Source organism: Coffea arabica, chromosome 11e, assembly GCF_036785885.1.
Source record: "Coffea arabica cultivar ET-39 chromosome 11e, Coffea Arabica ET-39 HiFi, whole genome shotgun sequence".
Classification (NCBI taxonomy): domain Eukaryota; kingdom Viridiplantae; phylum Streptophyta; class Magnoliopsida; order Gentianales; family Rubiaceae; genus Coffea; species Coffea arabica.
The window spans coordinates 48,144,639-48,216,727 of record NC_092331.1 but is presented as its reverse complement, the minus strand read 5'-3'; the positions used below and the strand labels follow the sequence as shown (position 1 = coordinate 48,216,727).

At 37.1% G+C, this 72,089-nt stretch overlaps 1 long non-coding RNA gene and 1 other non-coding gene across 2 annotated transcripts; both read right to left on the bottom strand.

Annotated features, from left to right (window-relative positions):
- Nucleotides 1-44,102: 44,102 nt before the first annotated feature.
- LOC113692076 (uncharacterized) lies at nucleotides 44,103-71,731 on the bottom strand. The gene is made up of 3 exons (XR_011825460.1): nucleotides 68,823-71,731; nucleotides 45,091-45,160; nucleotides 44,103-44,329 (listed from the first exon to the last, which is right to left on the bottom strand). It is a non-coding gene; the product is annotated as an uncharacterized lncRNA (long non-coding RNA).
- On the bottom strand, nucleotides 48,768-48,874 carry LOC113694417 (small nucleolar RNA R71). Its single transcript, XR_003449368.1, has one exon. It is a non-coding gene; the product is annotated as a small nucleolar RNA R71 (small nucleolar RNA).
- Nucleotides 71,732-72,089: the final 358 nt, after the last annotated feature.

The window sequence follows — 72,089 nt, the reverse complement described above, 5'->3', positions numbered from 1 at the left end:
CATGGCTTCCCCAAAAATTCAACAACATCAGTAGCAACAACAAACGAAGCCAAGGGACAAACAAAATCAAATCATGTATTTAATTTAATAAATTAAAGAAAGGAAAAAGCTGGAAAAAAGATAAAAAGAATAAATACCTCAATGAAGATTGTAGTCTCTTGATTAAAATTTGATGAAATTACAAGCTCCAATCATTTTTATTGGCCTTGCCCTGTCCAAGAGAAAATCTGAGAGTGAGTGTTTTATTTGCTAAAAATGAGAGGGAGAATCTGAGAGAGAGAGCCGAGAGATTTTTTTTCTTCCCTTTCTTCTGCACCCGAGGCCTGAGAGAGGGAGCAAATGAGGGGGTTTCTTGCAATTTTCTTCTTCTGCTTCTTTGTCCGAGAGAATCCAGAGAGAGAAGTTGAGAGAGTGGAGACCGAGAGGAGCCAGGGATCCCTCTTTTCGTCCGTTTGTTGAGAGCCAGGGGCCTCCGCTGCAAAAATTTCTTTCCTTCTCTCTTGTTCTGTTGCTCCACCGAGAGAGAATGAGGCAGGGACCTCCTGAGCAATTTTTCCTTCCGCCCCTTTTTCTGTCCAGGTCCGAGAGAGAATTGAGAGAGTTTTTTTTTTCTTTTCGGTCCAGAGCTCCCAATGAGAAAGAGAGAGAGAAGTGGAGTCCAGGGAGTTTTCTGCAAAAATTTCTTAGCCTTCTTTTTTTTCGTCCGTTGGCAGCCTTGGTCAAAAAGAAAAGAAAGAAAATCATCATGGGAGGCATCATGACGACCAAGGTCATCATGATGTCTCCACTATCTTTTTTTATTATTTTTAAAAAAAAACTGATTTTGTTTTTCTTTTCTGTTTTTTTTTTAAATAAACCTGCAAATATAAGAAAAAATTTGCATTAAAATGTTAGAAAATAAATAATCCATTAAATAGAAAAATTCAAGAAAATATTAAAAATTGAAAAAATTTTGGTGTCTACACCTTGCCCCTCTTTGTCTCGCGTTTCGAAGAAATTCAAGATAAAGACGTAGACACCAAGTTACTTACCTGTGTCTTCTAACTGCACCTGAACTAAAACAACAAGCCAACAATTGGCTGAAATTATTGAACAAAATGATGCAATGAAATTTCAAAACACGTGACCGAACTCATGTAGAGTTGCCTACGTATCCCGCCATGGGAATCAGGTCAAACGTAATTCGAATACCAATGAACTATAATCAAACAAGTGCATTGACCATATGTGATCTTTGCGAAGTCAAAGAAGTCTGAGCTCTCAAAACTTCTTAACATGAAACACAAAAATGAATGAGAAAGCACAAAAGTAAATTGTCATAACTAAAAAAAGATGCGTGAAGGGACGCGGTTACGCTCCAACAGGAAATTAAATGCGAATTTTTTTTTGTTGAAAAATATGTGCGGAGGGACGCAGTTACGCTCCAACAGAAAATTAAATTTATCAAGAAGAGAGGTAGAAGGGTGCGCGGTAGACGCTGAGACTCACCAACAGAAAATTAAATTTGATCTTCTGATTTGCCAAGAAGGGGAGATAGAAGGGTGCGCGGTGGACGCTGATACTCACCAACAGGAATTTAAATTGTCAAGAAGGGCGATAGAGGGGTGCGCGGTGGACGTTGAGCCTCACCAACAGAAAATTAAATTTGATCTTCTGATTTGCCAAGAAGGGGAGATAGAAGGGTGCGCGATGGACGCTGAAACTCACTAACAGGAATTTAAATTTGATTTTCTGATTTGCCAAGAAGGAGAGATAGAAGAGTGCGCGGAGGACGCTGAGACTCACCAACAGGAATTTAAATTGTCAAGAAGGGAGGTAGAAAAGTCCGCGGTGGACGCTGAAACTCACCAACAGAAATTTAAATTGTCAAGAAGGGGGATAGAGGGGTGCGCGGTGGACGCTGAGGCTCACCAACAGAAAATTAAATTTGATCTTCTGATTTGCCAAGAAGGGGAGATAGAAAGGTGCGCGGTGGATGCTGAGACTCACCCACAGAAATTTAAATTTGATCTTCTGATTTGCCAAGAAGGGGAGATAGAAGGGTGCGCGGTGGATGCTGAGACTCACCAATAGGAATTTAAATTGTGAAGAAGGGAGGTAGAAGGGTGCGCGGTGGATGCTGAGACTCACCAACAGGAATTAAATTTTGATCATCGAGAAATAATAGATTGGTGGGATATGATCCGAACCTAATTAATAGATTGGTAGGATACGATTCGAGCCCAATTAAAATAACATATTGGTGGAATATGCCCCGAACCCAATTGATAGATTGGTGGGGTACGTTCCGAACCCAATTGAATGATACATTGGTGGGATAAGTCCCGATCCCAATTGAAATGAAATATTTTCAAATGAAATTTGATTGTCAAGCAGGGGGATAGAAGGGTGTGCGGTGGACGCTGAGACTCACCAACAGGAATTTAAATTTGATTTTCTAGAAAAAGATACGCGGAAGGACGCAATTACGCTCCAACAGGAAATCAAATTGTCAAGAAAGGGAGATAGAAGGGTGCGCGGTGGACGCTGAGACTCACCAACAGGAATTTAAATTGTAGAGAAGAGAGATAGAAGGGTGCGCGGTGGATGCTGAAACTCACCAACAGAAAATTAAATTTGATTTTTGTCAAGGATCTAGGTAGTTCAATGGGACTGAATTCAAAACCAGATGCCTATCAAGAGAATGAAAATATGCTCGAAACTTGGTGGACTTACAATCTCTTTATGATTTTCGAACAAGAAAGGAAATAGTGATTTTTTCTTTTCTTTCTTTGAAAATGCACAGCGAAACTTGAGCTCAATCCTTCTATCGTTTGCCCCAGTGTGAATCATGCTCAACTAAACCAATATTGTGTCACATAATTTTTCCTGTAAAAAGGAAAAAAAAGAAAAGAAACAACTGTGATAGAAAAGTGCCACCACCATGTGATCCATTTGCCTTGAGTGCCGTGTAAACATGAGTTTCAATATCAACAAATTGCTCTCTTAGATTTGGTCCACAACCTCTTTAGAGTCTTTGCAACCTTCTAATATCAGTTATCCAAACTTTATTATCATAGCACCTTCAATTTCCTGACTCCTTTGGGATAAACTATAGGGGATTGTCTTTTGAATAAGATCCAATCAATGAGAAAAAAAAATGTATTATGCATCATGCGATAATGTTGATCTGAAATAAATAATGGTACCTAATAAATACAATAGTAAAAAAAATAAAATAAAATTGTTAGATTTATAAACACGGGTCCAAAGATCAAAAGTTGGACACATATTTAGAGGACAGCCTTTGATGAAGATAAGTGCTCCATCTGACCTCTTCGACGTCATCCATTTTGGAATTCATTGTCGGCAAAAGAACAACAGTATGAAAGAGACCCAAATCAACATAGTCACCAGCTCTCAGACGTCAGTATCTTTTTCTTCATTGATGATTCTCTTGTGTTCCAAAACCTTACTTCAGCGCCCTTTCGGGTTTTCACTAAGGTTACCCCCACCTATTTTCTTTTTCTTCTTTTTTTCTTCTTTTTTTTCCTTTTTTTTTTCTTTTTTTTTCTTTTTTTCAAAGGTGTCTTTTCAAGTTTTAACCTTGAGACATAGACAAGAACATTTTAACCCCAACTGTATCAATCCAGTCATGCTTTGATAATTTGTGGCATCAGTAAGACAAGCATCTCTGACATATTTCAGAAAAGTTGTATTTACATCATTTGCCAATTGATTAAGAAATTTTTTTTCTCAAAATACTGCAAAAGATGAAAGTAGACAACTTTGAGCTCTTGTAACTAGGATTGGATGAAATAGTGAAGGAAATGTTGAGACTTGAATGTGGATCTTATGATGGGTTTGCAATCATTTGAAATAGCATTCTTTCGAAAACTTGCTCCGATCTAGGGTTGAAAGATATAAAATTTGCCTCAGTTTAATTATAATCCAATTTTTCTATTTTTCTTTTCTTTTTCTTTTTGCTTTTTTTTTCTTTCTTTTCCTTTTTTTTTCAAAGAAACAAAATTGCCCCGGTATGGGGGTTAGTGATCTTAAGGGGCTGCCAAGTGAGAACAAAAAATGGTGCTGAAAAGTCAAAAATGGGAGAAATTAGAAATAGGATATCGAAATGAAAAAAAAAAAAAATGAAAGGAAGTATGCCTTGAATCCGTCTCTTGCAGTATTTTTAAAAGAAAATTTTTATAATCAAATGAAAAACTTTTTGCACATGTCTGCATTGATTGGTTGGAGAAAAACTTGACCGTCCATTTCCATAAGGATAAGCACTCCTTCGGATAGCCCTTTCTTAACAATGAATGGTCCTTGTCAATTGGGAGCAAACTTCCCTTTAGCCTCATCTTGCATTGGAAGAATCCGTTTCAAAACCTTATCTCCAACTTCAAACAAACAGGGCCTGACTTTTTTGTTGTAAACCCGAGCCATTCGTTGCTGATAACATTGTCCATGACAGACGGCATTCAATCTCTTTTCATCAATCAGAGACAACTGCTCCTGACATTCTCTGACCCATTCAGCTTCTTCTATCTGAGCTTCTATCAGAATGCGTAAGGAAGGAATTTCAACCTCTGCAGGCAGGACTGCTTCCATTCCATACATAAGAGAGTAAGAAGTTGCACCAGTAGAAGTTTTGATGGTAGTTCTGTACGCCATTAGTGCATAAGGCAGCTTCTCATGCCAATCCCGGTGTGCTTCAGTCATCTTACGAATAATCTTTTTCAAATTCTTATTTGCAGCTTCGACAGCTCCATTCATCTGAGGCCTGTAAATGGCAGAATTTTGATGCTTAATATTGAACTGTTCACATAATCCATCTACCATATCATTGTTGAGGTTCTTGGCATTATCAGTGATTAATGTTTCCGGTACCCCAAAACGACAGATGATATTATTTTTCAAGAAATCCGACACCACTTTCTTAATCACATGCTTATAGGACGCGGCCTCAACCCATTTGGTGAAATATTCAATGGCCACTAGAATGAATCGATGCCTATTCGAAGTAGGAGGATCAATTGCTCCAATCACATCCATTCCCTAGATCGAACATGGCCATGGAGCAGTCATGCTATGCAGTTCTGTAGGAGGAGCACGTATAACATCACCATGCATTTGACACTTGACACATTTTCTGACAAAATCTATACAATCATGCTCCATAGTAAACCAAAAATATCCTGATCTCATGATCTTTTTAGCCAGTAGATGCCCATTCATGTGTGGGTCGCAAACCCCACTATGCACTTCTTTCATTATATAATTAGCTTCCTCTTCATCAATGCATCTCAAAAGGCCCAAATCTGATATTTTCTTGTATAGCACTTCTCCATTTAAGAAGAATCTCGAGGACACTCTGCATAAGAAACCTTTTGTAACAGAATCGGCATCAGGAGGGTAGGATCTCGTTTTTATGAATTCCTTAATGTTATTGTACCAAGAGCGACCATCGGTGACCCTTTCCGTAACCAGACAGTGCGCCGGCCTATTCTGAAGTTGAATCTGTATAGGTTCAATCACCAATTCATCTGGATGTTAGATCATCGAAGACAGAGTAGCTAAAGCATTAGCAAAGGCATTACGAATGCGGGGAATATGTCTGAGCTCCAAATTCCTGAATTTGCTGGCCAAACTAAGTAAGTTACAATGATGCAGCATAATTTTTGAATCTCGAGTTACCCACTGCTTAAGCGTCTGGTGCACAAGTAAATCGGAATCACTGAATGCTATCAGATCCTTGATCTCCATGTCCAATGCCATTTTCAATCCAAAAATACAAGCTTCATACTCGGCCATGTTGTTGGTACAAGGAAATCGTAATTTGGCAGTAGCAGGATAGTGTTTCCCTTCAGGCGACACTAAAACTGCTCCAATTCCAGCTCCGAAAGAATTTGGCACGCCGTTGAAAAATAACCTCCATCTAGGATACTGCTCACTCATGTCCTCAACTATTCCAACGAACAGAATTTTTTCATCAGGAAAGTAGGTATATAATGGCTGGTAATCATCATCTCTTGGATTTTCTGCCAAATGATCTGCTATGGCTTGACCCTTGACTGCCTTTTGTGTTGTGAAGATAATGTCGAACTCGGAAAGGATCATTTGCCACTTAGCCATACGTCCCGTGGGCATCGACTTTTCCAACAGGTATTTTAGAGGATCAGAACGAGAAATCAAGTAAGTGGTATAATCGAGCAAATAATGTCTCAACTTCTGAGCTGCCCATGCTAAAGTACAACAACTCCTTTCAAGAAAAGAATAGTTAGTCTCATATGCGGTAAATTTCTTACTCAGATAGTAGATGGCTTGTTCCTTTCTCCCAGACTCATCATGCTGTCCCAGAACGCATCCAACAGCCTCATCAAGAACAGACAAATACATAATCAGAGGTTTCACTGGATGAGGTGGCACTAAGACCGGAGGATTTAACAAGTAATTCTTGATCTTATCAAAAGCTTGCTGACAATCTTCATTCCACTCCATCGACGCATTATTTTTCAACAGTTTGAACAAAGGCTCACAGGTAGAGATTAATTGTGCAATGAATCGGCCAATGAAATTGATCTTTCCAAGAAAACTCTTCACATCTTTTTGATTTTTTGGAATGGGCATATCTCGAATTGCTTTTATTTTTGCAGGATCTATCTCTATACCCTTTTTGCTGACAATAAAACCCAATAATTTGCTAGTTGGGGCTCCAAAAGCACATTTTGCAGGATTCAACTTCAAATTATATCTTCTCAATCTTTCAAACAGTTTCTTTAAATCAACTAGATGGTCTTCGACCTTGTTGGATTTAATTATGATATCATCCACATAAACCTCCATCTCTTTGTGAATCATGTCATGGAACAGGGTAGTCATGGTTCTCTGATAAGTGGCTCCAGCATTCTTCAACCCGAAAGGCATCACTCGATAACAAAAGGTTCCCCATTGGGTGATAAAAGAAGTTTTCTCCCTATCTTCTTCTGCCATTAAGATTTGATGATACCCAACAAAACAATCACCAAAAGATTCAATTTCGTGTCCAGCAGTATTGTCCAAAAGAACATGAATATTTGGCAACGAAAAATCATCTTTCGGACTGGCCTTATTCAAATCTCTATAATCAACACATACTCGCACCTTCCCAGATTTTTTAAGCACTGGCACAGGATTCGAGAGCCAGATGAGGTAATGAGACACCACGATTATCTTGGCATTGAGCTATTTCACAATTTATTCTTTTATCTTGAAACTCATTTCTGGTTTGAATTTACGTGGCTTCTGCTTCATAGGTAAAACATTTGGATCAGTTGACAATCCGTGAACCACTATATCCGTAGAGATCCCTGGCATATCATCATATGACCATGTAAACACGTCTTGAAATAGCATTAAGAATTCGATCATTTCCTCCTTCTACTTCTTTTTCAAATGAATGCTGACTTTAACTTCTTTAACCTCCGTTTTAGTGCCAATATTGATGATTTCTGTTTCTTCTAAGTTGGGCTTGGGTTTCTCTTCATACTGTTCTAAATCCCTTGAAATGGACTCAAATTCCTCCTCAGTATCGCTCTCATTTTGAATTTCAGATTGCATGATTTCAAATTCATGAGAGATATTGAGATTGCAGCCATCGAATTCCAAAATGGTGACATCCAAAGAGTCAAAGGGTTTTATTTGTGGCTATCTAAAAATAAAATAGAACATACGTAATAAATAAATAGAAAATACAAGAGAAATCTTCCATTTTATTAAATTCAAAATGCATCGAGGCTTCACAAAAAGACAAATACACAGACACGATTGCCATTTAAAGACATATCCAACTCAAACCTTTATTTTCGTTTCAACAATTTTCTTGAACAAAACAAGCTATATTAACTGAAATGAGAATAAAGCTTCAGAAAGTAAAAGCAATTTATTTTAACAAAAGATCCGGATTACCGTCCAATCTAGATATGAAACTAGACAAAAGACAATCCCCTTAAATTTACCGAAATTCCCTTCGAGAGGGAAGATAATCAGCAATCCAATTTTGAATAGCTCCTTCAGTAATTGGCAAAAATTTTGAATTCTCTGATGGTTCCTCCTCACAAGTTGCCCCGACAAATAATTGAGATAGGTCCATTTCAATCTCCTCCACAGGATTTTTCGTTTCTGGCATGATCACCTCTGATGGTCGAGAAAAAGTGTGATGTAGCGGTGGGACATTTAAGGCAATTTGCTTACCCTTCATTTCAGCTTGTTTTCGAGCTTGCATTTCTTTTCTATCCTTAGCAGTTGGATGAAATCCCAGTCCAAATATATTCTTTTGCGTCGGGATCTTTATTGGCTCCAAAATTCCTTGCAATTCCCGCCCAAGACCTTTTCCTATTTCATATCCGCCTCGGATCATCTCCTTAGCCATCATGATACTGGCCTCTGGCAAATCTGATTTAGTCAGCGACTTATCTCTGGATATCCATTTCACAGAGACGATGTCAGCAACATGATGAGATGAAATTGGAGTCCCTTTTCTGTCTTTCCCTTTGAATTTTGCATCAACGATCATGGTACAGTCATCCTCAGCAAACACAGTAATGAGCTGATCATTCATAATAAATCTCAACATTTGATGCAGAGAAGATGGTACTGAATTGGAAGCATGTATCCAGGGTCTTCCAAGCAAAATATTGTAAACACTGGAGAAATCCATCACTTGGCAAGTAACTTGGAATTGAGCAGGGCCTATCTCCAGAACCAGATCTGCTTCACCCATAGATTCCCTCCTCGAACCATCAAATCCTCGAACCACAGTTGCAGATGGACGGAGTTTAATGTCAAGAAATCCAAGCTTGGTGAGAGTGTTCCATGGACAGATATTCAACGCTGACCCATTATCTACTAAAACCCTTGGCAACAGCTTTCCATTGCAGCGGACTGATATATACAAGGCTCTGTTATGCCCGATCCCTTCTGCAGTCAGAGCATCACCGGAGAAGGCAATATGATTAGCAGCAAGTACATTCCCTACAATGTTAGAAAATTTATCCACCGGAATATCTTTAGAGACTTGAGTTTCATTCAGGATTTTGAGTAATGCATCTCTGTGTAGCTCGGAAGTCAAGAGAAGATTCAGAAAAGAAATCTACGCAGGCATCCTATCCAACTGCTCTACTATTTTGTATCCACTTCTCTTCAGCATCTTTAAGAAATCCACAGCTTCATTTTCAGGCACAAGAGACTTGGGCGTCGGAGATTTAACCTTGGCCTTGGATTGAACGTCTACTTCGGAGTTTCCCACGATTCTCTCAGACGTGGTAATAGTAGATACCTCTTCCTTTAAGTATTTTTTTATCTCCGATCAACAAAATAGACTCCTCGTAGTTCCACGGTACCTCTTGCAAATTATTGACAGGTATTTGTTCCGAAAATTCAAGAACGACAGGCTCTGATATATCCCATTCAAAAGATGGTAAATCCAGAATAAAAGGAACTTTGTCAAGCTCGGAAACTCCCCCTTCTGCTATAAATGGCTCCTCTTTTTCAAATACAAAAGATTTCAATTTTTCCTCAACATCATCATTAGTCATGAACTTCTCAGCAGATAGCGATTTTCTCATTCTCGCATGATCAGTTTCCATTACACCAAACATCTCAGTTTCATCTACAATGTATTGGGTGGAATCGATAAAATCTTCATCAGTCATGATAACTCCTACAGTGCTTCCATGCTCAGGTAAAGGATTCTTACTGACATTGGGTCCTTGTTTTCCCTTTCTTCTAAGAACAATGTCTCTAGAATCAATAATGTCCTGGATCTTATGTTTTAAATCCCAACAATTGCCAATGGTATGACCTGGACTTTCAGAATGATAGGCACAGATTGCTTGTGGATCATAACCGTCAAGAGGACCTCTGGGATAGAGTTTGGGAGGAACAGTGCTAATTTTTCCAGCTGCTCAGACAATTGATCAATGGGTCGGCCCAAATTGGTAAAGGTTCGGAATTGCCTTTGATTTTGAACTCCCTTGGTTTGAAAAGGATTTTGAGAATGGTTATTATTTTGCAGGGTTAGTCTGGAATGATAATTGGGATGGGAGTGATTTTGAAAGATGGGTTGTGGAGTTGGAGGTGACGGTGAGATATTCAAATGGCTTGGTCAGGAATGATGGAGTTGGGTAGTAGTGTGGTAGACTGGCTGAGGGTTGGTATATTACGAGTAAGGAACAGAATAGGTGGGATGGTTTCTGGGTCTGAAAGACGGGCCTTGATCTCATATAAAAGTAGTTTCTCCTTCTTTCTTCTTGAATTGGGACTCTTTTCAATGTTGCTTTGATTCTGTAGAGCATCCAATTACAACTTCAATGCCGATACATTAACAATCTTCCCTGCCTTGACAAACTCATCGTATTCCTCCAACTTGTTAATAATAGCAGCAAACGAACTTCCAGTCATGCGAAAGATCTCTTCAAAGTAGGGTGGATCATGAGCCTTGATGAAAGGACGAACAATCTCCTCCTCAGTCATAGGTGGCTCCACTTTGGCAGCTAACTTTCTCCACCACTTTGCATAGGTCTTGTGATCTTCCGATGGCTTTCTTTTTGTACCCTCCAGTCTTGTTCGTGTCGGTGCCAACTCACAATTAAACTCATATTGCTTCACAAAAGCTGTTGACAAATTCAACCAGGTTTTAACCTCTCCAGATTTCAAATTTGAATACCAATCTAGAGCATCTCCCTCTAAACTTTTCGGAAATAGACGCATAGGCAAATGTTTATCATCCATAGGCTTATCCAACTTGTTGGCAAACATCTTGAGATGCGTTTTAGGATTTCCAACTCCATCATACTTACTGAATTTGGGAGTTTTGAATCCCAATGGTAGCTGAATATTTGGGAAAAGACACAATTCATCGTAGTCCAACCCACCATGTCTGCTCAATCCATGATTCTTCTTCATAAAATCATCGAATTGATCCAACCTACTCAACATATCCTTGTCAATAGGTGCAGGTTGTTCTTCTATCGCCGCCTTCCCTTGAGATGCAGTATCCAACACAAAAGGCGCTGCAACGTGGTGGTGGGGTTCCTGAGGGTTAGGGGGAACATTCAGATTGGTTTGTGGATGGGTTTGAGGGATCTGGTTACTGGTTGGGTTAATCAATATATAATTTGGATACATATGGGAAAGGTCTGAGTTTAGTCGGGTAAAGGTATTTTCAAGGGGATTAGCGAAGGGAGGAAGGAAAGTTGTTTGGACATTGGATGTGTGAGGTGGTTGATGGTCTTGTGCAGATGGATGATTATCGACTGGTTCTTGGTCGTTCAGGACACCACCACTATTGCTTGCGATCAACTGATCAATTACACGCCTTTGTGTGGCCATTTCAGTACTTAACTCATTGAACTTGCCAAGTACCTCATTTAACTGAGCTCCCAATGCTGTGAAGTCCGGTGATGCAACCATAACAGATCTTTCAGAAGTTTCTGGTACTGAATTCATGTTTACAGGCTGTCTCAAAGCTCTACTTCGAGATCTGGTGATGATGGGGTTTCTTCGGGTAGCTATTGTGTGAAATACCTAATAGTGGAGAAAAGAAACTAATTTAGGAGTGGATTTTCTGTCAAATTGCTGTAATTTATTCAAGAAAAAGAAGAAAAATGAAGAAAGAAAAAAAAATGAGTTAGCAAATATTTAAATAATTCGGCTGCATGTCCTATGGGGGAACCCTTTTCTGCCAAGGGTAGGCCTAATATAATGCAACACCTTTGAAGTGAGGCCTGTTTACCAAACCTGTGTTTTGAAAATAACCTTGCAGAAGATAAAGATCATTTCATTGATGAATTTCTAAATCTCATACATCATCTACATCATTTTTTGAAGTTGATTTCGTACAAGATCATTAAACTTTTTCAATCTATCTATCACAGCATCTTTTGACTCTCTGGAATAGGGATTCTGCATGTGTTCAGCTTGATCATACAACTTGCCACACTTTCTTTTCAATTCCTGGTGTTTTTCTTGCATTTCTCCACACAATTTTTTATTCTTCTCTACCAAACCTTTATTCACTTCCACAGATTGCCTTAATTGCGTATTTTCTCTGTCCTTCGCCTCAATGATAGCCATTAATTTCTTGACTTCCTCGGATTGTTCCATCAGTGGTTGCTCAGCATTAGATTCTCTGAGCCACTCCTCGTATTGAGGAGTAACTAAGGCCATCTGCTTAAGTTGTGGAGCATAAGCGATCTCCTCATCATTGGACAATGTTCCCCAGGCTTCGACAATGGATATTTTCATCGGAATTTTATCCGGACAGATCCCTTTGTCAAAACTGATGATGAAATCAGTCAAATCAGGTTTAAGTGGTACTCCTTGAACGCGTCCTAACTGTCTGAGAAACCTTTTTGGAGTGTATGCCATGATGCCTTGAGTTCCCAAAAGCGGTATAAAATCTGATGATTTGACGCGCAGAACAGGGTTGAAACAGTTGGTCCAGTCTAGTACCCATCTAATCTTTTGATCTGGCAATACCCTCAGAAAGTCCAACCATTCAGATGCATTTCTTGGCAAATTGCTTTTGTCAACTCTCTTATGATGGGTAGTTATCCAATTATACCCAATCAACGGTAGACTATCAGGAGCAAACAACTGTCTCCGAAAGTGTTCCATGGCCCATATATGCAAGATCCAATTTGACCCATAAAAGAACTTTGACCCTTTTTGACAATTAGTACATGCAACAAGAATATCAGCCAACACAGTCGGGTACTATAGAGGCTTGTCGACCCTTAATCCCAAAAAATAAGTCAGATAGGAGCTTAGTGATTTTTAAACCAATTTTCTTATCTTTTCTAGGAAACAAATAAATCCCTGCCATCACAAGTCCATACACCAGTGGCCTCTTACATTCCCATGTTGCCTTAGATGTAAATGAAAAATCTTTCGAATGCTTATCAAATCCATCTTTTATTGCAAATCTATCAAACAAAAATTTTACATCTATACTTTGATCTGATTCTCGTACTACAGACTCTTTTAATCCAGTAAAATGACAGAATTCGATCTTGCCAGAAGCAATCGGAAATATCACTGTTGTACCTTTTACTGGCAAATTCAGAAGGCCGGCTACCTCTTCAATTGTTAGAGTCAGCTCCTTGTTTCCTATCCTAAATGTTGAACCGTTGGAATCCCACAGTTGAATTAAAGATTCTACCAAATACCCATCTGATTCAATGTCTTTGAAATCTCCAATTGGCCCGAGGTGAGAGGCAACCAGATTGATCTCGCTAAATGAGAGAAGCCCCGGCCATCTTCGAACCTCCATTGGAACGGCTAACAGCTGACTGATTCGTTGAGGTTTGTCCATTTGAAGCACGTAGCCTCGATTAAATACCTTACCTACAGGCCTCACTTCTTCAGTTTTACAAAAAATTTAAACATGAATATCCCATAGAGGGTTAGTTACCCTGGGAAAACAAGGTTGGTACATTCCTAAAATGGGATTTCCTAAATGGCATTTCCTCTAGGGTTAATGCATGATGTCAATTTATTAAAGTGAGTAAACATGCAATACGGTAATTGAAACATGATCTAAGGGTGTCCCATTCAAATGTCGGGGTAAGCTTAAAATGATATGCAATACATACGCATATTATTAATGCAATTAACTAAAATTTAAACGTGCTTAATATAAAAGACGGTCTTGTCCTAAACGAGTACCATGCTATGACTCTTATTTCTAAACCTTATGAATGCAATGGAGACAAAAACCAAGAAAAGTTAGTTCAATCAGATAAATACACATAACACATTGTAGCAAAGCAATACAAAGAAATAAAGCAATAAAAGGAAAAGAGGGGTTGGATCCCTCCCCTTGTGAATAGTGTCCCAAATAGGGTAAGGCAGACTCTACCCTAGGTCAACTATCATGGATGCATGAGGTATTGGCTCACTAATGCATCTAGACTCGATAAGCTCAGGTCCCCAAGCCTTCAGACTCGTGGCCAAGGGTCATCAATTCCAAGGCCCTTTGTCGGTGGCTGGAGCGATTCCCCAAACACCGCTACGCATACATCGTGTCACGGCTACTTGTTTGAGTGCATCTATCAAATAATTCTCAACCTTCGACCATAAGCAGAAGGCTATCAACCCAAAGTTTAAAGCGAAAAATTGAGTGACCCCTCGGATCATGCTACGCACACATCGTGTCACGATCACATGTCCAAGTAAGTCGCCTAATCCTAATAGGGTGGAGTGGTGTGACAACCACTAAAAAGAAAATAAGATGTAGGGTTGTAAATAAATAGCGTATGCACGTATGAAGCGCTCCTTTGAGGGGAGGGATTAACATTAAACGCACGTGCAGGCTCTAAGGTAATATTTCCTACCCCAAATGCAAAGCGCGATACAAATAAGTAAACAAACAAAAGTACATAAATAAACCATTCATCACATACACGAGGAACGATGAACATTCGTGAAGTGCAAAACATCCTAAAAAAGAAAAATGCAACCTAAAACATCTAAATATGATAAATAAAAGGGTTAAAAAGAGAAAAGACAACTAAACCAAGTGCTTGGACTCTCTAGCATCCCCAGTGGAGTCGCCAAGCTGTCGCGCTCCATTTTTCGCGATGGGAAAATAAAAGGAGAGTGTTTAGAAAAGATGTGATTTTATTTTAAAATAAGTGAAAAGAGACCTAAAATGGGACTTTAAAATGCCACAATTTGGGTCCAAAATTTAGTTTAAAAAGGGTTTTTAAGAAAAAATTAGGAGTCGCCACTTGGTATTGAGTTTTGGTATACCAAGTCACCCAAAAATATTTTTAAATAAAATAAAATAAAACCCTTTTCGACAACTCCAGGTCATTGAAAACAAAGAAAATGAGTTCGAGAGTCACGGTTGAAGAAATGGAAGGCAAAGGTTCGATTAATTCAAACCTAAGGCACCCTTTCAACCTAATCTAAGCTAGTTGCATGGTTTAGTCAAAATTTTCTTAATCTAACCTTTAAATTTATCACATTTGGATGTTTCCTATATGGATACAAACCTAAAATATCGAAAGGGACAAAATATTCATTCAAGGGTTTAATTGATACCAATCACATTACTTGCGAAGGCCAAAATAATTCCTTGAAGGGGTCACGAGTATGCGAATGGTAAAATCAAAAGAAAAGAAAAGAAAATTAAATTATATACATAAGGTATAAGTGATCAAAGAAAAAGGAATGCAACATAATGGATACGGGAGGTAAAAACTCGTGACATAATTCTCTTATACAAGGATTAATGGGGTATTTAAACTAAAGAGTTATAATCACCCATATCCATGATCAAAAAATAATTCTCCTAATATGAACAAGCAAATGAACTAACTTATTCCATAATTTCTTAAATGAAATACAATTCTAAATGATATGATTAACACATATAGAAGATAGGGGTAGAGGATAATATAATAAAAAATATCATGCAAATGAGAAAATATCCTAAAATAAAAATATGCATGAAAATGTAATTGATATCATACAAAAGATGAATCTAATGTGTGAACGATCTAAGGGTCTAGCATTGGACTAACCCATTCCTAAAAAAAAAACCTCACTAGCGTTGGACTAGCAAGTAAATGAAGGGCGAAGCCACAACTAGCGTTGGACTAGTGCGGTGACGTCATGCATTTATTATAATCAAATAAATTATATAAAATATAATAAAAACAAATAAACACATAAATCACATATAACATATAGCACATAAGCAAGATATCTAGATGCAATGGCCCTGAGGAAAGCGAGGAAATATGTAAACATACAAGCATGCAAGCACACAAACAAATAAAAACAAATAGAGATTTAACTATTACATTCGGGGGGCCCTAACTACAATCGAAAGGTATAACGAATAAAAAATAACAATAATCTAATTATTACAATTTGGCATTTAAATGCCTCTCAAATAATCAAAAATTAAATTAAAGTAAATATACAAAATTTTAAAAAAAATAAAATGAATAACTAAATAAAATAAAATAAAATAAAAAACATTCAAAAACATGCAATTACACACATAAAATCACATAGGAGCACATAGGAGGATTTAAAAATAAAACAAGAAGATACCTCCCTTGAAGTAGTAATTAATGAGAAATTGGATTTGCCCTATTTACCTCCAAAATTAACAAAATCATCAAGGCACCAATTTAATTAACAAATAAATCATAACGAATGGAAATAAACATGAAATCAATCAATTGAAACACTTAAATGAAGTGTAATCAATAATTATAGAAGAAAAGCAACTTCTATTTAAGCAATCAAATCTGTTAGGGATCTAATACCAAAATAAACAAAGTTTTAGGGATCAAATTATATTACCACAAAAATCTAGGGTCTAAATTAAATAAAAATAAAGTTTAGGGACCTATTTATAATTAATTAAGGACCTAATTGAAACAAATTTAAAATGTTCTGGGCTGCAGTTAAACTACTCTAAATATCAGGGGCTAAAGTGCAAATTTCGGTTTCTGATTTGGGCAAGAAAAAGGCCATCGGGCTATCATTTTATTTCTTTGAGCCGAAGGCCATCCGGCCCAACCGAAAGTCCAGAGAAGCGAGCAGGCCAGCCCGTCTTCTTATCACTCAAACCCAACCAAAAAATCATGGGCTCTGACCTTCTAGTCCAACCGAAAATAAGAAACAAGCCCAAAAAATAAATAAAAATTAGCCCAGCCCACTTTTCTTTTTTTCTTTTCTTTTTCTTCTTCTTCGGCCAGCTGAAGCAGCTGCCGGTGCCGCCGTCGGCCACCGGCGAATTTTCCGGTCGCCCAAAATTGCCAAAATACACCCCCTCACTCCATTTTTCGCGTAGATTCCATTTTCGGAGTTATTTTTTACAGAAAATGATCCGAAAGTGGTCAAATGGCCAAAAAGAGTCACGATTTTTATTTTTTTATTTTCATTTATTTTTTTAAAACATCATATCCTTCACCAAAAATCATAAAAATTATACTATAACACTCCTTACAACTTCTACAATACAACTATGATTTAATCTGACAAGAAGACAACATAAAAAAACTAAAATAAGGCAAAACAGCCCCCTAAAATTCTTTTTTTGTTTTTTTTGGCATTTTTCAAACAATTAACATGCATTCACAGAAATCGTTTTTTTCTTAATGTTTATTCATGGCTTCCCCAAAAATTCAACAACATCAGTAGCAACAACAAACGAAGCCAAGGGACAAACAAAATCAAATCATGTATTTAATTTAATAAATTAAAGAAAGGAAAAAGCTGGAAAAAAGATAAAAAGAAAAATACCTCAATGAAGATTGTAGTCTCTTGATTAAAATTTGATGAAATTACAAGCTCCAATCATTTTTATCGGCCTTGCCCTGTCCAAGAGAAAATCTGAGAGTGAGTGTTTTATTTGCTAAAAATGAGAGGGAGAATCTGAGAGAGAGAGCCGAGAGATTTTTTTTTCTTCCCTGTCTTCTGCACCCGAGGCCTGAGAGAGGGAGCAAATGAGGGGGTTTCTTGCAATTTTTCTTCTTCTGCTTCTTTGTCCGAGAGAATCCAGAGAGAGAAGTTGAGAGAGTAGAGACCGAGAGGAGCCAGGGATCCCTCTTTTCGTCCGTTTGTTGAGAGCCAGAGGCCTCCGCTGCAAAAATTTCTTTCCTTCTCTCTTGTTCTGTTGCTCCACCGAGAGAGAATGAGGCAGGGACCTCCTGAGCAATTTTTCCTTCCACCCCATTTTCTGTCCAGGTCCGAGAGAGAATTGAGAGAGTTTTTTTTTTCTTTTCGGCCCAGAGCTCCCAATGAGAAAGAGAGAGAGAAGTGGAGTCCAGGGAGTTTTCTGCAAAAATTTCTTAGCCTTCTTTTTTTTCGTCCGTTGGCAGCCTTGGTCAAAAAGAAAAGAAAGAAAATCATCATGGAGGCATCATGATGACCAAGGTGTCTCCACTATCTTTTTTTATTATTTTTTTTTAAAAAAACTGATTTTTTTTCTTTTCTTTTTTTTTAAATAAACCTGCAAATATAAGAAAAAATTTGCATTAAAATGTTAGAAAATAAATAATCCATTAAATAGAAAAATTCAAGAAAATATTAAAAATTGACAAAATTTTGATGTCTACATTATGTATATATTGCCATTTGATTGTGACTTATTCAAAAAAAAATCTTTAAGTTCAACGATGTTATTATGTTGCTATAAAGTGTTTTTATGAAATTTTATAGGAATTTTGGATGACATTTGTCATATATTTAATTCAATTCACACCTGTTTTTTCATTTTAAAACCCCTAACTATAACTAGAAACTTAAGAGACCATATTGATTGAAACTTCAAACATTGGGGACTAAAAATGTAAAGTTAAAATCAGAAAATTTAGAGACCAAATTTGTTTTGGCTGATATATTATGGACCAGTTTGATATATGGGTCAAACATTGAGAGTCAAATTTGTGTCTCTCTTTGGAAAATTTTGAGAAGTAGTAATAGAAAGATTTAAAATTCAGTATAAGTTTTAGCAAATTCACATATTCCTAATATCTAATAAAACACATGTCATAATCAAAATTACCAAATTAACCTATCCAACCAAGCAAGCTCCCACTCTAATCATCTGATCCCCAAATTCCCTTTCTTACTCATTTTGGGAGGGAAATGAATTAGCACAAAAATCTGAGGCAATCCTTCTAGGACTATGAATGGGGCGAGGTCAGCTTGAACTTGGCTCCAAGAAAATGTCTAATGAGCCTGACCTTTCATTGAGTTGGATTGAAATTGGGTCTGAATATTAGTTCGAAATTAAATGTGAACAGAGTTTGGACACTATTAAGGTCAAACCCGATATAGGTTCAACCCTTTAATATGCATATATATATAATATTCATATTTTGATATATATAATTATATATCTAAATTTATAATACTAATACTTATGAGTTATTTGTCAAAATATATTAATATATATAAGGAATATTAAATATACAAAATTATGTCAAAAGATTTTTAAGGACAAATCTTAGTACAAGCAAATTGAGGACCTTTGAAGATATATTGACTGTTAATCATATTTTATTACTATTTTCCATGTGCATTGAATTAATTGGATACATTATTGTTGAAAATTTCTTGGTTTATATATTTTTTAATGAACTGTTACTGGTTCTTGTATAGTTTTAATGTTGTGGTCTTGTGGATATTAAATTAGTTTAAAACTTAATAATTATAGTAATTATATTAAGGAAATTAAGGAATTATAAGTGATCTTAAGTTAGGTCTGAATTAAACTCACAATTTGAATATTTTGTGAGTCAAATATGAGTTTCACATTTACTAATCCAAAACTTATAATTCGAAACCCGAAAGTGATACTACTATAAAAGCGGAACCTAAGTTTGTTAAACCTCGCTTCAAATGGCCCAACTGACAGGCCTAAATACTTCCCTTCTTTTGATTTAAATGAAATTAAATTTAAACCTATAGTTTAGTACTCATATTCTTTTGTACCCAAACAGCCTTTTGACCTTTTTTTTTGGTATTAACCACAGGTGTTCGCATCCGTTTTACGGTCTGCGACTAATCCTGTTCGAGCCGCGTCGGGTCCTTTGTAGGGGAAAGCTCTCTCAACGTTGTTTTTTCCATCCCCATGGGTTTCGAACCCAATATCTCATGGTTAAGGGATGCAAGCCCCCACTTGTACCAACAGCCATTGGTGCCTTTTGACCTTTGAAAAACATTACCCGAAATACTACAAATTATCTTTACCTTGATTAGAATTATTTCAAGCAATCATGAAAGTCAATTCACATAATCAATTTTGTTGTCTAGGTTCTATTTTTATTTTTTAGTTTTTTTATTCTAACTGTAAAAAAACGTTCATAATCGCAATACTACTATGATTGATCATGGAAGTATATTGTTTGGTTGCATTTTTTGGAAGGGTATATTGTAAAACTTTTTCAGATGTGATGTATATGAAATAAAAAAAATCATTGAAAATGTGTCAAGGAAATATTTTCGAAAAACATGAGATTTTTGTCCTGAGAATGGCAATCCAAAAAACGCCACTATATTTGCATACTACTGCAAATTGACCTCTTTTCTACAAATATATTATTTTTTATAACTTAAGCTATCCAAAAAAAAAAAAAGATCTCTAATCAAAATATTGAATTGTTATGTACAAACCTGTAACATATATGCTTCTAATAAAACAAAAAAAATAATGAAAAAGATCAATCTTTAAAAATATTACCTATGGAAGATAGAAGCAATTGATAAAATTCAGGAATTCTTCCAGACTTGTGGTTTTCAAATATCATTGATTTCCTCCAGTTTCACGTGATCTAGTAGGCCTTTGCAATTTTAATCTTTTGCCATTGGTAGAAAATGTACAATGGTAGGGAAAGAATGGTTTTAGTAGTGAAGAAAAAGGCAAAGGAACTCTTTTATAGCAATCGTGAAGCCTTAGAGCAATTGCAGTAGTTGACGAATAAACACAACCTATAAATGGGCAATATTGCCTTTTTATGCAATAACAAGAAAAGAAAGAGTGCGTGAGACTTTTTTTTTTGTGGGAATGTTAATATTATTTGCCTTTTGCAAAATCAAATTTTGGGAAAGAATGGTATCAACTTTCCTTCTCTCATTTGTTAATATTGAGAGAACTCCAACAGGCACCGCTTTGTTACACAATATGAAGGGTTGTTTTAGATTCTTCTTATTGTTTGCACTGTAAGTATTGAACCTATAGTTAACTAAAGTTAATTTCTATAGATAGTGGTAAGCAGGGTCGAATCCACAGGAATTGGGTGTAACTATTTCTTTTCAAATTCACAGTAACAAAGGGGGTATTTTTGTGCAGAAGGTGACAATCAAAGAAATTCAAATAAAATCTAAGAAGTTACTAAAAACTAAATAACAAATTACTAAAATCAAATGGGTGATAATTAAGGATCTAGCCAAGAAATAACTTCAGCAATGGTGCACCTAATCGATCATTGAAACAAAGGCAATTCCAATTATTTATCAATAAATAGGTTATAACTACCAAACAAGTGATGGCAGTCAACCCCTCCTTACTATGTCGGGATTAAGGTACGCCCGTTAATCACTACTCTAATTAGAAAATAATCCTAGGTATGCCCGTAAGATTTAATTTCCCAATTGCCTTATGTATTAGAGGAGCCCTATTCTAAACAAATAACACACTACCAGGGTTATTTCAAATTAGCCTGCGTATTCCCCTGAAACAAACCCAATCATGCTAGTTGTTACTATTTCAAGGCAATTAAATAATTACGGATTTAATGCCCTAATTGACGATAAATTATCAAGTTAACTAATTATCCGGATCCAAGACAATCAATTAATTAAACAATCATAAGCACTATAACTAGGGAATATGCGAATACCAATAAATAAAAGAAAAAGGTAAAATTAAATCGATCTCACAATTTTTAGGCGAACCAAAACATCCATTGCTCCTTGACTAGAAAAAGGGGTTTAGCTCATTCTTGATGAAAAAATCCCATGCAAGACTGTATAAATAGTTGCGACATACATTCTCCCAATTAGGGAGCAAGAAACGGTGGAAAACCGAATAATGGAAGAAAAGACTCCTCTGTCAAAAAAAGATGATGACCCCTTATTTCTACCCTAAGTGTAACATACGTGGACTCAAAACCACTAAAGGACGAAATTGTCCAAAGCCCAAGAGAAGTCTTCTGCTACTCCCCGTACCTATTGAATTACTAATCTATTCTAATGCTTGGCTTTCATGTGCGGCGGCCCACCAGGAGAGAAACGACTCCAGCCTTTTGTGCTTCTTTTTGAATGTTGTCTTCTGCAAATTATCAAAAAGGACTTGTGTCTCCTTGTTCCAAAAATACCCCTGAAGACCTTCCATTTGAATTCTTTCCCGATGACTGTCAAATTGGCTTTGATTGTGATATTTTTGTTCTACTCCCTGAAATAAATGTAAATTACGAAAAGTGAGTAGAATCTAATAATTAATCCACATCAGGTCAGGTAATAGGAAAAATTAATAATAAAATAAATAATGAAATTGTAACCGATCAATTCCGTCCACACCTAAACCATGCTTATCCTCAAGCATGAGAACAACAAACAAACACCAATATTTTATAGTGGCTATTGCTCTATCCGCCAAATTGCCAAGATATCAAGAAAAAGAATAATCAAGCATCAATGGTCAAGTCCAAGAAACATCACTCCGGTTAGCTTCTAAACCATAAACTCTGCCAATTTCAAGTTAACTAATCTAAGAAAAAGGAGTGGTCGCTCAACATTTATCGGCGAATGGTCCAACTATTAACCAAAATCTCAACATTGAATCCATAAATCGGCAAGCTGACTTTTATCACACATTAACACAACCATCACATTTTTTTCATTTTTTTCATTTTTTTTTCATTTTTTTTCAATAGTAACACAAGACTTAGTCTTATAGCCATGGAAGCCTTTTGACGCGAACTCTGACATTTGTCAGATGAAAGAGTCCGGTTACTCAGCTTCTATCGTCACGTGACCACGTACTCATAGCATTTACTACTTTTTAACGCGAGAATCGACACTTTAGGTAAAGATCCTCGATTACTCAATAGTAACAACTAGCGGAGCACAGTCAACTCTTATTTATACTCATATAGCACGATAACTAAAAACAACACAAAAGTAATAGCAGCCAGCCTCAAATTTTCAAACATGGAGAACTAAAGTTAATAACCGGACCAATTCACATGAAAAAGCCAAAAATTGTTCCCTATGCCTAGAATAGTTAACCAAAAAGTAAAAGAGTCAAGCAATTACTGATATTCACCAAAGAGAAGTCCCTGAACTAAACCACATTAACTTGATACCCTTTTATTATTAAAACTTGGCAATAGCAGAATTAGAGACAACAATCCAACATCAAACTTTGGTATTTATTAAAAAAAAAAGTAAACAAAGACTAGGCAAATAACAAACTAAAAATAAAAGAAGAACATCTGAAAACTAAAAACTAGAAAAAACTAGCACAGCTGTCCCCCCCCCACACTTAGATCCTACATTGTCCTCAATGGAGGGATTAAAGCAATTAAAGCGAAGAGGACAACGAAACTTCCCTCTCGAGTGGCTACGAGGTAGGCGGGGACGGTGGAGGGAAACCGATGTAGTGGAAGTACGCGCCCAAGTTCTGAGACATCATAACTCAATTCAACCAGCAAAAGCAAGACTCTGCACACCCAAAATCTCAACAAATGGCTCCAGTTGGCCAGTTAATGCCTTAACTCAGAATCAACAATTTCAACAATGACAACTTAGATATTTGACAATAATAACTCATCCAACCAAATAGAGGTACCCAATTGATGTCCAATTACCCCACCAGTACCACTGGTGCAAATCACAATCCAAAACCAAAGAAATTGCTAGAGCAGAGCAAAGCAGTAGTAGAGCAATAGCGCCAAGTATGTAGTCACCCACCAGCAAAGAAAGAATACCTAAAGAAAAATACCAACAAGATATGTACTCAATCCTGGCCACTGAAGTCAACAATCGGCCAAAGAAGGACTTCGAGCAGCTTGACAACCACATGCACAAATAAAACGATCGAAAGCATAGACAATGGTCCCCAAATTAGCAATATGAACCAATCGCCAGAATGTCCCCAATAATGCAATTAGTGATGACCAATCTCACAAAGTAAATCACGAGGCACAGGGCCTCAATTCAATAGGCAATATCAGAAATAATTGAATCAAAACCTCAGTAATCGAAACACTGGCAGAGATGCCTTCCAATGATCAATTGACAAATGCAAAATTTCAACCCACCCAAAATTTCATCAAATGACTCTAGTTGGACAGTTAATCGCACAAGCAATACACCAAACAATATCAAAGACTTGGAATTGGAGTTCGAGCAACTCCGCCATTGAAAGCTGCCAAATAATCGCTATGACAGAGAATGATGTCGGCGGCCAAAGGACAGCTAATGGTGGCAGCGTACGTGCGAGGGTGGGATTGACGGCGACGACTTGACTAGGTGGCCACGTGGGTGGCGCGCGGCGAGGTTGAGCGTGAGAGAGAGAGAGCCGTGAGCGGGAAAGAACGGGTGGCACGCGCGGGCTAGGTGGGCAAAGAGAGAGAGAGAGATGCAGCGATGTGGGTCGAAGAAGCGGCGGTCAAACGGAGAGTGGCGGCGCACGGCAACAGAGGAGATGGTGGCGGATCGATGGGTGAGGCGGACAGAGGTTTTGCGTTGAGCAAGAGGAAGAAACAAGAGAGAAGAGAGAAAGGAGAAAGGAGAAAGAAAAAGAAAGAAGAAGAAAGAAAGAAAGGAAAAGAAAGAAAAAGAAAGAAAAGAAGAAAAAGAAAAAGAAAGAGAAATTGTTTTTTTTTTTTTTTCTTTTTCTTTAGTTATAAAAAAATTTATACTTTGAAAATCTAAGCTACGGTGAAACAAAAATTTAAAATTTTTTTTTATTTTTTAAAATTTTTTTTTCAAAATTTTTTCTCATTGGCAAATTTTATTTTCGAGATTCAAAAGCGGAGATTAACCGACAATCAACAACCGTTCTTGAGTTTTTTAAATACTTATCTCTCCCGCAAACGTGACGTGGGCACGCCATGAAGGCACGGAAGGAAGAGCTTTCCAGGTGACTGGACGCGGGCACGTCATGAGGGTAAGAACCCTTCTGACCGTGAGCTCTCCATGTGACTTGACACGGGCACGTCAAGGGGATCGGAACCCTTTTTACCAAGCACCAGGAGATCGCAATGTGTCACGCGCCCAGTTGGCACGGGCGTGTCATGTCAAAGAGATACCTATGAATCATCAAAAACGAAAATTGAAGCCACAAATCAGTCAAATTCAAGGAAAACATATTTAAATTAACAAACAAAAATGAACAAATGACTAAATGAAATTGGGTTGCCTCCCAATGAGCGCCTTTCTTTAATGTCTTTGGCTAGACATTATCATGTTTTGTTCATGGAGGATAAAATCCTGTGGCTCGTCTTAATGTTTCATTCTCTATATAGTCCTGATAGCTCTCGTAAATAGAGTAATCCTTGGACACACGAGCTACAGGCTTCCATGGACTAGTAAATGGCGCCAAACAAGTCAACGATAATTTGTATTCTCCATTCACTCCCCCCTCACGTGCATTTATTGGTCCAAGATATCTTGTTATTGCTACTCTTAATTTATTCCTGTTATGAAATTTAAAATTTTCTGGTATAATAAAGTCAATTTCATTAACAGAAATTAAAGAATAAGAATCAAGAGAGTATTGATTAAAGACTGGAGGAGATGTCACCGCATTTGGAGATTGTATACTGGATTCATTCACTTGGACGAATTGATATTGGGGGTCTCATTTCTTGCACTTTAGCTTTCTTTTCAACTGCATCTTTAGATCCGTTTCCTTGAAACTCTTGCAGTTCCATGTCATTTGGCTGGATAATTGCACTTTCATCTTCCTCAAGGTTGATGTTGGTCTGTGAGGGCAATTCTTCACACATGTGAGAAGCTAATTGCGTTATCTTGGATGTCAATAGATGCACTTGATCCGCCATCCCGGATGTCAATTGATGCACTTGATCCGCCAGGTTACTAATGCTCGCTTGTGTCTCCTGATGAAATCGATATGTATTAGCAGCTAGTAATTCAATCATTTCTTCAAGAGACATACCTGACATGGATGATGGTTGTTGAGACTCCTGCTGTTGAAAATCCATTGGCCCGGTCACATAATTAAAATTGAAATTATCCCACCATCCTTGATCATACCCGTTTGAATAAGGGTCATACCACGTTTGATATTGAGGTGAGGAATCTCCAAAAGTATCGATTGAAGCACTTAGGCCATCTTGAAATGTGGGGTATGTGTCGATTGAATAACTTGAAGCAAAATAAGTCCCACAATTTGCAACAGCCAATTGATCATTAAGAAAAGCACGAGTCTTATAGTCCCATTCAGGAATAAATTCTAGTCTATCACCAAAATACGGAATGTTAGCAGCCATAAACTATATATTAAAAAAAATAAGAGAAAAAAAGAAAGAAAACAAGATGAACTCAAAAAGAAACAAATTAATCTGGCACCAGTCCCCGACAATGGCGCCAAAAATTGACAGGTGTCGGGTCTGTGTAATAATAAAAACCTGCTCAACTAAAGTTAATTTCTGTAGATAGTGGTAAGTAGGGTCGAATCTACAGGGACTGTGTGTAACTGTTTCTTTTCAAATTCACAGTAACAAAGGGGATATTTTTGTGCAGAAGGTGACAATCAAAGAAATTCAAATAAAATCTAAGAAGCTACTAAAAACTAATTAACAAATTACTAAAATCAAATGGGTGATAATTAAGGATCTAGCCAAGAAATAACTTCAGCAATAGTGCACCTAATCAATCATGGAAACAAAGGAAATTCCAATTATTTATCAATAAATAGGTTATAACTACCAAACAAGCGATGGCAGTCAACCCCTCCTTACTATGTCGGTGATTAAGGTACGCCCGTTAATCACTACTCTAATTAGAAAATAATCCTAGGTACGCCCGTAAGATTTAATTTTCCAATTGCCTTACGTATTAGAGGAGGCCTATTCTAAACAAATAATACACTACCAGGGTTATTTCAGATTAGCCCGCGTATTCCCCTGACACAAACCCAATCATGCTAGTTGTCACTATTTCAAGGCAATTAAATAATTACGAATTTAATGCCCTAATTGACGATAAATTATCAAGTTAACTAATTATCCGGATCCAAGACAATCAATTAATTAAACAATCATAAGGACTGTAACCAGGGAATATGTGAATACCAATAAATAAAAGAAAAAGATAAAATTAAATCGATCTCATAATTTTTAGGCGAACCAAAGCATCCGTTGCTTCTTGACTAAAAAAAGGGGTTTAGCTCATTCTTGATAAAAAAATCCCATGCAAGACTGCATAAATAGTTGCGACATACATTCTCCCAATTAGGGAGGAAGAAACGGTGGAAGACCGAATAATGGAAGAAAAGACTCCTCTGTCAAAAAAAGATGATGACCCCTTATTTCTACCCTAAGTGTAACATACGTGGACTCAAAACCACTAAAGGACGAAATTGTCCAAAGCCCAAGAGAAGTCTTCTGCTACTCCCCGTACCTATTGAATTACTAATCTATTCTAATGCTTGGCTTTCATGTGCGGCGGCCCACCAGGAGAGAAACGACTCCAGCCTTTTGTGCTTCTTTTTGAATGTTGTCTTCTGCAAATTATCAAAAAGGACTTGTGTCTCCTTGTTCCAAAAATACCCCTGAAGACCTTCCATTTGAATTCTTTCCCGATGACTGTCAAATTGACCTTGATTGTGATATTTTTGTTCTACTCCCTGAAATAAATGTAAATTATGAAAAGTGAGTAGAATCTAATAATTAATCCACATCAGGTTAGGTAATAGGGAAAATTAATAATAAAATAAATAATGAAATTGTAACCGATCAGAGACTAGAACCAGCAATACCCAATAAGAATTGAGAATACTTGGGTACTGCGACGGAGTCCCATGAGACCCAATCTTTTGAGTCTTTATGACAAATAATTTTATTTCCACAAAATTTTTCCTGAATAATCACATTTTTAAATTATATGTTTAATGTACGTGAACTTCCGTGGTACAACACTAGCTCTTTTCCTCCATTTTTTTCCTGTACTTTTTGCATCTTTAATCCATGTGTTTTTGCTTAAGCGAATTTTTTTTAAGCAAATGAGGAGCATTCAGTGTGACGATGTAAAATTCACTCGGAACTTTATTTATGCAAGATAAATTCTTAATAACTAATATATAGCATTTTGTACAAAGTTCTTGTTCGTTAGAAAAAATTATTGTTATGTTAATCTTGATTGTAGGTGATTATGATAAAAATTTATTCCACTCAGTATGATGAAATGCCTTGTAATTTTTCTTTTAGCTTGATGAAATGCTTAGTAGACAAAAATTTGAAATTTAGAATATGGATTTCTTTGGTAGGTTTTACAAGTGGTGCGGATATTTTATTGTATTCTACGATTATTAACCATTTTAGTTATATCCAAAACAATTCATTTGAGCAACTAGTGGAAAAATAGAAAAAAAATAGGGGTAGGGTATTTGTCTGAATTGATTCTTCCAGTGGAGAATGCTTCAAGAAAGTCGGGATGTAAAATGGCTAAATTATTTGAAGTATTAGTTCGTTCCTATTGTTTTCTCTTATCCTAGCTCGTATATACTAATATTATACTCGTAGAATATACATTCTTACATATCATTCCAAAAAACATTTGTATTTCCTGCATTTCAAAAATATTTTGAAAAATACTTATACTTTTCAATTAACCCTACAAAACACGTAATAAACTTTTATAATGTATCATTTTCGCAAATTATACTTCAATTTAAAAAATTTTAAAATTTGAGTAATGATAATGACATGTTTATGAGTTATATACAAATAAGAGTCACACATAACATAATAACTGTAGATTATACATATTTAAGCAATATGGTAACAAAATTAATAAATATAACATCTCATACACGAAAATAATTTTAAGATTGGTATAAGGGAGCAGCATATTCTTTGAAAACTATAGTAAATCTAGAGCAAATTATCCGGATGGTCACTAAACTTTTGCAATCGTCGAGTTCTGGTCACTCAACTATTAAAAGTCTGGTTTTGGTCACTAAAATGTATAAAGTTAAGGTTCCAGGCCATTCTGTTAGATTTAGTCGTTAAGTTTGCTGATCCATTTATCCGCACGATTTCCAAGACAAAAAAAAGGGTCAATTTAGGAAGTTCAACATGCATCTTCTTCTTCTTCTTATTGTGAAGCACCCGGCTTATGGATTCGATTAGTCCGACGGGTTCGACTCCATACCCAATCCGATTGTCCTCCACATCTTCAACAAAATCTCCGACATCAAAACACTAATCCATTGCTGCTCCGTTTCCAAAAGGTTTAATTCACTGGTTCCTCAAGCTGACTCACTCCTCCTCCGAGTTGACCGAGTCATCTCTATGATCGATTCTGACGACGACGATGGCGAAGCCTTCTTTCTCGCCTTCCTTCGATCCATCGTTAAATCCCTCCATAATTTCATTTCCATAAACAAGCATACCCATTTTGGCAGCCTGACTAGGACTCAGAACTCTCCCACTCAGATCCTCCGCGGGTTCGAGAACATCCGGAGTCTCTAAATCGAGCTCCACTCCGGCGACCTGAGGTTGGAAAAAGGCACCACGATGATGGGAGTTTAACATGCCTTTTCAACCTACTTGCAGGAAAATTTGCAGCTTGGTATACTTCTCTGGCTAAGTGTATCGTTGACAATTCAGCAAATTAATGGCCTCTCCGCACTTCTTATTTTCTATAAAGAAAGGAAACCTCAATCATCCTCCTTCTCAACAGCACTTTCCTCCATGGCATCCATCAATAAGAAAATAGTATTAGCATCAACCAGAATTCTTCAGAGATTTTAATGACCTTCGAATCCAGTGAAACTCTTTCATCAGCCGAAGAATCATAAAAAAGGGTTGGTTTGGCTATGGTTGGAATGCCGTAGTTTAGAATTACAGCAGCGAAGAAGAGATTCTTAGCAGAGCTTTTGGGTGGTTGACATACGAGGCACGGATGGAGAAGAAGAAGAAGATGCATGTTGAACTTCCTAAATTGACCCTTTCTTTTGTCTTGGAAATCGTGCGGATAAACGGATAAGCAAACTTAATGACTAAATCTAACAGAATGGCCTGGAGCCTTAACTTTATACATTTTAGTGGCCAAAACCAGACTTTTGATAGTTGAGTTACCAAAACTCGACGATTGCAAAAGTTTCGTGGTTATCCGGATAATTTGCTCGTAAATCTATCCATATTTTTAGTTTTGTAACTTTCAAATATGTTCATACTATTTATGCACGAATTTATATGAGTAATTTTCCCGAACACGTATTTTATGTTGAATTTTAATCATACTTTTGAGAAAAAAAAACTCGTCTAATATGTATACAGATAGCATCTCGTATTATATCTGTCCTGTATTTTATCAACTATGCTCTTAGTGCTGTAAGTAAAATGTGTTGGGACTTAAATGAACGATAAAATAAGTCTAGTTGGTATTAGAGATGAAAACGAGCCGAGTCGAGGTTGAGTAGTGCTATACTCAAACTCTACTGAATCTTCAACTCGATAGGTGATACTAGTACTTGAACTCGAGTTCAAACTCGTTTGAGCAACTAATTTATGGCTTGAGCTCGACTTGTGAGGAAATTGTTTAAGCTCGAACTTGATTCGATAAGGCTGGAGTACTTATTAAGCCAAATCGAGCCTTATCAAGCTTGAGTACTCACAGAAAGAACGAGTCTCCATGTGACAGCCCCACCTCCCCCTAAGGCGAACCAGAGGGTTCGGCGGGCCGCCTGCCCAACTCTCGCCGGGACTCAGTCGTTCACTACAATCCTCAAATGAATTACAAGAATAAACCTCACATATTACAATATAAATCTCCCATATACATCAAATTCTCCAAAAATTACATGTCATAAGCGAAGCGGAAACAATTCCCCAAACTATACATAAAATGATTTCCAAATCCAAATTATACAAAACATTGGCCATCCAGTCACGTGCACAAGTACTACAAGTCCTTCCTTCGCCTTGAGCCCTGTGGAGGGGAATAAAATATTTTTGGGGTGAGCTAGAAGCTCAGCGAGTAACCAGTAAAATCATTAAACAAATATATTTCACAATGTTGCATTTCGATCATTTCGATGATGTCATGATTCAGAGATCAAATGTTCGTTTAGTGCTCTCGTGAGCCAGGGAAATCATAGCACTTGAACACCCAACGCTCAAATAGATCATTTAACATTAACATTAACATTAAGAGGGAGCCCCTTCTTGAGCTCCAGATAAACATGAACATGAACCATAAACAGAGTGGAGACGTTGGTGTCCAGCACAAGACTTTCCCAGAACTCATTGAAGCCAAATCATGTCATGAACTCACATGCAAGCACGCATGATATGCAATCGAGTACATAATGCAAGAAACATTTCAAAAGTACTTTGGAAATAGTTTAGGGTCACTCACCTCCATGGCTCAGAAACCATCCATCATATATCATTGCCTTGCTCAAATCCAAGTCTTAGATCACAAACTCAATGCAAACAAGTCCCTTCAAAGTTCGGTCAGCACTTCCCCTGAATTTGCTAACTTTTCCAGCCATCATGGCTTCATTATTTTGCTCATTCAAACCCAAAGGTACACACACAACAACAAGTTCATCCAATAGCCATTCAGCAAGCTCCAAGTAGTACTAGTACAAGTCAAGCTAGGGAAAAGTCCGAAAATGAAAGTTAAGCTCAAAACCAGAAAAATAGGTTTTGACGTCATTTTGCGGTAATGGTACCAAAGGTGGTACGATTGTCGGATGAAGGTGAAAGACCCACCGTTTCGAAGCCAAGAGATAGGGCTACAATATTACAGAAGGTCACTCAACCCAGTTTCGAGTGTAACCAGGTCAAAAATGCAAGATACCATACCAGAATCACAAAAACAGATTCACAGAACGCATTCTAGCGGAAACATCATAACTCAGGCTCTCCAAGTCCAAATCCAGAAATTCCAAAACCAGCTGAAAGCTAAGAAACAGGGATAAATTTCATCAGAAGACCTCAACAACCAATTCGGAAGCAATTCCAGCCAAAACAACCAATTACATGCGCAATTCTTACATTCGGGTAAAACCAGAACAGCAATAGTAATTTTAACTTTTCTCATTCTACACTACTCCGATTGACCCGAAATTTTGTAGGCACCTCTAAAATATCATTCCCTACAACTTTTATGTTTTAAGCCAAGGCCAATTCGGCCTCTAACCATGAGATATAAAACCGGCCAGAATTGGGGATATAAAACCCTAACTTTCTCAAATTCCTTCCAAATCCAAAATTGGTTACAATTATCTATCATATACACCTACTAGAGTCATTAAACATCAATTCCCATCATCAAGGATAGCCACAACATCACATTCATATGAAACCAGAAAATTCATCAATAAATTGAAAACTTCACCAATTCATCTCAAACCAAGAAATAAACCACAAATTGCAGCACTTTAGCTACCACTAAGCACAACTTAAGCTTCATTAGGTGTAGGAGGAAGTTCAATCACCACTTACCTAGAACACAAGAGAGGGAGAGTTGTAGGACACCTTAGCTTCCTTGGACACTTCCACAAAAACACTTACTAGCACCAAATGGAGGGATTTTATGGAGTAGAAACAAATTTAAGCACTTGGTTTGGATGATTTGCACTAGATGGAGAGTTTTTCTTTGAAGAGTTTTTCTTTCTTCCTTGCTAGAGAGGGCCGGCCACAATGGTGAAGAAATGGTGATTTTTGTGGTAATTTTGAGATATTTAATCAATGGGTCAATTAAGTCAAAAAAATGAATAGTTGTCATCCACTCTTCAAGTGACAATTGTCACTTCATTTAAAGCATTTCTATCCTTTTGTTTCCTCTCACATCAATCACATCACATCCTCTACTTATCTCTTAACACCCGGTAAAGTTCAACCAGTATCCGAAACTTAACCTTATTGGCCGAATTTTTCCGAACTTTTCGCACTAGTGGGTCCCACGTCCATTATATATTCTTAATTTTTCAAAAACTATCCAATACTAGAAAAATCATCTAAAAACTATAATTCCTCATAAAATCCACCAAGAAAATTTTTCCTAAGCCAGAAAATGCAGAAAACATGCCATTAAAGGGAAAAACCCTAGGAAAAAATATTAGGGGAAATACGGGTTCTCACACTCTCTTCCCCTTAAAAGAATTTCGTCCTCGAAATTCCTTATCATTGGCTACTCCGGGGTACAAAAATTTTAATACTTCCTTCTCCTGATTAAATTGAGCATCATACTTAGCTAACAGATCTGTACCCCTTCACTGGCCAGGTTCATTAAATTCTTACCTTCCACGTCCCCGACCACTCCGTGTACCTTCCATGAGTTTTACTTGGTCTAGGCAATAATACTAAACCAAAATAAGCAAGATGCATGTGAGTAACACTCAAAACTTTTATAATAACACACATTTATACATTCCAAACAAGATCAAAACATATATATACAAGCCGGTCAAAATTAAGCCACACACATATATACAGCCAGTTAAGTCAAGTACAAACATAGACGATCCACCGAGGAATGGCCTTTCTAGTTCACCAAATCCTTTCTAACCTAGGCCCTCATATCTTTCGTATCCGGGCGCAAGAATCCCATCTAAGATAATTCACAACTCGAGCCGGCCGGTCCCAAGAGTAAACCATCTTTATTAAAGATTCCTACCCGACATATATACCTAACTTCCTCGAGTCCCATGATAATGATTCGCACATTTATCACATGCCCGGTTCATAACTTATGCTCAAACGAGCACTTAGACATATTCATGAAATTAGGACCACAACACCACTTGGCCCAGTCTCACTCCGCGCAGAGACCACGCGAAGTGGCTCTGATACCAACTGTGACAGCCCCACCTCCCCCTAAGGCGAACCAGAGGGTTTGGCGGGCCGCCTGCCCAGCTCTCGCCGGGACTCAGTCGTTCACTACAATCCTCAAATGAATTACAAGAATAAACCTCACATATTACAATATAAATCTCCCATATACATCAAATTCTCCAAAAATTACATGTCATAAGCGAAGCGGAAACAATTCCCCAAACTATACATAAAATGATTTCCAAATCCAAATTATACAAAACATTGGCCATCCAGTCACGTGCACAAGTACTACAAGTCCTTCCTTCGCCTTGAGCCCTGTGGAGGGGAATAAAATATTTTTGGGGTGAGCTAGAAGCTCAGCGAGTAACCAGTAAAATCATTAAACAAATATATTTCACAATGTTGCATTTCGATCATTTCGATGATGTCATGATTCAGAGATCAAATGTTCGTTTAGTGCTCTCGTGAGCCAGGGAAATCATAGCACTTGAACACCCAACGCTCAAATAGATCATTTAACATTAACATTAACATTAAGAGGGAGCCCCTTCTTGAGCTCCAGATAAACATGAACATGAACCATAAACAGAGTGGAGACGTTGGTGTCCAGCACAAGACTTTCCCAGAACTCATTGAAGCCAAATCATGTCATGAACTCACATGCAAGCACGCATGATATGCAATCGAGTACATAATGCAAGAAACATTTCAAAAGTACTTTGGAAATAGTTTAGGGTCACTCACCTCCATGGCTCAGAAACCATCCATCATATATCATTGCCTTGCTCAAATCCAAGTCTTAGATCACAAACTCAATGCAAACAAGTCCCTTCAAAGTTCGGACAGCACTTCCCCTGAATTTGCTAACTTTTTCAGCCATCATGGCTTCATTATTTTGCTCATTCAAACCCAAAGGTACACACACAACAACAAGTTCATCCAATAGCCATTCAGCAAGCTCCAAGTAGTACTAGTACAAGTCAAGCTAGGGAAAAGTCCGGAAATGAAAGTTAAGCTCAAAACCAGAAAAATAGGTTTTGACGTCATTTTGCGGTAATGGTACCAAAGGCGGTACGATTGTCGGATGAAGGTGCAAGATCCACCGTTTCGAAGCCAAGAGATAGGGCTACAATATTACACAAGGTCACTCAACCCAGTTTCGAGTGTAACCAGGTCAAAAATGCAAGATACCATACCAGAATCACAAAAACAGATTCACAGAACGCATTCTAGCGGAAACATCATAACTCAGGCTCTCCAAGTCCAAATCCAGAAATTCCAAAACCAGCTGAAAGCTAAGAAACAGGGATAACGTCACGCCCTAGAACACGCAAACAAGTACAATGAGACTCGATAACGAGTCATAAAGCAATGCCAATCACAACCCCAATAGGGTTTCATAAGCATGTACAAGCATCATAGGTAACCAGAAATTTCGGAAATGTAACTAACTTGGCCCTAAAACAAAAACAGTTTTGTCCACATTTTGCGGTAATGGCACAAATTGCGCTACGCTTATCGGATGAGGGTGAAAGACCCACCATCTCGAAGCTAAAAGACAGGGCTACAACAATGTAGAAGGCCACTCAGTCCAAATCCTAGCACAACTAGGTCAAATATGCAAAATACCAAACCAGAACCTTAATTGCAGGTTTACAAATTACACTATGCTGTAATTAGTCCAACTCAGTCTATACAAGTCCAAATTCATTGATTCCAAAGGCATATGGTAGATAAGACATCAAGCTACATTTCATCAGAAGACCTCAACAACCAATTCGGAAGCAATTCCAGCCAAAACAACCAATTACAGGCGCAATTCTTACATTCGGGTAAAACCAGAACAGCAATAGTAATTTCGACTTTTCTCATTCTACACTACTCCGATTGACCTGAAATTTTTGTAGGCACCTCTAAAATATCATTCCCTACAACTTTTATGTTTTAAGCCAAGGCCAATTCGGCCTCTAACCATGAGATATAAAACCGGCCAGAATTGGGGATATAAAACCCTAACTTTCTCAAATTCCTTCCAAATCCAAAATTGGTTACAATTATCTATCATATACACCTACTAGAGTCATTAAACATCAATTCCCATCATCAAGGATAGCCACAACATCACATTCATATGAAACCAGAAAATTCATCAATAAATTGAAAACTTCACCAATTCATCTCAAACCAAGAAATAAACCACAAATTTCAGCACTTTAGCTACCACTAAGCACAACTTAAGCTTCATTAGGTGTAGGAGGAAGTTCAATCACCACTTACCTAGAACACAAGAGAGGGAGAGTTGTAGGACACCTTAGCTTCCTTGGACACTTCCACAAAAACACTTACTAGCACCAAATGGAGGGATTTTATGGAGTAGAAACAAATTTAAGCACTTGGTTTGGATGATTTGCACTAGATGGAGAGTTTTTCTTTGAAGAGTTTTTCTTTCTTCCTTGCTAGAGAGGGCCGGCCACAATGGTGAAGAAATGGTGATTTTTGTGGTAATTTTGAGATATTTAATCAATGGGTCAATTAAGTCAAAAAAATGAATAGTTGTCATCCACTCTTCAAGTGACACTTGTCACTTCATTTAAAGCATTTCTATCCTTTTGTTTCCTCTCACATCAATCACATCACATCCTCTACTTATCTCTTAACACCCGGTAAAGTTCAACCAGTATCCGAAACTTAACCTTATTGGCCGAATTTTTCCGAACTTTTCGCACTAGTGGGTCCCACGTCCATTATATATTCTTAATTTTTCAAAAACTATCCAATACTAGAAAAATCATCTAAAAACTATAATTCCTCATAAAATCCACCAAGAAAATTTTTCCTAAGCCAGAAAATGCAGAAAACATGCCATTAAATGGAAAAACCCTAGGAAAAAATATTAGGGGAAATACGGGTTCTCACACTCTCTTCCCCTTAAAAGAATTTCGTCCTCGAAATTCCTTATCATTGGCTACTCCGGGATACAAAAATTTTAATACTTCCTTCTCCTGATTAAATTGAGCATCATACTTAGCTAACAGATCTGTACCCCTTCACTGGCCAGGTTCATTAAATTCTTACCTTCCACGTCCCCGACCACTCCGTGTACCTTCCATGAGTTTTACTTGGTCTAGGCAATAATACTAAACCAAAATAAGCACGATGCATGTGAGTAACACTCAAAACTTTTATAATAACACACATTTATACATTCCAAACAAGATCAAAACATATATATACAAGCCGGTCAAAATTAAGCCACACACATATATACAGCCAGTTAAGTCAAGTACAAACATAGACGATCCACCGAGGAATGGCCTTTCTAGTTCACCAAATCCTTTCTAACCTAGGCCCTCATATCTTTCGTATCCGGGCGCAAGAATCCCATCTAAGATAATTCACAACTCGAGCCGGCCGGTCCCAAGAGTAAACCATCTTTATTAAAGATTCCTACCCGACATATATACCTAGCTTCCTCGAGTCCCATGATAATGATTCGCACATTTATCACATGCCCGGTTCATAACTTATGCTCAAACGAGCACTTAGACATATTCATGAAATTAGGACCACAACACCACTTGGCCCAGTCTCACTCCGCGCAGAGACCACGCGAAGTGGCTCTGATACCAACTGTGACAGCCCCACCTCCCCCTAAGGCGAACCAGAGGGTTTGGCGGGCCGCCTGCCCAGCTCTCGCCGGGACTCAGTCGTTCACTACAATCCTCAAATGAATTACAAGAATAAACCTCACATATTACAATATAAATCTCCCATATACATCAAATTCTCCAAAAATTACATGTCATAAGCGAAGCGGAAACAATTCCCCAAACTATACATAAAATGATTTCCAAATCCAAATTATACAAAACATTGGCCATCCAGTCACGTGCACAAGTACTACAAGTCCTTCCTTCGCCTTGAGCCCTGTGGAGGGGAATAAAATATTTTTGGGGTGAGTTAGAAGCTCAGCGAGTAACCAGTAAAATCATTAAACAAATATATTTCACAATGTTGCATTTCGATCATTTCGATGATGTCATGATTCAGAGATCAAATGTTCGTTTAGTGCTCTCGTGAGCCAGGGAAATCATAGCACTTGAACACCCAACGCTCAAATAGATCATTTAACATTAACATTAACATTAAGAGAGAGCCCCTTCTTGAGCTCCAGATAAACATGAACATGAACCATAAACAGAGTGGAGACGTTGGTGTCCAGCACAAGACTTTCCCAGAACTCATTGAAGCCAAATCATGTCATGAACTCACATGCAAGCACGCATGATATGCAATCGAGTACATAATGCAAGAAACATTTCAAAAGTACTTTGGAAATAGTTTAGGGTCACTCACCTCCATGGCTCAGAAACCATCCATCATATATCATTGCCTTGCTCAAATCCAAGTCTTAGATCACAAACTCAATGCAAACAAGTCCCTTCAAAGTTCGGACAGCACTTCCCCTGAATTTGCTAACTTTTTCAGTCATCATGGCTTCATTATTTTGCTCATTCAAACCCAAAGGTACACACACAACAACAAGTTCATCCAATAGCCATTCAGCAAGCTCCAAGTAGTACTAGTACAAGTCAAGCTAGGGAAAAGTCTGGAAATGAAAGTTAAGCTCAAAACCAAAAAAATAGGTTTTGACGTCATTTTGCGGTAATGGTACCAAAGGCGGTACGATTGTCGGATGAAGGTGCAAGATCCACCGTTTCGAAGCCAAGAGATAGGGTTACAATATTACACAAGGTCACTCAACCCAGTTTCGAGTGTAACCAGGTCAAAAATGCAAGATACCATACCAGAATCACAAAAACAGATTCACAGAACGCATTCTAGCGGAAACATCATAACTCAGGCTCTCCAAGTCCAAATCCAGAAATTCCAAAACCAGCTGAAAGCTAAGAAACAGGGATAACGTCACGCCCTAGAACACGCAAACAAGTACAATGAAACTCGATAACGAGTCATAAAGCAATGCCAATCACAACCCCAATAGGGTTTCATAAGCATGTACAAGCATCATAGGTAACCAGAAATTTCGGAAATGTAACTAACTTGGCCCTAAAACAAAAACAGTTTTGTCCACATTTTGCGGTAATGGCACAAATTGCGCTACGCTTATCGGATGAGGGTGAAAGACCCACCATCTCGAAGCTAAAAGACAGGGCTACAACAATGTAGAAGGCCACTCAGTCCAAATCCTAGCACAACTAGGTCAAATATGCAAAATACCAAACCAGAACCTTAATTGCAGGTTTACAAATTACACTATGCTGTAATTAGTCCAACTCAGTCTATACAAGTCCAAATTCATTGATTCCAAAGGCATATGGTACATAAGACATCAAGCTACATTTCATCAGAAGACCTCAACAACCAATTCGGAAGCAATTCCAGCCAAAACAACCAATTACAGGCACAATTCTTACATTCGGGTAAAACCAGAACAGCAATAGTAATATTGACTTTTCTCATTCTACACTACTCCAATTGACCTGAAATTTTTGTAGGCACCTCTAAAATATCATTCCCTACAACTTTTATGTTTTAAGCCAAGGCCAATTCGGCCTCTAACCATGAGATATAAAACCGGCCAGAATTGGGGATATAAAACCCTAACTTTCTCAAATTCCTTCCAAATCCAAAATTGGTTACAATTATCTATCATATACACCTACTAGAGTCATTAAACATCAATTCCCATCATCAAGGATAGCCACAACATCACATTCATATGAAACCAGAAAATTCATCAATAAATTGAAAACTTCACCAATTCATCTCAAACCAAGAAATAAACCACAAATTTCAGCACTTTAGCTACCACTAAGCACAACTTAAGCTTCATTAGGTGTAGGAGGAAGTTCAATCACCACTTACCTAGAACACAAGAGAGGGAGAGTTGTAGGACACCTTAGCTTCCTTGGACACTTCCACAAAAACACTTACTAGCACCAAATGGAGGGATTTTATGGAGTAGAAACAAATTTAAGCACTTGGTTTGGATGATTTGCACTAGATGGAGAGTTTTTCTTTGAAGAGTTTTTCTTTCTTCCTTGCTAGAGAGGGCCGGCCACAATGGTGAAGAAATGGTGATTTTTGTGGTAATTTTGAGATATTTAATCAATGGGTCAATTAAGTCAAAAAAATGAATAGTTGTCATCCACTCTTCAAGTGACAATTGTCACTTCATTTAAAGCATTTCTATCCTTTTGTTTCCTCTCACATCAATCACATCACATCCTCTACTTATCTTTTAACACCCGGTAAAGTTCAACCAGTATCCGAAACTTAACTTTATTGGCCGAATTTTTCCGAACTTTTCGCACTAGTGGGTCCCACGTCCATTATATATTCTTAATTTTTCAAAAACTATCCAATACTAGAAAAATCATCTAAAAACTATAATTCCTCATAAAATCCACCAAGAAAATTTTTCCTAAACCAGAAAATGCAGAAAACATGCCATTAAAGGGAAAAACCCTAGGAAAAAATATTAGGGGAAATACGGGTTCTCACACTCCAAGCTGAAGAATCTTGGAAAAACAATCAGTTAATAACATAGCCTGATTCAATATGAAATTTGTGAACTGATCCTAGAAAATCTCTTATCACCAAAAGAACAAGTTTCTAAACTCAAAAATCCTAGAAAAACAATCTATCTATAACATAGCCTGATGCAATATAAAACTTTTGAATCGATCGTACAAAATCTCTTACATATATCTATAGGATTTAAGTTTGGGTTTGGGTTTAAGTATGGATCATATAAAATCAGACCCTACTCAAATGTATAATTCTTTTATAGGGTATGGCTCTGAGTAGGGTATGAATTTAAAAACTTAAATCCAAGCCCAAAATAAATATGGTGGATCTGGATTGGAACTGAATAATATCCGACTCATTGACATGTCTGATAAAAAATTTCTGTAGAACAATAAATTAGAAAGACACGCCTGGAAGCTGTGAGAAGTTCATTCCCAATGAATCCTCTACGGGGTTCGAATATATATCATTAAAAATTAACTATATATCTTCGGTTGAGGGTCTAGCTTCAAAAATCACATTGTTCATAGGTTAGGATATGCCCAAGCAGTATATATGAATTCTCGGCATGGATCATAGGCAGACTAAATGGGAGAGTAGTGGAAGCTCAATTGCATTAACAGAAAGAATTTCTATAGAAAGAATCAAATAGCTTTTTATGCTATTTAGATGGAATCAAAAGAGGAAACCAAACAATAGTTATACCTTCCATTTGATCAGAGGGTTGGTACACCGGTGCAAGAGAAGAAGAACTCTTATGCTGAGATTCTGCATTATCCTTAGATGTTGAAGCAAATCGAAAACACAGGCTATCTAATGTAGAAGCTACATTATGAGACAGTGTTCTATGTAGATTCTGATTATGGAGTTGAAGTTTGTCAACGCCTACTATATTACCACCGTGACTATGAGTGGCAAGTAGTTCAGAACCAGGCGTCCAAACACCTGTTTCAATGTGACCTAATTGTGTCTTAGTAATATAACGTTGCCGCTTTCTTTTTACTTTCTAATCTGTGCTACAACTGAAGAACCTGAGTTTTCAACCTACTTGGCTTGCTTTTTTAGATCATAGGATTCTCTACACAAAATGAATCACACACAAACAAAATAAACCCGCAGCCACTAAAAGTGCGATACTTTAATCTCCAACAGGACATGATATAATTACCACTATCAATTAAAAAGACTAAATCTTATATATACGGACGTTATATGCATTATCACTATTGGATTTATGATACATGTATAAAAGTTGAATTTCAAATTCAAATTTTGCACAACTATTATTTGTCCAAAACTAACAGTATACACATTATCAGTGTAAAAGAGATTAATCCAAAAAAATATGCAAACAAGCCTCACACTTCTAGCTTTCTTCACTCAACCAAAATGGCAAAACAAAAACTCACGTGCAAACCATAACCAAATGGAGGACGACGAAAATCACTAGAAAAGTTCCTTAGCCACTTTGTATATATGTACATGTCTCTGTGTGTGTGTATATATAATAAATAATTGAAAGTTCTATGTATGGCTAATGATGTGTACACTTGTCAATTATTTGAGTTCTATAATATGTCAAACATTTGTTGTTAACATTTACAATTTGTCGTTTAAGCATTAACATCCTACTTAATTATTGGAGGAATAAGCTTGTACACAGAGAGCCGTTGGTTCGTGCATGACTTTTCCTTAGCCGTTTGTTCGTGCATGACTTTTCCTTAAGTTAATATTTGCCCCTTGCTTTATAAAATTATTTCTGGTAGCTGAAATTTGAAAAAGAAAAAACAAAGGTATGTTTGTTTGGTATTAGAGGATGAATAGAACGAATATGGCGAGACTTGAGTCAATTACGGGTGTCAGATACTTTTGAGAATCTCCTCTTTTTTGTTTTTCTGTTTTCAAAAACTAACATTTATTAAAATTTATTAATAATAGTATATCTTCATAGAATTGGGAGTACCATTCCAATAATAAATTGTGAATATAGGACATTTGAACATTGAGAAGCTTGTCATATATCCGCAGATTTTGTGATTATAGTGACAATGTCTATGGATCAAAACATGGCTAGCGCAAGGGAGTGCCAAGGAAGGATGGAAGGGTTCAGTCATTATTTCCGATGGTATATTCATGTATCGATTGAAAAGGAATTGAAAGACAGAAGATAGTGGTAATGGGGGAAGTGCAACGTGAATTAATCAATTTTTTTAAAAGAATTTGAACTGCTAAGTGAATTGGAGGAAAATTTTATGTCGATCATGCCTAATAATTGTTTCTGAACCAATGAAAAAGTTCCATGAGAACATACAAGGGTTCTACTTGATTTTATATAACATGCCAAGTGGATTCCACTTAACATGTAAATTAGTAAATAAGGTCCTCATATATCCGCTTGGAACTTTTCTATTGTTCCTGGATCATGCCTAGTAGTTGTTTCGAGCAGATATAAAATTCCTCGTGAAGCAAATGATAAGTTTTTGGTTTACTATTCAACTCCAGTTCAAACATTTAATTGTAAAAGAGAAAAGAAAAATAGTAAATCAGTTCCAGAGTTTGGATTTTATTGGTTGTGGCCGGTTTGATAAACTCTATGAATCATCCGATATATTAACCACTAAGGTGCTAAAAATAGGAAAGAGATGCCAAAATAGTAGTTGAAAAAGCAGCCAGCTTGAAGTTATAGCGTCGACTAAGTAGAAGTTAATTGTCAAATGAGCATATGAATCAACTTGGCCATAGCAAACATATACAAAAGCTCTAAGAGCAACTATTAGTAGGAAATATTGATCTTTGACGGGCAAATTAAACTTTACCCTCCCGTGGTATAGCTAATTTTTACATAATTCCCTATAGTTTTAAAAACTATATATAATCCCTTATAATTTGGATTAAAGTGTCAAAGTGACGGAAATGATCATCCGTAACGGAACCTATAAAAATGTCAAAATTATTTTTATTTAAAAACTAAAATAGCTGGAGTCACCAAAATATATAAATATAATATGCATGACACTCTAACCTCGTATGATTTTTATATTTTAGCATATAACCCTTTTATGATTTAGTATTTTACCATATAACCCCCTTATGATTTTCAGTATATATACATAACCCCCTGTGGTTAATAAATAATTTTCAACTTTACACAGGGATATTTTTGATATTTCAGTTGACTCCATTATGATTGTAAATTCCGTCATTTTGACACTTTAATCCAAACTATGATGGGACTATATATAGTTTTTAAAATCATAGGAGAGTTATGTAAAATAATAATAATAATAAATCACAGGGGAATAAAGCGTAATTTGCCCATCTTTGACACTAAAACTAATGATTCACTACACTCGTGGCATGAGTCTCTTCCAATTGTTATGTACCACTTTTGTATATATCTCATTTTTCAGTCATTTAAAGAAATATGGGCACATTTAATTTTAATCACTTTTCCAGTGATATATTGTCCCTTTTCAATGCCAACATTTTTTTAAAAAAAAAAAATTCACAAACAATTATGAAAATTTGTTAAAAAGAGTAAATTGATTTGATTTTCACTTTTTTCTTTTCCATTGGACAACCATGTCATGTCCAGCTAATTTCTGACCTTACAAGATAATTTCTGACCTTAAGATAATTTCTGACCTTACATGACCTTACAAGATATTATCTTGTAAGGTCAGAAATTAGTATTATATCTTGTAAGGTCATGTAAGGTCGGAAATTATCTTGTAAGATAATATCTTGTAAGATCAGAAATTAGCTGGTCATGACCTTACAAGACATTGTAGAACCAAGAATCGAAAGTTGAATGTGACTTTTTTGTTTTTTCCTTTCAAAGCCAACTTCAGTGGGCTAATTTCTTAGAATATAGGTAAAAAAAAAAAAATTGTCCGCCAAATGTAGTTCTTGTGACGGCCCCACCTCCCCCTAGGGCGTACCCCAAGGTTCGGCGGGTCGCCTGCCCAACTCTCGCCAGGACTCACTCACTCACTACAGTCCTCCAATGAAGTATAAGATAAATCTCAAATATTATATCCAATTCTCCAGAATTACATAGACTAGTACATCAAGTCGTACATACCACGAGTACCAGAAAATAAACCCTAGAAAAGTTGATAACTACAACCACCACGACAACTACATACATCTTGCTAGTCAACTTAAAACAAGTACAAGTTCACTCGTCTATAATCAAAACACTAAACACCTTCCCGAGCGATTCCCGCGTCGGCCCCCTGCTAAGGAAAACAAATGGAATGGGGTAAGCTATATGCTTAGTGAGTAATCAGGGGGAAATGTAAACTCACATTCAAACAAACAAGTAATCAGGATATTTCACATCAATACAGAAAATTAACGTCACAAGGGTAGGATACGGGTGGCTCCAAAGCCAGTTCAATTCCCCGAGCTTGAATGCCTGTTGACACTCCGTCAACCAAAATACTCATGGTCCGTAGACACCACTGAAACTTCCCCGTTCACCTTATCAACCCCCGCTGGCCAGTCAACAGCACACAGCAGCTCGAGCGAAATAAAGTAACTTAGCTTTCGTCAAAGCTTTAACAAGGAACTAAATCCCAAGTTTAGTATGGAACTATCTTCGACCAAGCCTCGGCTGGCTCGAATAGTTCGTCTAACCCTTGGAACCGGGCTGGAACCAAGCCCTGAGATATCCGATCTCTCAATAGATGGTATCTCTCAACAAGTGCACAACAAGATACTTACCCCAAACAGCACACAGCAAATGGGGTTTAATTCAAGTCACGAGATCACCCCTATCAGCACACAGCAAAAGGGTGATACTCAAGTCATGTAATTCCCCTCCTCAGCACACAGCAAGAGGGTGATACTCAACATAAAGCATGTATTCTCACATAGGAAATCAAAACAAAGGATGGGCTTAGGTCGAGTGAGATAAAGTACACCCTCGCCTACGTACCCATTTAACATGTACAAAGCACTTTAACAATTTCACATCAATAACCACCCAATTACTCACTTGATACAACTTGGCACGAAAAATGATACAATTCACGGAGCTTGACCGTCACCGTCAAAAGCCTCAAGATCTGTATGGGCAGATTATATACACACATGAGTGAAACGGCCATACAACAGCAATTTAAAACTGAAACGATCGAATACAGTTGAAAACGGTCAAAATAATCAAAACGGTTACACGATCTTGTCCATAACGGGAGCTAGGGTTATCGGATCAAAATGTACTAGATAGTGTCTCGAACCTTAGACAAAAGGTTACAACTTCCATGAAGATAACTCAATCCATTTTTCAGTGTATCCAAGTTAAATTTGCAACATATAAAACTAGGACTCCGAAGACTAGTTTATCTTTCTCGTGAAAATTCGGCGGCATGCCCCTTGTGTTTACCCATTTTCCAGCCATTTATGGCTTCAATATTTTACTCAATCCAACCCAAAGTTATACATATCATAGATTCAAGTAATAGCCGTTCCATAGGCTCATAACAACATTAGAACAAAAATCAAAGTGATAACAAGTGTGGAAATGTAACCTAGCAAAAGACAGATTTGACGTGTGGTTGCGGAAAGAACACATTCGAGGCTACGCTTATCGGATTGAGGCGCAAATTATACCGTTTCGAAGCTAAGACACAGGGTTACAATTTTCATGAAGCTCACTTAGTCCCGTTTCCAATGCAACCTAGTCAAATCCCCAATTTACAGAACCAAAATCCAACTAGTCGGCTAATAAACCACACTACTTTTAAATGACTATATCACAGGTTACCAAGGTCCGATTAAGGTGTTCTTGGAGGAGTTTAAAAGCTAAGACAGAATACTAAAACTTTTATGTTTTGTCAACAGGCTAAATCCCCACGGATTATAGTGAATAAACACAACCAAATAGACTAAACTGTCCACGCGGAACTCTGGAATGTAACCTAGAACAGCGAGGGTATTTTCATCTTTTCACAAGTTACATAGCTCCGATTGGGCTGAAATTTTGTAGGCACCTATAAAATACCATTCCATACAACTTTCATGTTTTAGGCCAAGCCTGATTCGGCCTCTAACTGATAAGAGTTTATTTTACGTATTTTTAAGTGCATTTTATTAGTTAATTTTGAGTTGATTATTTAGTTTTATAATTAAAATAAAGAGGTTTTTGGTAAAATTATATATTTTTGGTAAAAGTGGATAATATTGCATTTCTATTGATTTTAATAGTAAAAACTTCATTTTTATGCAGGAATAATGAATCAATCACCAAAGGAGGTCAATTGAGGTGAAAAATAGAGATTTGGTGATGAATTTAAGTGGCAACAAGAAGAATGAAGTGAAAAACGTTCAAGTGAGGAAATGCAATACAAGTCAGTTTTGACACTTTTCAGTATTTTGACCATATCTGGAGCTACACTTATCGGATTGAGGTGAGTTTTATACCATTTTAAAGCTAAGAAAGAGACCTACAATTCGTATGAAGACATCGAAATCCATTTCTGCCATCTTCATGGGCAAAACGTTGGAATACAGAAGCTGCACCCTGTGGTCGGAAGTTAAAATAGAGGTTTGAACAGGTGACAGTATTTCGATCATATCTCAGGCTACAAAGCTCCGATTTGGATGATTCTTGAAGCATTGGAAAGCTAACTCAAAGGGCTACAACTTTTGTGTTTTGCACAAAAGCTAGTTCGGCCTTTATGATAGGGAAAATCGCAGATGAAGTAAGGCCAAAGTGAATACGCGAGTACACAAAACGTGACTTGTAACCGCGTTTTGTGTAGGCGCGTTTTATAGCCGAAATTCTGCAATTTGACTCAGCCAATTCTCTTGTGTTCATACCACTTTCCAGCTATAAGATGCAAGGGAATTCGGTGCACATGCTTCAGAAGACAAAAGGGCAAGAAAAGTGGCTTATTTTCAAGTCAAAAATATTGGTTTTTGACTATGCTAACAAAGTGGAGATTTGGGAATCAAAGGATAGAATTTGACTTGGAAAAATGGAGCATTTGAGTGTTTTTTATGCAGAGATATGGGGAGAGATCTGGGAACCATTCGTAGCTTAGTTTCTGACAGAAAAACATAGTCTCTAGCTAGGTACTTGCAAGGGACAATTGAGGTTTCATCTTGTAATCATCTAAATTCAAGACAAGGAGATTTTTGGAAGGCTTCACCATATCTTGGCTAAGACTTTCTTTACTCTTTTTTGTATTTGTAAATTTATGATGATTTGCATTAATGAAGTTATGAGTGTTTCATCATTCATGAGTAGCTAATTTCCTTTATCTAGGGAGTAGATGAAGCTTATGGCCAAATGATATGAAGTGATTGTGATTTATGCTTGTTATGTCTTGTATTAACTTATCTACTTGTGTATGTTGGATTACTTGTTGTTGCTTGATCACCAATGGCAGGTTTATAGTTGTTTTTACTCATTGAGAAATGGTAAAAATAATGGAATGACACAAGTAGAACTTGAGTTGTATATTCATGAGAATAGAAATACATTCAAGTGGATGAAATCTGCATTTCATGTGTAAATAAGAACATATTTAGTATTTACCAAGAGATTAGGAAAAACTAATCTGTTTTAACCCATTATCATCATGAGAATGTGATTTTGGTATTTCTGGAAATGAATTCTTGGTTAAACAAGAGCAGTAACAAGTGTTGAATTAATTCATTTTAGATCTTTTGAATCATAAGTGGAATCTACATCCCTAGATCTTAATATTTAGTGAATTCTATTCCTTTTGTGAAATTGCATTTATCTAGTTAAGAATTTTTGTAGTTGAATTACATTCTGAAATTTCTGCTCAAATTAATTGTAAGTCTAAATAATAGAGTAAATTAGTATCTAATAATTGTTTTAATTGCTCCTCGTGGGATCGACCCGATACACATCTTGTACTACAATTACGACCTGTATACTTGCAGTCCAACGGGTGTAAAATCAGAATTAAACTTGCATTGATAAAAAAAAATCCCGTCAAGTTTTTGGCGCCGTAGCCGGGGAGCGGCAATATTAGAGCCTAATCATCTTTATTAATTTAGACAGCTTTATTTTTTAGATTATTTTTAATCTTATATTGTAATCAGTTTTTTTTTTTTTTACCATTGAAGTTGCATAATATCCCTTATTTCTGTTTGTAGTGTATGCACCGGGAGTCTCGAAAAGTCGCACCTTTCGATCCAGAAATTGAGAGGACACTACGTAGACAAAGGAGGCACACACAACAGCAAGAGGAACAAGAGATTTGGCAACCAATAGAGGAAATTTTGATAGAACTACCATTTGAAGAAGAAATGGCCGAAAACGAAGCAAATAGGCGAGTTCTACGAGATTTTGCTCTACCGGGAACACAAGGATCTCAAACAAGTATAGTAAGGCCTACGGTAAATGCTAACAATTTCGAGATTAAACCATCACTTATCCAGATGGTTCAACAATCTCAATTTGGAGGTAATGCAGTAGAAGATCCTAATACACACTTAGCTACATTCTTGGAAATTTGTGATACAATTAAAATGAATGGAGTTAGTGATGATGCTATAAGACTAAGGTTGTTCCCATTTTCATTGAGAGATAAGGCCAAACTTTGGCTACACTCTCATGCTCCTAATACTTTCACTGGATGGGATGAACTATCAAGAGCATTCTTAAATAAGTATTTTCCACCAGGTAAGACTGCTAAGTTTAGAATGGATATCACTAGTTTTAGCCAATTGGAAGGTGAATCATTATATGAGGCATGGGAAAGATTTAGAGATTTGCTTCGGAAATGTCCACATCATGGACTGCCGGAATGGTTAATCATACAAACCTTCTATAATGGTTTAGTTTTTTCTACTAAAACTATGATCGATGCAGCTGCAGGTGGAGCTTTAATGGGTAAATCACCCCAAGAAACTCAGAATTTGATAGAAGAAATGGCCGCAAATAACTACCAATGGGCCAATGAAAGAGGTAATACGATACGTCACACAGGTATGATCGAAATGGACACTCTCAATATGTTGAGTGCCCAAATGAATAACGTGATGAAGTTATTGAGTAGACAAGGTGGAGTTAGCCCAAGTTCATCTAATGCTCACGTAGCTTGTTGCTCTTTCTGTGGAGGTGAACATGATATTAATGAGTGTGTTGATTCTGAGCAGGTACAATTTGTCAATAATTACAACCGAAATGCTCCAAATAATCCCTACTCGAATACTTACAATCCGGGGTGGAGAAATCATCCAAACTTTGGATGGAAAGATCAAGGCAATCAACAAAGGCCAACCAATCCGCCGGGATTTCAACCAAGGCAACCACAGGCTGAAACTAAACCAAGTTGGGAGATCGCGGTGGAAAAACTTGCTAAGGTGACTTCGGACAGATTTGAACGAGTAGAAGGGAGACTGGATCAACTCACTACAATGTACAGGAATGTGGAGGTTCAAATTGGTCAAATTGCCAATGTGATCAACAATAGAAACCCTGGTGAATTACCAAGTAAAACCGAAGTGAATCCGAGAGAGCATGTCAATGCAATCATTCTTAGAAGCGGTAAAACGGTTGAGGGATTCGATTTTGAAAATTCAGGTGGTGAAAAAGACAAGAAGCAAGCAATTGAAGGGGAGCAAGAAAGTCAAAATGATCATGTTATCATTGATATTGATGCACTTCATCCCAAATTAAATTCTAATGTGATACCTTTTCCTCACAGGTTGAAGAAAGATGGACAGGATCGGGAGTTTGAAAAGTTCTTCAAAATGTTTAAACAATTGCACATTAACATTCCTTTCATTGATGCTATAACACAGATTCCCTCTTATGCACGTTTCTTGAAAGACATCATGTCAAAGAAGAGGAAAATTGTGGATAATGAGATGATAGCATTAACGGAAGAGTGTAGTGCATTGATTAAGAATAAACTCCCTCCTAAATTGAAAGATCCGGGAAGTTTTTCTATTCCTTGCACTATTGGTCAATTGCATTTTTCTAATGCTTTATGTGATTTAGGTGCAAGTGTGTCACTTATGCCGTTATCGGTTGCCCGGAGATTGGGACTTCAAGAGCTAAAAGCTACCAATATTATATTGCAATTGGCGGATCGGTCAATCACACATCCCATGGGTATTTTGGAAAATGTACTCATAAAGGTAAGACAATCTATAATACCTGTGGATTTTGTTGTCTTAGATATTGAAGAAGATGTGAGAATGCCAATTATTCTAGGACGACCGTTTTTAGCCACTGCACGAACTATAATTGATGTAGAAAAAGGTAAGCTTATATTACGGGTTAATGGTGAGGAATTGGAATTCAATTTGGATAATAAAGAAGGGAGTATAGAGCCTACTGCTCTTGTGTCTAATATGCCATATGATGAAAAGGTTAACCAAGAAAGGACCGAAGAAGTTAAATTTATAAATGTCCTTGGTACTAACTTTCATGGTGTAGGAACAAAGGAGGAGAAGATAAGGATGGAAGTTGGCTTAATAAATTCTCCATTCCATGAAGAAAATGGTGAAAAGTTGAGCCAATTCAGAAAAGACAAGCAAAATCCACTCCAAGGTGAAGTTGAGCCTCTCTATGACAAGTCTAATATTCCTCCTTGGCATTTGAGGAAATTGGACTATGAAGATCAATGCATGGTTCACCACATGGTGGATTGGTTCGGGAGTTTCGACCCATGGGGAGAAAATCGCTCTCTAATGCTCTAAAGTGATTCAACTTTTTCAGTCGAGCCAACGACTATAAACAAAAGCGCTAATTGGGAGGCAACCCAATATTTAGGTTATATTTGTTAACTTGGTGTGATTTTGTGGTTTGAATCAATGTTTTAGCTAAATTGTTGTTTTTGTAATGTAGGGTTGGCAATTGAAGGCAAGGATGACCAATTGAGTACAAAAAAGGCGAACTTTGATCAAACAACTCAACCCCTCGATTTGCGTTAAAGGTGTTTTTGATTCATTATAAAGGGGTAAAATGCATGTTTTTAATGTTTTACATTTGTTCCAGCCATTAAAATTGGCAAACAAATGATCTATGATGCATTTTGAGTCATTGGGGTACCTTTTGTAATTTTTCAAAAGTTGAAATTCTGCTAAAAATCGAAGCAGAAAACGCGTTTTCAAAGAAAACGCGACTAAAAGTCGCGTTTCTAGGAATCGCGTTTTCAATTCTGCACCTGCAGAACAGAAAACGCGACTTCAGAAACGCGACTCGAAGTCGCGTTTTCCATCACAGTCGCGTTTTCATTCCTGCAAGATTTGTGCAGGAAACGCGACTTTAAAAACGCGAGTTGAAGGCGCGTTTTTAGTCGCGTTTTCCGTATCTGAATATAGCCTTCAGAAACGCGATTTCAGCCTTTCTTCTTCACTTCTCCAATTTTTCCAGCCGCGTTTTTCCCTCTTCCTTCTACCCAACTCACAAATTTTCATTTATACTCCATAATCTTGCTAGAAATCATCACCCCAACACCTTTTGAGCTTCATACAACCTTTTTAACCGATTAAAATCCAAGAAAAACACCTAAAATCAGGTTTTTGAGGGATTGAAGGTTAGGGTTCTTAAACTCTAATTTCTTCAATTGGAGGTCAATTGGAGGTTGTTTCATAGGGCTTTTTGCATTTTTAGCATCACCAAACATCCTTCTATGTGATTGAGGTAAGTTTCTTCATCAAATCTTTTGATTTTAGAAGTTCATATTTTTTATCCTGAGCTATCTGACATCTTTTAATTTCGAAAATTTGATGAGGTTCATGGCTATTTTTTATTTTATTCATGATTATTATGATTGTTTAAGCATGTTTAAATGTTTAAATGTAGCAATTTATTGGTTTTCAAGTACTTTAAAATTCACAATTGCTATATTTAGATGAAATTGGAAAAAGGAACTAGGATGTTTTCGAGCCATTGGTGATGTTAAATTATGGTTAAAAATGGTTAGTTGATGATGTTTAAGCATGTGCATTGTGTATAGTGAGTAATTTGGTTGATTTGGGGAGTTAATTAGTTTAATTTTTGCCTAAACATGATTATAGCTAAAAGCATATTATTATTGTTAATTCTAAATAGTTATAATCATAATTGTTCCTATTTTCACTAATTAAATTATAATTGATACATATCTTGTGTAATTTGGTGATTTTGGGCAACTTTAGGCAGAAAATATGTCTTGTACGATCATTGAATGATTAGAACTTGAGCAATTGTATTTGAGGTTATTTGGATTAATGCTGAACTTTTGTTGCCAAAAAAATGAGTTGTAGTACATGTGAATAATTGAAATATTTTTTAGGTACTATGCCAAGAGGAAGAAGAGCGGTACTTTCATCCTCTAGTAGTGAGGAGAGGGAGGTTAATGAAGAGATGGAGGTGACTGAAGAGGAGAATTCACCTTCTCCTTCACCAATTAACCGTCGACCTGGTGAGGGCACCTCCCGTGGAGCGGGAAGATCGGTATTTGACAGTGCTAGGTTCAACACTCGCAGGAATCAGGAGTGGCATGAGGCGCGTGCTAATTTGGAGTTTTTATTTGAGATGCACGTCAGTCCACCAGTTGAGATGATGTACAACATCTCAGAAGCTTTTGCTCAGCTAGGATGGGCTCCGATTCTCACCCTTCCAAACCATTACTACCCAGACCTGGTGCGCGAGTTTTACGCCAACATTGAAAGTAAGGCGCGCCATAGTGGAGAAATAATTGAGTCCTGGGTGCGTGGAAGACGAATCACCTTGTCACGGCAAGATTTGGCTGCTATTTTGGGGTGTATGGATGACGGACGTCCAGTAGACTTGAAGAAGGAGTTTGTTCCCCCGAATAGGAGGTGGGATCCATCATTGGCCATGGCTAGGTTTGGTCTCGAGTACCAACCTTTTCGCTCTACCAGAAAGGAGACTATATTGGCAAATGTATTCGAACCTCGTCATCGGCTTATCATTTACATGATGGCTCACAATGTCATCCCAAAGAAGACGGGGCACACGGAGGTTCGCAAGAGCGATATTTACTTCCTTGATTACATGTTCCACAACCGAACTTCCCCGTATGCTCGAATTTCATTGCCGAACATCATCATCAGCCACATTAGGTCTACGGCGAGGCGTAAGACAACTTCTTTCAAACTTTCATTTCCTCGTCTACTGACTTTAATCTTCCCCCGTTTTGAAGTTCCCTTGGAAGGCATGCGGCGGGAGTATGTTCCACCACGTGCTGAGATGACTATCACTACTCTTCGCCGCCTTGGTATTGGCACGGGAGACATTCCACGCCCTGTTCAGGAGCGGAGACAAAAGGCTAGACATGGTCGCGATGGAGCTGGACCATCTACTGCAGCACCACCTCCTCCTCCGCCACAGACCAACTGGCAGCGGCTTTTCGGTCGCTTGGACGACATCGACCATCATTTAGCCAGAATGGATACTCGCCTGGACCGAATTGAAGATCATTTAGGCACACGCCCACCTCCCATCGATGATGATGAAGATGACGATGAAGAGGATGATTGAGGCTGCCCTTTGGCTGGCTTTTCTCTTGTTTGCTTGTTATTTTTATCTTTTGTTTGAAAAATGTTAACTTACATTCCTTATTTTGAATATTGGAACTTGTGGCAGTAACTAGTAGATCGTTGACTGTGGATGGTTGAGCGGTCGATGACTCATGATTCAAGGCTTCACTGGACCGCAGTCATCTCACTTGGGGAGTCACTTGTTCCTTTCTTCTGTTTCTTTTCTTTTCTTTCCCTACACATTGAGGACAATGTGTATTCTAAGTGTGGGGGAAGAAATGTGTGGTACTTGTGATTTTAGTTGTGTTTGATATAATTCTTGTGCTTAAATGGTGTTTCTTGTGGTTGCTGGCAGGGAGATTTAGTCCACTTTTAAGGGGAGAATCTGTCAAAATTTTTCCAAAACCTTATACATATATATGTTATTAACTATAATAAATAAATAAAATTTTGTCACTTATCCTTTTGAAATAAATATATGCGGTTTTGATACTTCTTTTCTCATGAAATTTGGAAATGATTTTTATGTGATTATAATTTTTACATCTATAGGAAAGTATATCTAGTAAAGTGGAGAAAATTATGCCTACATTTTGTATATTTGATGAAAATTTTTCTTTTTATCTAATTTTATAAGATAAGAAATTAATATGGTTAATAAGTGTCATACTCTTCTCATGATTACTCTTAGAGGGAATTTTATTATATATTGTTAAAAAAAAAAAAAAAAAAAAAAATAAATGGTTATTCTACTCCAATGATTCTCGTACCGAGTAACCGGGGGTTGGCATCTACAAATGTCGACATTCGCGTAAAAAGGTACTTGAATTAAGAGTATGCAAAGCAATTTGAGTATGTGAAATGTTGAGTAACCGGGGATCTGCATCTAAAAATGTTGATCTTCGCGTCAAAAGGCATTTTTCACAACTTAAGTAATATTTAATCCTTAAAATATATATATATATATATATATATATATATATATATATATATATATATATAAAAGTAAATTAAATCCCTCTTTAAGAAAAATAAGAAGTTGATCATGAGATTAGTTAGCATCTTTATTGACTATAGGAGTTGCTTGCTTGCGAAATTGGATAAAAATAAGAAGTTGAGTTGAATTGGTAAAATTATGGTATACTTGGCTCTTCTTTGCTTGATATTATGAGTACTTGAACTTAATGGAAAGATCACATAAGGGTTATTTACCTTGATTCAAGGAAATGGAGTTGAAATACTACATATGTTTATTTTAAATTTTTGGATCATTGATGGTTGGAATTTTATATTGCTTGAGGACAAGCAATGATTCAAGTGTGGGGGTATTTGATAAGAGTTTATTTTACGTATTTTTAAGTGCATTTTATTAGTTAATTTTGAGTTGATTATTTAGTTTTATAATTAAAATAAAGAGGTTTTTGGTAAAATTATATATTTTTGGTAAAAGTGGATAATATTGCATTTCTATTGATTTTAATAGTAAAAACTTCATTTTTATGCAGGAATAATGAATCAATCACCAAAGGAGGTCAATTGAGGTGAAAAATAGAGATTTGGTGATGAATTTAAGTGGCAACAAGAAGAATGAAGTGAAAAACGTTCAAGTGAGGAAATGCAATACAAGTCAGTTTTGACACTTTTCAGTATTTTGACCATATCTGGAGCTACACTTATCGGATTGAGGTGATTTTTATACCATTTTAAAGCTAAGAAAGATACCTACAATTCGTATGAAGACATCGAAATCCATTTCTGCCATCTTCATGGGCAAAACGTTGGAATACAGAAGCTGCACCCTGTGGTCGGAAGTTAAAACAGAGGTTTGAACAGGTGACAGTATTTCGATCATATCTCAGGCTACAAAGCTCCGATTTGGATGATTCTTGAAGCATTGGAAAGCTAACTCAAAGGGCTACAACTTTTGTGTTTTGCACAAAAGCTAGTTCGGCCTTTATGATAGGGAAAATCGCAGATGAAGTAAGGTCAAAGTGAATACGCGAGTACACAAAACGTGACTTGTAACCGCGTTTTGTGTAGGCGCGTTTTATAGCCGAAATTCTGCAATTTGACTCAGCCAATTCTCTTGTGTTCATACCACTTTCCAGCTATAAGATGCAAGGGAATTCGGTGCACATGCTTCAGAAGACAAAAGGGCAAGAAAAGTGGCTTATTTTCAAGTCAAAAATATTGGTTTTTGACTATACTAACAAAGTGGAGATTTGGGAATCAAAGGATAGAATTTGACTTGGAAAAATGGAGCATTTGAGTGTTTTTTATGCAGAGATATGGGGAGAGATCTGGGAACCATTCGTAGCTTAGTTTCTGACAGAAAAACATAGTCTCTAGCTAGGTACTTGCAAGGGACAATTGAGGTTTCATCTTGTAATCATCTAAATTCAAGACAAGGAGATTTTTGGAAGGCTTCACCATATCTTGGCTAAGACTTTCTTTACTCTTTTTGTATTTGTAAATTTATGATGATTTGCATTAATGAAGTTATGAGTGTTTCATCATTCATGAGTAGCTAATTTCCTTTATCTAGGGAGTAGATGAAGCTTATGGCCAAATGATATGAAGTGATTGTGATTTATGCTTGTTATGTCTTGTATTAACTTATCTACTTGTGTATGTTGGATTACTTGTTGTTGCTTGATCACCAATGGCAGGTTTATAGTTGTTTTTACTCATTGAGAAATGGTAAAAATAATGGAATGACACAAGTAGAACTTGAGTTGTATATTCATGAGAATAGAAATACATTCAAGTGGATGAAATCTGCATTTCATGTGTAAATAAGAACATATTTAGTATTTACCAAGAGATTAGGAAAAACTAATCTGTTTTAACCCATTATCATCATGAGAATGTGATTTTGGTATTTCTGGAAATGAATTCTTGGTTAAACAAGAGCAGTAACAAGTGTTGAATTAATTCATTTTAGATCTTTTGAATCATAAGTGGAATCTACATCCCTAGATCTTAATATTTAGTGAATTCTATTCCTTTTGTGAAATTGCATTTATCTAGTTAAGAATTTTTGTAGTTGAATTACATTCTGAAATTTCTGCTCAAATTAATTGTAAGTCTAAATAATAGAGTAAATTAGTATCTAATAATTGTTTTAATTGCTCCTCGTGGGATCGACCCGATACACATCTTGTACTACAATTACGACCTGTATACTTGCAGTCCAACGGGTGTAAAATCGGAATTAAACTTGCATTGATAAAAAAAAATCCCGTCACTAACTATGAGTACTAAAACCGGGCAGAATGTAAACTTAAAATTCCAGAAATCTGGAATTTTTGGGATTTCATGACAATCTATTTATTTCCTTGCTTCCAACACTACCAAAGCCCCTTATATAATCTTATATACAACATATACCCACTATACAACAAGTCTAGGCAGAAATTTATTAAACCCTAACTTGCATATATCATCCAAAATCATCACAACAACTTGCATATCTTGTAATCAAGCCAAAACATGAACTAGATAACATCTTAAATCAAAATTTAAAAGAACAAGAACCATGATCAGATCTTATACCTCAAAGACAAAGCTTGGAAGAGTGATACTCCACCTCCTTTGGAAATTTTTAGTTCCCCTAGCTTCCCAACTCCACAACTCACTCTTTAATCGGTTTAGTTTTCTTTCTTCTCACTTGGATGGCTAGATTTCAAGAGGAATTGATGAACTCTCCCTTGGGTTTTTCTTCCTCTCTCTCTCAGCCAAGAAGTAGAAAAAATGAAGAAGAAAGGCTGCCCAAGGTGATAAGAAGGTAAGACAAATTGTCTTGGTCAAGAGACCCTTAATGGTGTGACACTTGTCACTACCAATACCAAGCAAAATTTTCTTTTTCTTTCTTGCATTTTCAGCCCCAAAATTCGCTCAAGGCTAGCTGGAAATTAAGGAGATATTTTGCTCAAATATTAATGAGCTCATGTGGTGGTCAAGTGGTGCGTTCAATCGGTAGTATGCGGTACTCGTCGGTTCGCGCCGTTTTTTCTTAAAAACACATGTACTAGGGTTTTTACTTTCTATTTGCTACCCATGTATCATTGCTCCTAATCACATATTATTTCTCACTTAAAAGTCACTTTTAATCACCAAATTTGATCCTTGCTCCGTACCGAAAAATCATCCGGCGAAAAAAATCGCGAAAACCCTAATTTGCTCCAATCTTGAAAACAAAAAGTGAAACCCTACTTTCTAGGTTCATTTGCACTTATTATGGGGTGCTTGAGTAGTAGGGCCATAAAAAATGAATAATTTCCAAATAAAAGGAATTTTAAGAAAAATGTGATGAATTTTATAATTCCATAGAATAAAATTAGGGTTTTGAGTTAAATATGAGGGATTTAAACATTGTCACAAGTAAACTAGGGTTTTTGATTAAAATTTTAGGGTTTCTAGTCTTTTAAAACAAAATAAGGTTTTAAATCAAACCCAAAGAAATAACTTTAGTATCTTCCCTGAAACAAAATAATGTTTTAAAATAAAATGAACTAAAGAAACCGTAAAACAATAGCATCTTAAAAGTTGGGGTGTCACAATCTCCCCTCCTTAAAAGAATTTCGTCCTCGAAATTCCAATCAACGAACTAAAGGGTTGGAATACTCAAATACCTCAATACGATGGAAAATAGGGAAGGTACCTTCGGTGATTGTTAATGGGTCTGTCACCTCTTGGCTTTCTATTGCATAGGTCCTTGCCGGCACTTTCGGTCGATTACCCGTGGCATTAGTCTTCTTAGACGTGTTCCCTTCTGCCCTTGGCAAATTTCCTTCTTTTGGTAGGTGAGGGCACTGAGCAATCAGATGCTCAGCACTACCACATCGATAGCATTTCCGTACTTGTCCTTTCTTCCAACAATTATCTTCTATGTGATTAGCAGCTCCACAAAATCCGCATGTCATTCTAGGTCCTGACGTCGGACCTCCTCGTGAGGTACCCCTTTGGGTCTCTCTTCCTACCTGATTTTTCTCAACATTTCCTTGATTTGGGATCCCAGTGGATCACGGTCCACCTATTCCTCGACTCTTCTTAAGTGGTGGCTCGCTCCCCGAGCTCTGTCCCTCAATATAACTGCTTGTATCTGGGTACCTTCTTTTCTTATCATGAAAGGCCTTTACTTGACTCTTAGTACTTTCAATTCTTTGTGCCTTTTCAATCGCTTGACTATAAGTCTCCAATTGAGCAGCTGCCAATGCCTCTTGAATTTCCACGTTCAAACCCTGAACAAACCGACGAATTCTCCTTTGGTCTGTCAGTACTAATTCTGGAGCAAAACAAGAGAGTTTGGTAAACTGTGTCTCGTACTCCGCCACACTCATAGTCCCTTGACGTAGGCGTATGAACTCATCCTCTCGCCTTTCCTGAACAAGTGGCGGTAAGTACTTCTCATTAAACTCACGAGTAAAATTCACCCATGTCCATGGGGTTTGCTCTCTATCCCATTTGGCTCGAATCACATTCCATCAGGCACGAGCCGCTCCCTCAAATTGAAAAACGGCGAAAGCTATCTGCCGTTCCTCTGAGTATTCTAACGCAGTAAAAATGTCTAACATTCGCTCCAACCAACTCTCCGCTATATCAGGGCTAGGTCCACCCAAGAATTTTGGCGGTAGAAATTTTTGGAACCATTCTAAGGCACGGTCCTCTCCTTCATGATTGCCAGGATGCTGTACTTGGCCTTGACCCTGTTGGTTGACCATTCGTTCTAGTAAATCAGCCATTCGCTGTATGGCTATAGCTACCTGGGTTTCGGCTTGCGTATTCATATTTTCATTAGTTACCCCTTCGGTTCCTTGTCCTCGTCCTCTACCCCCACCACGAGTCTCCATTTGATGGTTTTATAGTTTCTTTAATTGGGACACAATATGGTTCAAGATCAATGTGTGTACGTATATATACAAGTCACGCAAAATATACACAATATAATGCACCATATACACCAAGGGACATTTCAGGTTAGACAAAGTCAAGTGCAGTAAGTACTATATATGTAGGCATTAACATACCATAAGTAAATGACATGTAGAAACAATGCAAGTGCAAAATGAAAGAAACGCGACTTGTCGTCCCACACTCAGTGAAAATCACCCCCGTCTGATTTCTTACTCCACTTCCCAAGGTGCCCGTTAATTTCTTGTACTCACTCTAGCCAGACAAAGCCTGTTCATGTTCTCAAAATGCAAGTTTCAAGTCAAAAATTTCTCAAGTCGAAAATTTTACCCGTGGCGGTGCTTGGAAACACAACAAGCTAGCACAACGGCTATACTTCACCAGTGAGTCTTAATTCAAGAAATTCATCCCTGGCGGTGTTTGGAAACACAACAGGCAATGCCTCACCAGAGAGTTTTAGTTCAACCGCTACAGAGGAATAGTAGCCGGTCTACAACCACACGAGTACAAATAAGTTCAAAACAAGGTCGAAGCAGGGTTCAAACATATAAATTCAAAAATAGAGTCAATTACTTCAAGTTCAAGGAGCACAGGTACGAATAAGAACTCACTCGGCTAGCCTATACCCAGCAATTCACATTCTCAAACAGTCACCGAATTAAAGTCCAAATATAGGTCACATTACTCATGCGTAATATCAAATCAGGTCCATTACATGTACGTAAGAGCACACGATATGGTACCCAAGTACAAGAATTCACAATAAGACAATTCACAACTCGAGCCGGCCGGTCCCAAGAGTAAATCATCCATATTAGAGATTCCTACCTGGCATACCTAACCATTGTCCCCAAAGTACCATGATAAGGGTTCAAACCTAGAACGTTTCATGATTCGTAACTTAAGCTTCAAAAAAAAGTCCTTAATCCTTAATTCTCATTCACGAAATTAGGACCATAACACCACTTGGCCCAAGCTCACTCCGGGCAGAGACCACGCGAAGCAGGCTCTAGCTTTTATCCCTCAATCGCTTAACTTTTGAATCAAATCGAATTCCACAGTCCGGCATCCTAAACTTTAGCCTAGGATACACTACAGAGATCTGAAGCCTAAACTCTGATACCACCTGTGACGGCCCCACCTCCCCCTAGGGCGTACCCCAAGGTTCGGCGGGTCGCCTGCCCAACTCTCGCCGGGACTCACTCACTCACTACAGTCCTCCAATGAAGTATAAGATAAATCTCAAATATTACATCCAATTCTCCAGAATTACATAAACTAGTACATCAAGTCGTACATACCACGAGTACCAGAAAATAAACCCTAGAAAAGCTGATAACTACAACCACCACGACAACTACATACACCTTGTTAGTCAACTTAAAACAAGTACAAGTTCACTCGTCTATAATCAAAACACTAAACACCTTCCCGAGCGATCCCCGCGTCGGCCCCCTGCTAAGGAAAACAAATGGAATGGGGTAAGCTATATGCTTAGTGAGTAATCAGGGGGAAATGTAAACTCACATTCAAACAAACAAGTAATCAGGATATTTCACATCAATACAGAAAATTAACATCACAAGGGTAGGATACGGGTGGCTCCAAAGCCAGTTCAATTCCCCGAGCTTGAATGCCTATTGACACTCCGTCAACTTTTAAAACATTATTTTAAGATGCTACTGTGACACCCCAACTTTTAAGATGCTATTGTTTTACGGTTTCTTTAGTTCATTTTATTTTAAAACATTATTTTGTTTCAGGGAAGATACTAAAGTTATTTCTTTGGGTTTGATTTAAAACCTTATTTTGTTTTAAAAGACTAGAAACCCTAAAATTTTAATCAAAAACCCTAGTTTACTTGTGACTATGTTTAAATCCGTCATATTTAACTCAAAACCCTAATTTTATTCTATGGAATTGTAAAATTCATCACATTTTTCTTAAAATTCCTTTTATTTGGAAATTATTCATTTTTTATGGCCCTACTACTCAAGCACCCCATAATAAGTGCAAATGAACCTAGAAAGTAGGGTTTCACTTTTTGTTTTCAAGATTGGAGCAAATTAGGGTTTCACAATTTTTTTCGCCGGATGATTTTTCGGTACGTAGCAAGGATCAAATTTGGTGATTAAAAGTGACTTTTAAGTGAGAAATAATATGTGATTAGGAGCAATGATACAAGGGTAGCAAATAGGAAGTAAAAACCCTAGTACATGTGTTTTTAAGAAAAAAAGGCGCGAACCGACGAGTACCGCGCACTACCGATTGAACGCACCACTTGACCACCACATGAGCTCATTAATATTTGAGCAAAATATCTCCTTAATTTCCAGCTAGCCTTGAGCGAATTTTGGGGCTGAAAATGCAAGAAAGAAAAAGAAAATTTTGCTTGGTATTGGTAGTGACAAGTGTCACACCATTAAGGGTCTCTTGACCAAGACAATTTGTCTTACCTTCTTATCACCTTGGGCAGCCTTTCTTCTTCATTTTTTCTACTTCTTGGCTGAGAGAGAGAGGAAGAAAAACCCAAGGGAGAGTTCATCAATTCCTCTTGAAATCTAGCCATCCAAGTGAGAAGAAAGAAAACTAAACCGATTAAAGAGTGAGTTGTGGAGTTGGGAAGCCAGGGGAACTAAAAATTTCCAAAGGAGGTGGAGTATCACTCTTCCAAGCTTTGTCTTTGAGGTATAAGATCTGATCATGGTTCTTGTTCTTTTAAATTTTGATTTAATATGTTATCTAGTTCATGTTTTGGCTTGATTACAAGATATGCAAGTTGTTGTGATGATTTTGGATGATATATGCAAGTTAGGGTTTAATAAATTTCTACCTAGACTTGTTGTATAGTGGGTATATGTTGTATATAAGATTATATAAGGGGCTTTGGTAGTGTTGGAAGCAAGGAAATAAATAGATTGTCATGAAATCCCAAAAATTCCAGATTTCTGGAATTTTAAGTTTACATTCTGCCCGGTTTTAGTACTCATAGTTAGAGGCCGAATCAGGCTTGTCCTAAAACATGAAAGTTGTATGGAATGGTATTTTATAGGTGCCTACAAAATTTCAGCCCAATCGGAGCTATGTAACTTGTGAAAAGATGAAAATACCCTCGCTGTTCTAGGTTACATTCCAGAGTTCCGCGTGGACAGTTTAGTCTATTTGGTTGTGTTTATTCACTATAATCCGTGGGGATTTAGCCTGTTGACAAAACATAAAAGTTTTATTATTCTGTCTTAGCTTTTAAACGCCTCCAAGAACACCTTAATCGGACCTTGGTAACCTGAGATATAGTCATTTAAAAGTAGTGCGGTTTATTAGCCGACTAGTTGGATTTTGGTTCTGTAAATTGGAGATTTGACTAGGTTCCATTGGAAACGGGACTAAGTGAGCTTCATGAAAATTGTAGCCCTGTGTCTTAGCTTCGAAACGGTATAAGTTGCGCCTCAATCCGATAAGCGTAGCCTCGAATGTGTTCTTTCCGCAACCACAAGTCAAATCTGTCTTTTGCTAGGTTACATTTCCGCACTTGTTATCACTTTGATTTTTGTTCTTATGTTGTTATGAGCCTATGGAACGGCTATTACTTGAATCTATGATATGTATAACTTTGGGTTGGATTGAGTAAAATATTGAAGCCATAAATGGCTGAAAAATGGGTAAACACAAGGGGCATGCCGCCGAATTTCACGAGAAAGATAAACTAGTCTTCGGAGTCCTAGTTTTATATGTTGCAAATTTAACTTGGATACACTGAAAAATGGATTGAGTTATCTTCATGAAAGTTGTAACCTTTTGCCTAAGGTTCGAGACACTATCTAGTACATTTTGATCCGATAACCCTAGCTTCCGTTATGGACAAGATCGTGTAACCGTTTTGATTATTTTGACCGTTTTCAACTGTATTTGATCTTTTCAGTTATAAATTGCTGTTGTATGGCCGTTTCACTCATGTATGTATATAATCTGCCCCTACAAATCTTGAGGCTTTTGACGGTGACGGTCAAGCTCCGTGAATTGTATCATTTTTCGTGCCAAGTTGTATCAAGTGAGTAATTGGGTGGTTATTGATGTGAAATTGTTAAAGTGCTTTGTACATGTTAAATGGGTACGTAGGCGAGGGTGTACTTTATCTCACTCGACCTAAGTCCATCATTTGTTTTGATTTCCTATGTGAGAATACATGCTTTATGTTGAGTATCACCCTCTTGCTGTGTGCTGAGGAGGGGAATTACATGACTTGAGTATCACCCTTTTGCTGTGTGCTGATAGGGGTGATCTCGTGACTTGAATTAAACCCCATTTGCTGTGTGCTGTTTGGGGTAAGTATCTTGTTGTGCACTTGTTGAGAGATACCATCTATTGAGAGATCGGATATCTCAGGGCTTGGTTCCAGCCCGGTTCCAAGGGTTAGACAAACTATTCGAGCCAGCCGGGGCTTGGTCGAAGATAGTTCCATGCTAAACTTGGGATTTAGTTCCTTGTTAAAGCTTTGACGAAAGCCAAGTTACTTTATTTCGCTCGAGCTGCTGTGTGCTGTTGACTGGCCAGCGGGGGTTGATAAGGTGAACGGGGAAGTTTCAGTGGTGTCTACGGACCATGAGTATTTTGGTTGACGGAGTGTCAACAGGCATTCAAGCTCGGGGAATTGAACTGGTTTTGGAGCCACCCGTATCCTACCCTTGTGATGTTAATTTTCTGTATTGATGTGAAATATCCTGATTACTTGTTTGTTTGAATGTGAGTTTACATTTCCCCTGATTACTCACTAAGCATATAGCTTACCCCATTCCATTTGTTTTCCTTAGCAGGGGGCCGACGCGGGGATCGCTCGGGAAGGTGTTTAGTGTTTTGATTATAGACGAGTGAACTTGTACTTGTTTTAAGTTGACTAGCAAGATGTATGTAGTTGTCGTGGTGGTTGTAGTTATCAGCTTTTCTAGGGTTTATTTTCTGGTACTCATGGTATGTACAACTTGATGTACTAGTTTATGTAATTCTGGAGAATTGGATGTAATATTTGAGATTTATCTTATACTTCATTGGAGGACTGTAGTGAGTGAGTGAGTCCCGGCGAGAGTTGGGCAGGCGACCCGCCGAACCTTGGGGTACGCCCTAGGGGGAGGTGGGGCCGTCACAGTTCTGACATTCTCTTGGTACAAAACTATAGCTACTGTACCTAATCAATACAGTAGCAAATATATTTTTTTTAAAGTGTCAGGCTATCATGCTGATTGTGCACGGGAGCCCACGGGTGATTTTTTTTTTTTCAAACCATCTACCGTGCACAATCAACATGATAGCAGGCAGCAGACAATTTATTTTTAAAAGTGTCAGGCTACCCTGTAGCGAAATTGATGATTCGGTTGTACATATTATTAGGGGTGGTAATTCTTGACACGACTCGAAAATACGACACGAATCTAACACGAAATTAATGGGTTTGGGAAGTTCAGGTCAGAATTGGGTCGAACCCAATGAACCTGAAAAGAAAACAGGTCGATTTCGGGTCAACCCTTGGTGACCCGATATGACCCGTTTACAAATTAAAAATAATTTAATACACATAAAAATTATTTGATCTAACTAAACTAAATCATTCTTTTTTTTCAAAGGCATTAAATCATTAATTACTTAATCCTAAATGAATTTATTTAACTTGTGTAAAGTTGAAATTATTATATTTAGACAAATAATATATTATATTATTTTTTACTTTTATGCTATTTTAATTTATTTTACATTTGGTTTGGAATAAAACACTTTTACGGTGTTTAATTTATTTTAGATTTGGTTTGAAATTATTTATTTAAATTTTTATTACTTGATGATGTAATTAATTTTGTAAGAAATTGATTTTATTAGAAATTACAGTGATAAATTAATAAATTAAAATTAAGTTTCGAGTCATTTCGGGTTGACCCGTCAACCTGAAATTTTCAGATTCGTGTCAAGCATCCTGACCCGTTTCGGATTGGCAGGTCAAGTTCGGGTCAGCGGGTTTTTTGTTATACTTGGACCTCAACCCGACTCGCCAACCCGAAGCCGACCTGATTGCCACCCCTACATATTATGCTACTCGGTAAAATTTTTCAATCATTTCCTCCAAATAAAGAAAAAGGAAAAAAACATTCAATCAATTAAATTGTTCTCCACTCACGGGACGTGGTCATTATTGACGGTTGGCTTGGGCGTTTAACGTCATTAATAACTTCGTTGAAGGTGGCCCCTACTGCTCTCCCTTCCCTGAACGTGGTCTTGCTTTGGGCATCTACCGTCATTAAGGAACTTGTCTTTCCTACACTCAAATCTTCTTTTTTTTTTTTTTATAACCCGGAACATGTCTCGATTCAAATTCTTAGAATCCGAGCCGACACACCAAATCGAAAGAGTGTGTCACGGTCCCACGCAGCGACCCCAGACGAGTTATAGGGGTTCAAGTCCATGATAAGAAATCTTTTCTTTACCTAGTTAAAGAATGAAATTATATGATTCTAAGTTGAGAAACGACAGACCCAGACCTCACAAATTAAGTCCTATCCAGTTGAACTCCATTCATGTAATTCCTATGATTATTAGTGTTACTCCTTGAATGTAAATTTGAATTTGTCAACTAGTAGAACTAAGTTGATGATTGTACAAAAACTGTATGAATTTAGTAATAAGAATTATAGGAATCTATTTGAACTGGATAGAATTTAACTTTTAAAACTCCTAGTCTACTGAAAGTTAATCAAATTCTCTCTCTTGTTCTCTCTCATAGTCTACAACATCTTAACCATTTTTATTAGTATTTTTCCTCATAAAAATTCAAAAATCCTCATGAAATTAAAGAATACCTCCAGAATCCAAATATTTTGCCAAACAAAATCCAAGAAAAAAACCTTGATCAGAAAATTCAAATAAAATTTATAATGTCCGGATAGGTCATAATTTGTTGCTAAATTTATAATTATTCTCCCCTTGATTTTAGCCAAATATTATTTTAATTGTCGGATTCTACTTTTATTTGGTATTTTGTGCTTATTTCAGGAATGGGAATGAAAAGTGCTTAAATGAAGATTTTATAGTGAAAAACATCTGATGGTTGCACGGGGGCGTGCCTAAGTTCACCGCTCAAAGCCGAAAAGTCGGGATTGATACTGGGCAATCTCCAAATCTGAATCAATTTCCTAATTTGATAGCTATCAGGACCTTCCTGATTTCACGAGATCATTCTCAAGTGATTGGGAGAGTTTTTAGGAAATTAAATTGTAATAGGAAACTCCTTAAGAATCTGATTGGTACTAGGAAACCAATCATTTGAAAAGTCAGCAAGTAGAATCCGTGGGAGAGACCCATCTGTGGCAACATAGGAATTTCTTGTCTTTTCTTTCCTTTGCACGGATTGAGGAGGAGCAAAAAGCCGGATCCCGCGTGATTAAGAGTCGGCCAGCAACAAATTCGGGGAGTCTTGGTTTTCTTAGGAAGCTACAAAATAGGAATTGAGGGGACGGCAGCCGCGGGGGGCTCTCTTCTCCTCTGAGTAGTTTCTTTCTATTGTCAAACATTGACGCAATTTCCTTTAATGGAATTGCATGAGTTACTCTCAATGGAGAGTAACTAATCTTGTTTTCTAGTCAAGGGGACAACTGAAGATTTGGTTCGACAAATACTATATGTCACGCCCCATTTTTTTGAAAAAAAATAAAAATTAAATGTTTTAGAAAACATGAATTTTTTATTTATTTGATTAAAAAATGAGTTTTTGATTTTTGATGAAAATGAATGAGGAAAAATGAAATGGGGCCTAAATGGGGTTTAAAAGTGCGACGATTTGGGCCCAAATTATAGTTTAAAAAGGGTTTTTGAAAAAAAATCGGAGTCGCCACTTGGTATTGAGTTAAGGTGTACCAAGTCACCTAAAAATGAATTTTTCAAAGAAAAAAGTAGAAAACCCTTTTTAAAGACTCCTAGTCGACGAAAATCAAAGAAAAAGGTTCGGGAGTCACATTTGAAGAAAGAGAAGGCAAGGATAAAAATTCGAGACACCCTTTCGACCTAGCCAAGGCTAGTTACGTGATTTAGCCAAAGATTTTTTTATTTTTATCATATTTGGATGTACTATATGAATGCAAACTCTAGACCTAAGAGGGTATCGGAGGGTCAAAATATCTCTTCAAAGCTTAATTGATGCCAATCACATTAATTGTGATGCCCAATAAGGATTCTTTGAAGAGGTCACGCATAATGCAAAAATATGAGACTCTAAGAAAAGAAAAGGAATAAAATAATTATATAAATACAAATATACATGACCTAAAGGAATGCATCATGTCGGGTACGGGGAACTAATGTTCGTGACTCAATTTTCCCTTTAATAGAGGGAATACGAACATGCTAAGGTTAGAGAGCCAAACTCGTCCATATCTCATACTCAAGGGGTAATTTCCCTATCTAATCAAGCAAACGTACTACCCTAATTCTAATTTTCCCTATATGAAATGCAAATCTAATGTCATGTCTCATGCATAGGATTATATAAAGGAAAATATAAAATAGGGGATATGGATATAAGAGGGAATATGGGATAAGGGATGTGTGTGTAAAGGGAATATGGGAAAAATTACGTATATATAAAGGGAAGTATGGGATAAAGGTTATATTATAAAGGGAACATGGAAAAAAATTGATAAAAGACCCTAGAAAATGAAAAATATGAAATGAAATGATTTTATCATACAATCATGATCTAACGCTCGAAGGGCTCCTAAGGGTCTAGCGTTGGACTAGCCTATATTTCTACTTCCTCACTAGCGTTGGACTACTGAAAAATCGAACAAGGAAACCACAACTAGCGTTGAACTAGTATAGCATCGGGAAATGAATCACTACTAGCGTTGGACTAGTGTGATATTACATCATACATTAATTATAACTAAACCAATAATATAAAGCAAGTAAACACATAATATCACATAAACATATAACACGTAATCATGATATCTAAATGCGAGACCCTAAGAAAGCGGATAACACGTAACACATAAGCATGCAAGACATACTAGGCAAATAAAGCAAACAAGCCCTAACTATTATATTGGGAAGGGCCCTACTACAATCTAAAAAGGGAAATAAAATAAATAATTAAAAGAAATACCTACCTATTACAATTGTGGCATTTAATTGCCTTCCCAAATAATTACAAATTAAAATTAAATAAATATTAAAAAAATTGGAATAAATAAAGCATATAAAGAAATGAAATAAAACATTCAAAAGGCATGTAATTAAACACATAATGTCACATAAGTGCACATAGGGTCAAGTAAATTAGAAATAAGGGATAGAGTGTACCTCCCTTGAGTTGGGGCCTTAATGACACGAATTTACTATTTACCCTCCAAAATAACAAAAAGGGTCAAGGCACCACTTTAATTAACAATAAATGAAATAAAAACTAAACACGAAATGAAAATTTAAACACAAAATGGAATCACTTAAGGTATTCACATAAAATAAACCATTCAAGTATTAAAGCAAACAAAGTCCTAAGTAGAAAGTTTTAAAAGTTAAAAATGAAATACTAAAATTGATGGCTTAAGATGAGACTTATCAAAATCAAATGCTAAAATTCACGAAAATAAATCAAAAATCACTTGTTGCAATTAAACAACAAAATACTCAAAAATTTCACTAAAACCCAAATCAAAATCATAAATCCCTCAAAAATTATTAAACCTCAAAATTTCATTCTAAAATCCACTAAGAAATTTATCCAAACGGTATGTTAAAATGTACTAAAGGAAAATTGGAATTCAAAAGGACAAGGTTGATCAAATTTCGAATTATTTTGGTCATGATAACATCACTTTAAGACAACAGGGAGCAAAGTGCAATTCTTGGAAGGTTTTCATGCAACATGCATGCAAATGCTACGAAGGAAACAAGTTTCTGCAACAAAAAACTTTCAACTACTCATGAAGCTTTCGGCAATGTTCTGCTGCATATCTGCAGCATCAAACCACGCGAATGAATTGCCCAAAAAATGCACAAAAACTCATTTTTTATCAACCTAACTCACACACACGTCTCCACTCATCCATCAACTGAGAAGATCCAGGCCAGGAAAGCGAGGAAACACAAGAAATGCAACAAAACACTTAGCAGCTTTTCGCACCGAGAGTCTCCAGAAATAATCCAAGTACAAACCGAAAGGACATGAAATCCAAGCCAAATTTGTGCAGCTGATGCCTTTTTTATTTCGAAAACTAACGCCCAAGATACACAAGACAGAAAAAAGGCAAGAGAATCATCAAAGAGCAAACATGATAAAGCTGTGGAACAAGCTCAGCAAACCAGCGGCCAAAAGGTTTGACAGTTCATGCATCTTCTTAGCAGGAACTTCCTTTTCTTTCGCTGGTTTCTTGAGCTACAATTTCTGGGTTTTTGAATGCAATCATTTCCATCTAAACATTGCTAACGACTCAACCAACAACAGCTTGGGCCAAAGTAACAAATTCACCAAGCATTCTCTCCACTTTGTGACCCCAAAAACTGAAAATTTCATAGAAGAAAAAACAGGCATGCGAAATCTGGAAATTTCTGCAACTTTCAACCATGGCATTCTTCCATTTCATCACGCAAACAAGTCCAACGAATATCAAAATTTTGGGTCAAAACAAACGAACGATACAAGTCTCAATCATCATCTAAACCAAATACTATGTTTTGTTGCAGGATTAAAGCAGAAAACCTGGGTTGACCGACAGTAAAAGAAAGAGAAAAAAATGCAGCAGTTTTAACAAGAAATCCAATCCCAAGTACTTGTCAAATTCCTAAACCCATCACCAAGATGTGGTGCTAAACATCTAAAAGGAAAAATCTGAATTGAGGGACTTGCAGGAACCCAGATTCATTCATTGGTTTCAAGTTCTGGGTTTTCATGTCAAAATCAAACAAGCACCAAACTCTCAAGACAAAACAACAATCAAACCCAAATCTTGTACTTTGCCCGCCTTAGAATTCGTCAGACCCAAATTACACACACAAACGAGAACCAAAATGCAACCTTTAGTTTATTAACTATACATACTTCATATACACAAGAAGTGAGATGATTGCATATGCTGATTACTAAACACAAGAGATGTTCATGACTTCTAAATTGGATTCACAGTTTCGGATACTCGTTAAATGGACAAAGAAGCCGACACCAAGCCTATCAATTAGCGCAACAACATCACAAAGTATAATCACAGTCATTGTCAACCACAGTCATGATCATTCATTCGAAAAAAATGCAGCCTAGACGAAGCTTTTTCTGCTGCAATTTTCTGAGTTCTTTCTTCCGCAACTTCATCATTCGACTGGGATGTCTATGCGAAATAAATCAAACCAAGCCCACTGATTCATTTAACCAAACCCAAATGCTATAATCTCAAACCCACATTGTTAACTTCACCCAAAATACGATTGCCCATTCCCAGCAGATTCAATGGTGCAACTGAACATGAAAGCGCAGCAAAGACAGAAAGAAAGAATCTTGCGCTAGACATGTACATGGAAAACCAGTCAAACAACAAACAAATCACGAAATTCAAGCAACCCAAGAGCTCAAGCAACCCAAAAAGAAAAATGACCCCTTCGACATGGCTGTAACTCTGGATAAACAAACAGAGGAGATTTGGATATAAAAAAAACAAAAGAAACTGGTTCTGCCTTTTGAAAGCAAAGGACCGGACCTGGAGATTAACAACTGTGTAGCCATGACATCAAGATCTAACCTCTAACCATGTCTAATGCTCTTTTAATATATCTTTTAGCCATTAATACACAGATCTTTGAATCAAAAGAGATCAGGAAAAGGAGCTAACAGATAAAATATGAGTTGGCTAGATCAAGATGCATTTGTTACCTCCTGAGTCTTCTCTCTCGGCTTGTTCCAGAGTCTTCCTCCCCAAGCTCTCCTTTTTCTCAGCTTTTCCGTTTCTCAGCCCGTAGCTCTCTGTTTCCTTTCCCGCCGCCACTCTCAACTGCTCTCTTTCCTTCCCAAGTTCTTATCATGTTCCGCCCGTAACCTTTCTTGCTCTCCACAACTTTCTCTTCCTCCCTCGTTTCTTTCTTTTCCAGCTTGGCCGCTCTCTCTCTCCCGCTTAGGTTCTCTCTCAGAAACCCCCCCGTCACTTTTCCTTCCTTCGTTCTCTCTTTCTTCTCAGTTTCGTCCCTCAGCCACCACTCCTCTTACTTCTCCAAAATTTTTTAGCCGTCACACACTATCCCCTCTTCTAAAACCCTTAGTTTTCTATTTATACCAGATTCAAACCCTTAAAACTTCATCTCGATGGTTCATAAACAATCTCAGCTCACCGCCTCTCTCTTAGCCCTTGATTTTGTTTCATTTCTAGATTCTTCTTGGTTGTTAGATGGAAGCCAAGTAGAATGAGGTTAGCATGATCCAACGGTGAAGGAAAATCAATGGAAAAAAGGATGGAAAATGGGAAGGAACTGAGCGCTGCATTTTCTGTACTTCTCGCATGCTGCTGTTTGGAAAATGTTTGTTTTGTTTGCAGCTCACGCGCCTCCTCTTTTTTTTTTTTTTAATTAACAACAATAATAAGGAAA